At 41.5% G+C, this 72,089-nt stretch overlaps 1 protein-coding gene across 1 annotated transcript; it reads left to right on the top strand.

Moving 5' to 3' along the window:
* The first annotated feature begins 44,119 nt into the window (after positions 1 to 44,119).
* TNFSF8 (TNF superfamily member 8) lies at positions 44,120 to 70,225 on the top strand. The gene is made up of 4 exons (XM_081067342.1): positions 44,120 to 44,526; positions 54,850 to 54,892; positions 66,935 to 67,006; positions 68,480 to 70,225. Exons 1-4 carry the CDS (start codon positions 44,332 to 44,334, stop codon positions 68,872 to 68,874), a joined length of 705 nt encoding a protein of 234 aa, XP_080923468.1. The 5' UTR covers positions 44,120 to 44,331; the 3' UTR covers positions 68,875 to 70,225.
* Positions 70,226 to 72,089: the final 1,864 nt, after the last annotated feature.

The following is a 72,089-nucleotide window of genomic DNA, read 5'->3' as shown; positions in this document are numbered from 1 at the left end:
AGGTCTGGAAGGAACCCTTGGCAGAGACTTCTAATTGTTCTGCGATACCCGTTCTTCTCTTCTCTCAGAGAGAAGGAACCCCTGTTGTTTGCTGACATTGTAGCAACCAAGCGTAAAACCAATATTCCCCAGGCTGTTTTGTGAGGCCATGTGACGAAGTTCTAGCCAACAGGTTATGAGTTGAAATGCTATGCGCAGCTTCCAGCTTGTATATTTGAGCATTAGAGGTGGTATATTCTTGGCTCTTTACACTTTCCTGCTGTCTGGAAAAACAAAAGAATCCTGGGTCTTAGAAAAGTGATACCTACCTCTAGCCCATCTTGAGACCTCTACATGAGCAACAAAAACATTTCTATCCTATTTACGTCACTGTTTCATACAATTCATTTAATCTTAATTAATACAGATGCTGAAGACTACTGTTAACTCTCCTCCTATATCACAGGACAGCTGTATATCAGAGAGGGCTAGAGGGTACCCACAGTCACACAGCAGCTTAGCCTGAGAGCTGGTCTTGAACTCAGTCAGGGCTTCTGTTTACCCTTCCATTCCATGCATTGTACTCAGCTAGCTTATCCAATTACAGAGTCTATAAAAATACATTCCAAAGACATGGTGCGTAAATGAACTATTTTCCTTTGTATCCTAGAGATAAGAATCTCCATTTGCTCGTATAATTGGTATTTTAAACTGCCCTTTAAACCTCAGTGATTTGTGAAAACTACCTGTGATACAATAGCAGCTTCTTTGAGCAAGAGACAGCCACAAAATAAACTTATCAATGACATCTTGCTAGAGGCACCAAAACAATGAAATGTAAACCTGATGTCATTCAGGTTTACATTTCATTGTTTTTTAATATCCTGCCCTTTAATATCCAGATAAAGTTGGCTAAAATCATTAACTCCATGCTCTGGGGAAAACCAAAGCCTGTAAGATTTCTGCGGGTTCAGAAGAGGGAGGGTCCTTCTGACGTCTCCCAACCTAGGTACCCGATTCTTCAAATCCCGCGTTTATTCCACATGGCTACAAACCAGACAAGCAATCCAGCCCTTCCTCAATTTCTACACATACGCCCGCGCACACACACTCACGCAGGCACGCACACGCGCGGCATCTTGCACAAAGAGCTGATAAGTATAATATACTTACTTGAAGATTTACGTAGGAGATAGGAAAGAGATTGCCTACCAACCGATTCAAATTGAACATTAAGCGTCTCCCTTGTGAAACTTTCCTTTGCTCACCCTGCTGCAAGGGAATTCCCATGGGATGCTCTTCCCAGGGTCACCACCAGGCCAGAGAGGCACCCCCTCCATGCACTCGCAGACCAAGGGAGCAGGAGTTGGAGAGCAGACACTGGCTTCACTGCAGCCCCAACCTTCCCCCTCAACCTGCCAGCCTGAGCAATGGCAACCCCGAAACCTGCACCTGGTGGCTCTGGCTTTACCTCAAACAGTCCCCAGCCATAGACCATCTCTCGAGTCCCTCCTCCCCCCACTCCATTCTATGCCCCCATCTCTCCTCTTCCTCAGGGACATGGCCCATTCTTTGGGGTAGGAGGAATCACAGGTTCTATGAAATGCATCCAGTAGTTGTCTCTCTTTAAACTAGCTCCAACAAGACACTGACCAGCCTCTGCCTGATGGAGAGTCATTCTCTCCCAGGGCAGTTCTGACCCTCTGTACCTGCCATCAGTGGACCTAGTTCCATCACAACATGGGGAAAAAGGATATCTTCTATGGCTCCCATAGCACAGGTTCAAATGTACTAGCACAGAATTCAAGATTCTTTGCATTTTGGATGCTACCGAAACCTCCACCCTTCTCTCCCTCCTCTGTCCTCCACATAATCTACTTTTCATGCCTCTGACCTTCATATATGTTGTTTTTTTCTGCCTGGAATTCTCTATGTCACCTTTCTAAGCCTGGGAAAATTCTGTTAATCCTTAAATTCCACAGCAACTTCCCCAGACAGAGTAGGTCATTTTGCACCTTTGTTTTCCTGGAGCGCTCCTCCATATCTTTATTATGCAACACAGATCAGACTACACTGGAATCCTATGTCAAACCCTTTATCTTGCCCTGTTACATAGGAGAATCTGTTTCTCCAGCTCTTAGCACAAGACTTAGGGTATAGTGCATAATATACATTGGTTTGAATTATTATACAACTATGTCCCTTCTTCTCCATGACAGCCCTTCAAATCCATGTAGAGAATGATCTTGCCCATCCTTAGTTATCTCTTCTCCTGCTAGGGTCTTCCACTAATCCTTCCTTAGCATGGGTCCCAGCCCCCTCTCCATCCTTGTCCCTGACTTTGGATCTGCTCCCACTTCCCAAGGTCACTCTGGCCCCTGAGACTCAATGTCATTCTCTAGGGAGAGTTCTGCAGGTTTTCAACAACCTTGCACATAGAAGAGGTGAGTGTGTTCATGGAATTATTCGGGATTATACCCCCCTACCATGGCAGAGACAGGGTCCCTTGGATCAGGCAGGGCCCAGCCCTTAGACCTACCTCAACAGAAGATGGGGACCTTGGGTACTCTTGTCACAACCTGGCCTCCTCCAAAGTCCTTACAGTTCTGAGCTCTGTCCTGTGCACCCTACTTGCACAAGTTCCAACTTCCAGATTCTTTTCTACATAGGTAGAAAGATATGTACATTTTTCTTATAAAATTTTGTCATGTCATACATGCCATTTTGTAAACTGTTTTTTCACGCAAAAATTATGCTGTTCAAAAAACCTTTCCAGGTCATTAAAAATACATCTAACACAGGTATTCTTACCATAGTGCCCCATGGACTGATTGTAGGAAAATTGAGAAGCCTTCTGATATTGCAAGTTAAAATTTGTGTGTATGTGCATATATGGCTTTTTCTGGGGAGCTCTGTGGTTCTTGGTCTCAAAAGGGTCCATGAGCACAAAATTATTGAGAAAAACCCATCATCACTTTTTAGCCATGGGTTGCCTCCTTGAATGAATATGAGGCAAAGCATCGGACTTTGTCTCAAAAGACTTCAGTTCAAGCTACATCTCTGTCACATACTATCTGTGTAATCTTTGTCAATTCACTCAACTCCTCTACATGACTCGAGAAGACAATTCTTGCCCTGCCTAAGCATATGTAAGCATCCCATTTTACAAGTGAAAAATTTGACTCTGAGTTAACGTAACATAATCAAAAAACGAACTGCTCTTCACTCAGGGCCCCGTGGAGACAGGGGAGGACTTAGAAACAGAAGCATCTCCCGGAATTTCTTTGTGAATGATCTTGCCGTTTTCCTACTTCCCACCAGAAGCATGAGGGAAAGCTCCAAATTTCCAAAGAGGTATTTAATGATGCGAAATGGTTGGAGTGAGTCACACACCCACAGTGATATTCAATTCTGGATACAGTGGTTGAGAGATCATTGCAAACTTTCTCAAAGAAAGAAAAAAAAAAAAGAGCAATTGTTTTCAAACCAAAACCTTTAGGGAAAGATCTCTGTGTGCTCTTTTTCTTTTTCTTCTCCACCATGAATTATGTCGGCCGAAGCACTGGGCCAAAGCCATGGAGTGAGCCCTGAACCACAGGAATGCATCTACTGAGATATGTACCTGAGACAGAAGTTATGACTCTCTGGACAGAGCTTCACTCAATGGCAAAGCTCTAGCCTCACAGCCTGGTCTCCTGTAAGCAGTCCTAGTTGTCCCAATACGACAATGGTACTACCTGCTTTACGACTGCGGTAGGTGGACTACAGGTTTGACTGGTGTAACATGGACCCAGATTAGCAATAGCTCAAACAAAGTCACATGTTATTTCTCTTTCCAGGGCTATGATGGAAAGAGGGATCCGGATTGCACCTTGTTGCTCTTTCATCCGTAGCACATGGTTTCCATCTTGACACCAAGATGGCTGCTCCAGCTCTAGCCCTCACACCTGCATTCCAGTAAGCAGGGAGTGAAAATGGAGAGGGCATACCTTCTCCTATAAAGTGCTCGACTTGGAAGTACTGCACACCTCTAAGTCCTAGTTCAAAATGCCTTTTAGTTTCCTTTGTATTATCATCTTTTGGGACCCATGGGTTATTTACAAGTGTATTGCCTAATTTTCAAATATTCAGGAAGTATCATTTTGTTATTGATTTCTAATTTAGTCCTGCTGTTGTCAAAGAATATATACTGCATGATTTCAGTCCTTTTCAATTTATTGAGAACTGTTTTTTGGTTCAGCATACAGTCTATTTTGGTGAATGTTCCATGGGCTCCTAAAAAACGTGAATTCTGCTGTTTTGGGTAGTGTGCTATAATGTCAGTTAGGTCAATTTGATTGATGGTGTTCAATTCTTCTATACCTTTAGTGATTCTCTGTTTATTTTCCTGTCAGTTATAAGAAGAGGAATATTGAAGTCTCTAAATACAACTGTGGATTTATCTAATTCTTCTCTTTCAGTTCTGCCCATTTTTTAGGCATATATTGTTGTATAAGCTGGGATCATTGGGTACAGTTTAGGATTGTTATGTCTTCTTGATGAATTACCCTCATTTTCTTATAAAATGTCCCTCTTTAACCCTGGTGATAGTCTTTGTTTTGAAATCTACTTTTCCTGATATTAATATATCGAGTTTTTCTTTCTTATAATTAGTATGTGCACATTATTTTTTTTCAATAATTTTAACCCATTTTTATGTTTAAAGTTGTTTCCCTATAGGCAGCACATAGTTGGCCTTGCATTTTTATCCAGTCTGACAACTTCTGCTTTTTAATGGGAACATTTATCATTTGTAGTCAACATAATTAATAATACAATTGACTTTAGATTTACTTTCTTATTATTTGTTTTGAATTTATCCCAAATGTTCTTTGTTCCCCCTTTTCTCTTTCTCTGTGTTCTTCTAGACTGAGTTTTTTAATTATTTTAATTTTTTTACTAAATTTATTGGGGTGACATTGGTTAGTAAAATTATACAGGTTTCAGGTACACATTTCTATGATACATCATCTATATATTGCATTGTGTGTTCACCACCCAGAGTCAGCTCTCCTTCCATCAACATGTATTTGACCCCCTTTATCCTTTTCTACCACCCGCCCCCTTACCCTCTGGTACCACTAAACTCTTGTCTGCGTCTATGAGTTTTTGTTTGTTTGCTGCTTTTAGTTTTATATCCCACATATCAGTAAAGTTATATGGTTCTTAATTTTTTTGTCTGACTTATATTGCTCAGCATGATAATATCAAGATTCATCCATGTTTTCACAAATGGCAGTATTTCATCTTTTTTTATGGCCGAGTAATACTCTGCTGTGCATATGAACTACATCTTCTTTATCCAATTATCTATCGAAGGTCATTTTGGATGTTCCGTGTCTTTTGACCACCGTAAATAAAGCTGCAATGAACATCAGAGCACATATATCTTTACAAAAAAACGTTTTCAGATTTTTTGAGTAGATACACAGAAGAGGGATTGCTGAGTGGTATGGTAATTCTATTCTTAATTTTTTGAGGAAACTCCATACCGTTTTCCACAGTGGCTATACCAATTTACATTCCCACCAGTAGTGTATGAGGGTTCCTTTTTCTCACAGCCTCTCTAATTCTTGTTATTATTTGTCTTGTTGATGATCGCTTTTCTAACAGGTGTGAGGTAATATTTCATTGTGGTTTTGATTTGCATTCCCTAATAGGTAGTGAAGGTGAGCATTTTTTCATGCATCTGTTGCCTGTTTGTATGTCTTCTTGGGAGAAGAGTCTGTTCAGGTCCTCTGCCCATTTTTAATTGGATTTTTTCCCTGTGTTGAGTTGTACAAGTTCTTTATGTATTTTGGATATTAGTCCTTTATTGGCGGATTTGTATGGAATCACAAAATACCCTGAATAGCCAAATCAATCCTAAGAAAAAAAGAACAAGGCTGGAGATATCACACTCCCTGATTTTAATTTGTACTACAAAGTGACAATATTTAAAACTTCATGGTATTGGCAGAAAAACAGACACACAGACCAATGGAATAGAATTGAAAATCCAGAAATAAACCCACGTATATATGGGCAGATAATTTTCAGCAAAGGAGCCAAAAACATACAATGGAGAAGCAAGAGCCTCTTCAACAAATGATGCTGGGAAAATTGGAAAGTCACGTGTGAAATAATGAAACTAGACTGCTATCTGTCACCATGTACCAAAAGTAACTCAAAATGAATCAAAGACCTAAACATAAGACCTGACACAATAAATTGCATAGAAGAAAACATAGGTGCTAAACTAATGGACCTTCGCCTCAGAGATAACTTTATGAATTTGACTTCAAAGGCAAGGGAAGTATCAGCAAAATTAAATGAATGGAACTATATCAAACTGAAAAGTGTCTGCACAGCAAAAGAAACCATCAAAAAACAAAGAGGCAACCAACCAAGTGGGAGAAGATAATTGACTATTTTTTATCGCCCTATTTTAATTCCACTATTGGCTTATAAGCTATACTTCTTTGTTTGTTTTGTTCACTAGGGTTTATAGTACACATCTGTAATTTATCACAATCAACTTTCAACTAATATACCACTTCACATATAAATGAAAAACCTTGCAGTAGTATACTTCCATTTACTCCCTCATGTGCTTTGTACTATTTTATCATAAAATTTCTTACATAGGTTAAAATGCATAATACATGGGTAGAGTTTTTGCTTTCATTAATTACTTTTACAGAAATTTAATAAACTTACATATAAAAATTGTTTCTTATATTATTGATATTTACCATTACATTATTATTTATATTTACCATTTCTGGAGCTTTTTATTTCTTTCCAGAGGTATAAATTTTCATCTGTTATCATTTTTCTTCTATATGAAGAACTCATTTTTTTTTTAACATTTCTTGTAATACAGGTTTGCCAGGCAAAAATTCTTTCAATTTTTTTCTGCAAATGTCTCTATATTGCCTCAGTTGTGAAGGATATTTTTGTCAGGTATAGGAATCTAAGTTTAGAGTTTTTTATTTCTTTTTCTTTTAGCACTTTAAAGGTGCTTTTTCTTTCTTCTGGCATACATAATTTCTGAAGAGAAATTGGATTTATATATTTGTTCCTCTATACATAATTTTTCTGGCTATTTTTAAGATTTTTCTCTTCATCTGTTGTTTTTAGAAATTTAATTAATGTGTTCCTTTGTGTGGTTTTCTTTCTGTTTTTCCAGATTGAGAACTTTTGAGCCTCAAAGATCTGAGGATTTATATTTTTATCAAATTCATAAAAATCCTACCATTGTTACTAAAAGTTTATGTATGTAAATTTAATATATGACAAATGTGTTAATTAAGTTAGTGGCAAAAAATATATCCTATAAAATGAAAGATTTGGAATAACTGGCTATCCCTTTTTTTTCTCTACCTCACTCTATTCACAAAAATAAATTGCTCTTATATTAACAACTTTATGTAATGTAATGAATATAAATAAAAATATAAAAGTTTCAGTGGAAATGAAAGGATTAGTTTAAGAATTTAGTGTAAAATATTCAAGTTATTGCCCTAGTAAAACTTTACAAAATTACTTGCCCTAGTAAAATTTCCCTATTGGTCAACTGAGTAGGCATTTCTCAACCATCCCCAAATCAGAGCCACCATATATGATGCTGAGATTTATGACAACCATGCTCAAAATATGTTTCTTACCAGCAGTTCTAATTATGAAGGTCATGTGCTTTTTCTGAAAATGTTCCCTTGTATCCAGTTTAGCTAAAACAATCAGTAAACCAAAAACAATAATGTTTTAAACAAAATAGAAATCTATTTCTCTCATGTATATGTTAACATAGTCATCAAGGTTTATATAAAGGTTTGAATATCACCAGACACCCAGACACCATCCTTCATGCTATTCTCAACTTATAGGTTCCAACTTGTGATCCAAGCTGCAAACATCTTATCTATTTCTCTATTTTATCTTAGCCAGTCAGAAGGAGAGATAAAATGAAGAAAATCATGTCTTTTCCTTTAAGAATATCTACTGGAAAAAAAGGAAATTCTAATTTCATTTACATCCCATTGGTTAGAATTTAATGACATGGCCACATCTAACTACGAAGAAGTCTGAGACATGAGGTTTTGGGCGGGGTTCCTATTTCCAGGTAACTTTTAGATGCTACATTATTGGGGGAGAAGGGAAGACAGATATTAGGGGACAAGTAGCCTTTCTACATTGCTCACTCTTCCCTTCAACAAAATTGTCTGGCCGCCTATATATATAAGTCACTAGTGATAGACTCTAAGGTGTAGGATGAACAAACATACAGTCCCTCCTATGTGAATCCTACAGTATAGTGAATATATAAAAGTTGAGTAACTAAGAATATGTATCCTCCATAGCCTTTTTACAGCCTATTTTCAACCACATCTGTGTGCAATGGTATTCGATTAGTTCAGTTCCTACAAATCATCATACCATTAAGCCCTACCTAGAATTCAGCATCTCATTAGGCATCTTGAGTGTTAGAATGAAAGAAAACTTCAGTGGTCATTTCATCCTTTGTGGTTAAGAACACTGAGGTCCAGAGAGAAAGGGACTTACCGAAGGCCCCTCCTTCAATCTTTTTGTTGGCAAGGGTTGCAGGTCTCTATCTGCAATTACTGCAGAGTCTGTCAGGACTCTGAAATTCAAAAAATAAAAGCTAAGCTTTCCTCAGGATTCCCCTGCTGTGTATGAGTCATAGGGAAAAACCCCTGGGGACAATCAGCAACTAACAGCTGTGGCTGTAAGAAAGCCATTTGCTAGGCACTTGAACTTCTCACCATTAAATGGGAACTGACCCCACCTAGACTGCTAAAATGCCTTTCAAAGCAGCCTCTGTGCCTGGAAAGAAACCAGTCAGTTGAATGTGCTGGATGTAACTTCCTACTCCAACACTTATTAGCTGTGTTTCCTTGTTCACGTTGCTTAACCCAGCTGAGTTTTAAATTTCTTCTCTATAACTTGGGGGGGATCATCCATATACTATAGTAGTACTATTAGTAGCACTAGTATTCCACATAGTATAGTAGTATAGTAGATCTAGTGAAATACTGTAGATAGTAGCTTTACCACGATAAACGTTATTTTCATTCACTTACATTCATGTGTCATTACTTCCAGTGAGAACTTCCTCTACCAAAATTATTTTGGATAATCCAACCACTTCAGGTCCTTCCATGATTCCCAATTAATTTCAGAAGAAAGTCCCAATGCCTTGGCAAGATTTTCAAGGTCTCCTCTTTTTAAAACAAAAAAACTTTGGCAAATCAAAGGTGAAACTAAAACATAAATCAACTGACTCTTGTTCTAATAATCCCTACATAAATAACTATAATAAATAGTTATTTTTAAATACTTACTGAACAAGTAACTATAATAACATGTAGAAAGTTCTATAAGAGAGATTAATATAGAGCACTGGTGTAGAAGTGCTCTATATTAGTTGTCATAATGATCCTTACATCTTCTCAGCCATTCACTTTCAGGGATTGGAATACATCCAAAGAGATTAACTGCAGTCATCTCTAGGTGGCAGAGTGTGGGTGGTTTTTAATAATTTTGTCGGTTTGAATATTATCCAATTTTTCAACAGCAAAATAGTTTTCATTTATGTAATAAAAGTGAAACGATAATGATCGTAATATGTCATGCCTGGAATTGAAGATTTGGCAGGTGAGTGAAGGAATGAAGGGAGAAGTTTGTAAATGAAGTCAGATACAAGGTTAGTGAAAATATAATCTCAGGGGTCCTTGGGTCATAAGCATGTCACACCAGTTTATGCTGTCTCAAATCGCATGGTCATTTTTCTGTTTTTGAGACTTTATGACCACATCTTGAGGCAGGACTTGCAATTGAAGGACTTTCCTCAGGTCTAAGATGAGCAGCCAACAAGAGTTGAAGAGCTAAAATATATCATAAAATCATTCAAATTAACAAAAAAACAGAGGGCTTCCCCAATAGAAATATGGTAACAGGACATAAACAGTTAATTTACAGGAGAAGAAGACTCAGAAGCTAACAAGCTTCTGAAGAGATGTTCAAAATCATCAGCAATTAGAGAAATGCAAACGATGTTTTGGACTCAAGAAAAATTATAAACATTTCACACTAGCAAAAACTATAAAACTGTATCAAAAAACTTTGTTGGCAAGGATGTCAAGCAATCCTTGTACACTTTTGGGAGGGATGCAAAATGATGCCACTGCTATGGAAAACAGTATGGAAGTTCCTCAAAAACTTGAAAATGGAACTACCAAATGGGCCAGCAATCCCACTTCTGGGTATCCACCCAAAAGAATTGAAATCAGGATCTTGAAGAAGTATCTGCTGTGTGCAGTGCAGCATTATTCACAATAGCCAAGCTATGGAAATAACTTAAATGCCTATCCATGGATGAATGGTTAAAGAAAATGTGGTCTACAAATACAGTGAAATATTGTAAAAGCAGGAGGTCCTGCCACATAGGACAACATGGGTGAACCTGGAAGACATTATGGTAAGTGAAACAAGGCATCACAGAAGGACAAATACTGCATGATTCTCATTATATGAGGTATCTAAGTAGTCAACTCCTAGAAACAGAATAGCATGGTGGTTGCCAGGAGTTGCAGGGAGAGGAAAAGAGGGAGTTGTTGTTCAAAGGGATGAAGGGTCAGTTAAGTACGATGAATAAGTTCTAGAAATCTGCTGTAAAACACAGTGCCTATGCAGTCCATAGTACTGTATCGCGCACTTAAAAATTTGTTCAGAGGGTAGATCTCTTATCCAGTGTTCTTAAAAAGTAATAATAATAACCCAAAGAGGCACAAGGAAACTTTAGGAAGTGAAAAAAACACCCAAACTGGATTAGCAGCGGTGTGGAAATCCAGTGGTCCGCGTGTCTCAGTGGGGGGGCCACCCTAGAGGGCAGACTACCAATACTTAGTCCTATTACATATATGCACATGTTCAGCAATTTCTCTCCATGGTATAAAGCACACGATATTCTCACACAGGTTCATCAGAGGACGTTCACGGGGATGTTTATTGCTGTATTTCTTTATTGGAGTGAGTGAGAGGAGGGGATGGAAAATAACTTTGACGTCCATCCCTGGGAAAATGGGTAGGTAAAAATATGTGGGTACACTCTATAAAGTGCCATGAAATATCAGGCAGTTCAAAGGAATGGCTTAGATTATTGCCATAGCAATGTAGACGGATCTTAAAAACACTGCCTTTGATGGGAAAAGAAAAACCAGAATGGATACATTTATCTAGATTCAAAATACATGCACGTAAAATAACAAGGGTTTTGAGAGAACTCGTACAAATACACACGACAGCATCTCTTTGGCCTCCCCTCCTCCCACGCTCCCTGTGTATCTACACTTTCCATGCCCAAAACACTGAGGTGTTTGCAGTTCCACAAACTCAGCATGCTGTTTCACCACTGTCTGTCTGCCTTTGGACATGCTGTTTCTTCCCCTGCCCCTCTCGTGTAGTTAACTGAGGGATGAGCACACTTAATCTTTCTATGGACTCATCAGGGCCTATAGCTTGCTGTTGGGTGCCGAGTAGCTGCTCAGTAAATTTAAACTCAGTTTGGACATCATCAGCAGGCCTCCCGGGCTCTAGGGTGTAAATCTCTGGGCTCTCTTGCTGCTGCTAGCTTATGTATCAGACTTCTCAGGTCTGCTAAAACCAACTGGATCAGTTGTCCATCTGCTTCAGCTTTCGGTATTCTTATCATTCCCTTCTTCTCTTCTTTTTGTCCTTGAGAGTTTATGTCATACATTTGTGCTAAAAGTTCAGTCACTGTCATTTTATCAGTATTTTAGGAGAGAACAAGGATAAGATTGTGTTCAATCTGTCATCTTTAACCAAAGGCTGCCCATTTTCAAATAATTTAAATGGTTGAAAATGTCTTTCTTAGTTTGGGGCAACATGGGCAACTCGGTAAGATCCCCTTCCCATTCTTGCTTTGACACCACAGAGCTTCAGACACCAGAGCATATCTTGATTTCCCTCTTACACTTTGATTTCTCTCTTCTCTAAAATAAACACAAGCCCCACCCTTCCAGTATTCGTTACACCTAGAAAACACAAAAAAGGTTGAGGGGAGATGGGTGAATCGGAAGGCATAACACTGAGATGGCTCAGTTGCTTACTCCTAGATTGGTGGTTCTCCATCTGTGCTCCTGGACCTGCAGCCTCAGCAGCACCTGGCACCTTTCTGAAATGCAAATACTCAAGCCCCACCCTAGACGTGCTGAATCAGACACTCTGGGGTTGGCACCCAGCAATCTGTGTTTTCACAAGGAGAGTCTGATACACACTGAAGTTTGAGAACAATGGCCCTAGGAGCAACTATGGCCAAGGGCACCGGAAAATAAAGAACAAGTCTGGCCACTGTGTTACCTGTGAAGGAGCAATCATAAGCTAGAGACCCATTCAGCTGATATCAGTTACACTCTAACCTCCCAGTAATTAATAGTAGTTCTATGGGGGATAAAAGCTAACTTCAAGTCGGTCAGTGTTGAAAATGACTCCCTTTTATTCCTGCTTTGGTCTCGTGGTTTTACTTGCTCTCTCTACATCCTGTACACAAGTGTCTATTCAAAGAGAGCCGACCCAGATCCACTGCATCCTCTCCCTGGGGTATCCTTGGTGCTCCTCAAAATCACAGGCTTGAAACAGCTTTGTACCGAGGGTGTGCCTGACAGTCTTCTGAAGAGCTCTGCTCTCGGGACCTAATGCATTAAGGTTTTTTCGCCAAGAGGTAATCTACAACAAAGATGGTGAATCTCTCACTTCAGCCTTAGGAAATACAAAGGGAGATGCACCTCACAGGTGCAACGTTGACACCTGAGCTGCAGTGATGCAGAAAAGTTTCTGAGAAGTTTCAAGAAGGGAGTTGAAAAGTCATACAGAATCTATTTTTTCACAAGGGGGGGATCGCTTCTCATATCTGACCCAACTGGTTCAGAGTGCCACTAAGATTCTACTACACCAAAGATCCAGTATATTAATATGAAAATAATGGTTTCAATTGGAGGGTCTACTATGTGCCCAACAATGCACAAAGCTTTTACAGGTGTTAGGTCAGTTCAATTAAAGTTTAAAACATTCTTGAGTTTTATCCTCCTTGTTAAGGAAGATGTGAGGGCTCAGTTTGTCCAAAGCCACACAATTAGTCTTACAGATTAATTAAATCATAATTAATCCGTATCCATCTGCCTGCAACATCCATGACCTTGATCACCTGCCACACTGGTTCCCTGAGCACACAGAGCTTTGTTTCAAATAAATCAGTTCCCAGTTCAGACAGGACTGGGTCATTTCCAAGCTATTCAGAATTTTCTTCTGCCCAGAACACACTCCTAACCTCCCCCACACCTAACAATCTTTCCTGCCTAACAAGTTATTGCATTTCCTTTGAGACCTAGTATAGGATTGCCCCCTCTATGAAGTCTTTCCAGCTACCTCAAATCTGCAAACACCAGTGCTTAAATGATTGCCCTTGCTGTGTCTTTAATATCTCTGCCAATTTTGTGTTCCTTGACTCCCCTTTTCCCCCTTCCTTTCCTTCTCTCCCTCCCCCCTCCTTTAAAGGCCTATAATATAGAACTGAGACCATACCTGTAATATTTTCATTTGTTATATGATTCAGACATAAACAATGTTTCCCATTTTTAATTTCAAAATCCAGTGGATGGAACATTTTTGTAATGTCTAAAAATAAGATCCAAAACACAAACACCCACAACTCTCTCCCTTGAATTAACAGCATACAGTAAATTGATTTTTTTTTTTTTTGGTGAGTCAATGACTAGCAATAGGAAATAAATTATCCAGTCCTGTTCAAAGGGAGGACTTAAAATGATTTCAACACTTACTAAGTACCAGAAATGCATTAATCATATAAATACAATAATTAATCATATATAATATACATTAATAATTAATTATATATTAATTACTATATATATTCTCTGTGGTCTTATCTGTATTTATAGAAAGACAACTGAGTCTCAGAGAACTTAGGTGATATAAAGTACAGCATAGGGAATATAGTCAAAAATATTGTAATAACTGTGTATTGTGTCAGGTGGGTACTAGACTTATTGGGGAGGTCACTTCATAAGCTATATAAATCTCTAACCATTGTGCTGTACACAGGAAACTAATATCATATTGAATGTCAACTGTAATTGGAAAAAAATTAAAATTGCAACAACAAAAAAATAGTTAGGTGACTGTCCCACCATTACCCAGTAAGGAAGAAGAGGAGGTGGGATTCAATTTCAAGACCCATGTTTTTTAAACATGCTCTCACATGAAATCAAAAAGGCTGTATTGGCAGGGAAAAGGAAGAGGAAATGCCACTAGTGAAAAACACAAATCTAGGATTGAAGAGAATAGCAAGGTTACTGGGCCAGGGTTTTGTAATCACGGGCAGAGAGCTTGCATACTGACACTTCCTATGATTCAGCTCTGCCATCTTACTCTGCTCTTTACGAAATTAAACCACATTTTAGAAGAGGAAATAATATCACACCGATAATTTCTGTTTAAAATCTGATAATTTAAAACAAAGGTGAAAAACAGTGGAATGACATAGATTTTTATCTCACCTTCTAGTCACAGAAATGTTGAGTGTAAAAAATTTTGAATTCCAAATTCCAGAAACAAAACTTTTCTTTGCTGGCTCCGGAGGTTTCTCATATTGTTTCACAACCTACACACCCCATGCCCCTACTCTCACAGTGTCTGCTTCCTCTTCCTTCTTCATCCCATGCCATGAACCCTAAGGCATACACCAGGGGAGGGGCCCAGTGGGAAGAGAAGCCCAGGAATCCTTCCCTGCATGGGTCACTTCTAAAAACCTCTAAATACCCCCTCCCCAGGATTCTCTCAGACTGCTCTGGGCTGACCAAGAGAGAGGAAGAAACCACGCAGGATGTCAGCCTTGCTTGGGTTCTGAGAATTGCTACTTGCCCATAGTTTTCTCTGGCTTCAACCGATAGCAGTAAGCCGTGTGGAAAGTGTAAGTAAATAAAGTACAGCTGATGCTTTGGTGGAAGTCGTCAGAGTGAAAGCATGTGGGGTCTGCGGGAGACCTCAGCTCTGACCAAAGCTTCCAGATCCTTCCCTCCTGTCCAGACTCCAGGGAGTCTTGTGGTATCAGCATTCTTCTCTCATACCTCATCAGCTTTCTACTGCATTTTCACCTTCATTCTTAAGAAGTCACATGTCCCACTAAATGTGAGTTTTCCCAAGGCCAATCCTAAGCCTCTACTCTTCTGGGTTGTATCTGGACAGTCTAAGAGTTCGTACACTATTGTGGTTGAACATTAAAATGGATTTAGAGCAATCTGACTTCAAATTCTGGGTCTGTCTATTGTCATCAATGTGACTTGAGCAAGTAACAATCTTTCTTCATGTCATTCTCTCCTTTGACTTCTCTTTGAGAATAACTTCTTAATCTACATTTTCATTTCCTCCCTCTAAAATAGCCAACTGCCTGCTAAAGGTTTCTGCTTGGATGTTCCTTTATTGCCTCAAATGTAATAAACAAAAACTATTACTTATTCTTCCCCAACCCCCCTTCCCCAACATCTTTGTACTGATAAAAAAAAATTTTAAGAGAAAAAGCAAACAAACAAAAAGCCTAAAATCCTTTGTACTATTCTTTCTTTCTGCTATGGTAACAGCAGTCATTGAGATTCGTTTTTAACTCCCCATATTGAACCAGGACCTAAATGCTATTGATTCCTCCTCCACAGCTCTCTGCAAACCAGCTCTTCCTTTCTCACAGCTTCTTGTTAGTTCATGATATTTTATTCCTCTCCATGCGTACTCCTTTCAAGCCAGCCTTTATGCCATGGCCAGAAAAATATTTTTCAACCACCATCCTCCACCACATTTGAAAAGCCATCAACAACCCTTCATCTGGATAAGTATACACTCCTTGGCCTGGTGCTCCAGGCTCTTCATAATCTGGGCTCAGCTTCTTCCTGTGTTATCTCCCAGGGCTCCCCATCTAAGGCCTCTGCTCCCATCAAACAATTTCACTCAACATATATTCATCCCATTCCCTAAATATTTGCAGAAGGCCCACTGTGAACTAGTCATTCGGGGTACAATAGGTGAATAAACAGACACAGCTACTTTGTAGTGGGGCAGACAAGCTTCAGACAAGTAAACACACATATAATGACAAATTGTGAACTCTTGATGAAACATGGCAGGTTGACCACGCATTTATATCTTTTCCTTCCCCCAATGAAATGAACGACAACAACAAACATGTTTAAGGTATAAGTGGACAAGAAAATACATAACCAAATTTTGGAAGACATGCTGTAGAGAGATGAGCAATGATCAGCTTCGCAGAGTGGAGAAAACATAAACTTAAAGGGCCCATGGAGGCATGTACTGACCATAAACCCATACCCTGCAGGACACCGGCAAGGTGAGGGTTGCGGTGACCCGAAGTTCCGCCCAAGAAAGGCGCAAGACATGAATGAGGCTGCACATCTGGACATAGGAAGAGTTAAATGCTTAGAAGCCCCCCACCTTAGCCTCATAGAACCTGACGGGTACCCTACAAGCAAAAGACAGTAGAGTTAGTATCTGGAGACGTCGTTTGAAGAAGTTCCAGACTCACATGAGTCAGGCACAGAGAAGGACAGAGATGAGGCATGGGGCCGACAATGATGATGCCAAGACACATCCTCCTGGTATTTCAGAGCTCCACGGATACAGAGATGATCCTGAAAGTTCTTAGGTAGGGGGAGGGAAAAGAGGAGAGGATCATACACAAACAAATGGGAATCAGAATTGTAATCAGGCTTCTACCAGAAATGCTACAGCTTGGAAAATCATTGGTGAAAGCCCTCAGACTTCTGAGGACTTTTAAATCTAGAATCCATTACTTAGCTACACTATCAACAAACATGGGGAACATTTAGACATTTCCAGACATAGGAAGACTCAGAAAATTTACCTCCCATACACACCCTCTTTTTCAGGAAGTTACTTGAGAAGTTATTTTCCAGCTAAGAAAAGAAATAAAGCAAGAAAGAGGAAGATGCAGAGACTCAAGAAACAAGGGGTCCGAAATAGGAAAGCAGTGAAGGGAAATTCCAGGATGCCAGCAGGACAGGGTACACAGAGAACACGCACCAGGGTGGAGGGCTCCAGGACGAGGGATGCAGGAAAATAAAAAGTGACACAATATCTGATATATTTTATCATTTAGAACAAGGATTGGCAAACTCCAGCCTGTGTTCCAATCCTGCCTGCTACTTGGTCTTGTAAATAAAGTTTTATTGGAACACAGCCACGCCACTTCATTTACATATTGCCCGGAGCTCAGTTACGTATTGCCCATGACTGTTCCCTCTACAACCGCTGAGCTGAGTCGTTGCGACAGAGACTGTCTAGACTAAAAAGTGTAATTTTTTTTACTATGTGATCCTTTACAGAAGAGTGTGTCAACCCAGATTTTAAAAGGAAAAAGAGAAATGCTGATTTGATAGAATGGGTGAAAAAATATAATAAATATAGAGGAGAAAAGAATCCACACCAACTGGGGGTAGAGAGGCAATTGTTAACTCAGGAAATACTAAGTTGTATAAGAAAAAAAATGATCACAGAATATTACTTGGACTTTGTAGTGAACGATATTTGCATGATCATAAAAATATAAACACTGATTCTAATTTATCCAAGAATTGCAATGTACATATCACAATCAAAGAGAAGAGTGGAGAAACGAGATATATAAAAGCTCTAAATTTGCATGTTCTATATCAGGAAGTCAATGCAAGACTGACATTGATAAATCAATAGATCATGATATAAGCATATTTGCTAGAAATAGAGAGTCATGTGCCGTGAGAAATAATTAAAAGGGTTAAAAAGTGATTTGCCTGGTGAGCTGAACGATAGGAAGGGATTAGTAAGCAGGCACTGCTGCTTTCATTATAAACCTTTCAACACTTTTTTTGTTTAAAGTTGTTTATACATATTATTTGACAGCGTGGCAATTACTTTTCAAAAATACCCTATCTCAAATATTACAAAAGACAATAGGTGTTATGGAACCTCAAAACATGAAGCCATGAAAAAAAAATAATGAAGGTGGATAAACTCTAAGTTTACTTAATCATCAGAGAAGTGAGTTCTAAAATGGCATTTAAACTAAGAAACTGAAAGCTAGCAAACCAGCCCGATGAGCGCTCCTGGACAGGACTAGTATGTGAAAAAGCCTGAGGGCGAGATCAAGTATGATGATTGAAAGGACCTGAAGTAGATGGGATTGGTGGAAGAAGAAGGTGTGGACATAGAAGCTTTCCAGAACAAACTAGCAAAGGTAGGAAGAACGAGAGCATGATGCCACCTTGAAGTATCCCAAAGCCTTGGCTGAACACTGGCTGATGCCATCAATGGACTAACAAGGGTGTCTCGCCACATATGACCAACATTTGCAGCACATTTCTTCCCTTCATGATTTTGCATGAAAACAGGTTCAAATCCACAACCTAGCAGAAGAAGCTGCTGTACAGTCAGAAAGTTGAGCCAGACTGTAACCATGTCTTCCAGAGGACATGGCAAACTCTAAGCAGCGAGGGCAACTCCCAATGTCACTGCTGGCTTTGGAAGTGACCTGCCTTTCTCAAATAAACTCCTGCTTCAACACCTGCCTATTCTCTCTCCTTAACCTCCCGGGTCTCTTCTTGAGCTCCCACTTGCCCCTCCTTAACCAAATCTAACGTCTTGATCTTCACAATCACTCGATAAATTTCTTACGTGCCCTGTTTACCTTCTCATCATTCAGCTCCAGAGATCTCAAACCACACTCAGATCTTTCAAGGAAGGACCCAACAGGTACTCCCTCTCCACCTTCACGAGGAATGGACCCCAGGAAAAGAAGTGATTTGCCCAACATCAGGCAGCAAGCTGATAGCAGAATAGGGTTGCAATGCAGATTGCATCACTTTTGGTTTGTGAACCCCTCCTTTTAAAAGACTCTTCAGACCAAAAAAGCTACTACACACTTGTGGGAAGGAGCCTGAGATCACAAAATTCCAAGAGGACAATTTCCCTTTTCCCACCCTCTACTAATAGAGGAGTTTTCCTCTTTTAAAGAAATAGCAATATTTAGGAGAAGAGAATGTGTTCTAGTTACATTTTACAATTCATGCTCTTGGTTTAAAGTAATACCCAGATGTAATTATTTTTGTGAAATAGCACTTATGTCTCTGCATATTAACTCTTGCTTCTTTTAGAAGCAGCAAGAAGCCTCCACATTACTGCTGCTGGCATTTTCTTGTAGGAATTACTAAAGATCATTCACAAATTATTTTTATTATAATGGGATGAGGCAGCACTGAATTAATAATGTGGCGTAAAATTAATCAGTGGTTCTCAGTCATTTTGGTCTTACATATCCTTAGCCTTTAAAAAAATCAAAGACCCCTTAAAACTTTTGTGTGTACGGGTTTATCTATAAATATTATTAGAAATAAAAACTGGGCCAGCCCGTGGCTCAGGTGGTGGGAGCGCTGTGCTTCTAATGCTGCGGCCATCGGTTCAATGCCCACATGGGCCAATGAACTGCACCCTCTACAGCTAAGATTGTGAACAATGGCTCTCCCTGGAGCTGGGCTGTCACGAGGAGCCGGAGGTTGGTGTGAGCTGGCAGCCATATACTTGGATACATAATTCATTCAATAGCTTATCTCAATTCTAATCTGTCTAGAGCGTAGATTCCTTTTTCAGGAAGCAGTGTGTCTTATTTTGATGCTTCCTTTTTTCTTGTTTGTGCCAGTTTTGAGGAGAAGGCAGTACCCTAATCCTGGCATCTATTGAGCAAAATGATAATCAGTAATAATCAGCTGAGCAAATACCAACTTGCACATTGCTGAATGCTGGAGCTAAGGAGGAAGAAGACCACAGCCAGAAGCCATGTGCTTGGTAGAAGGACTGAGGCTGTGCTGTAAGACGGAACTGCTTTCCACTCCCTTCCTGCCACGTACTATCTGTATGACTTGGGCACGCAGAGGGCCTCTGTAAACCTCAGTATCTTCATTGGTAAAATGAGGATGACAATGCCAGTCTCCTAGGATTGTCTGGAAGTTCCTATAGGATAACGCCTGGAAAGTGCCGACCACTGTCCCTAATGCACGGTGAGAGCTCCATGAATAGCAGCTGAGATGATGTGGATCATAGTAATGACAATACAGCACTACCTCTGATCTTGGCACAGCCCATTCACTCAAGAACCCACAGAGCCTCTTCTATGCAAAAGCTACAGTCTCCCTGCCTCTCTCTGTATTCCAGCCACAAGAGCCATCTTTCAGATCCTGTATTATGCCAGGCTCCTCTCAGCCTCAGGGCTTTCCTAAATGCTATTTCCTCTGCCCGGAAGCACTCTGAATCCCTCCACACTCACAGTCACCCAGTCTGCCCTGTATATTCCACAGGTCTAAACTCTCTAGGTCTTCCAGAGAATCCATAAACAGCTGGAATGGTTTTCTTTGACACTCCTAGCCAGTCTCCTCAAGGATGCAGTCCACACAGAACTATTTGCTTGATGCCAGCTAATCAGATTATCCAAAAAATGTGTGCAAGATATATTCATTCTTCGTAGACTACCTGCAGTTGTTTTGTTTCCCTCCCCTTCTCCCGTTTCTCTTCTTTAACTCCTATCTGGGACCTTTGATAATTAAAATGACTGATCTCTTTTATCTGTAAATAAATGGTGTGCTATAATTTGCCAAGATTCTTTGCATAATTCTTTGACATTACTCTGAAAGTGATGGGCCCACCCTACGCATATTCTATAATTTACCCAAATTCACACAGATTAAGAATAGATATGTTTACCATCCTTCCCTCTCCCCTGAAAATTTTATAATTTGCCCAAGTTCACACAGGTTACAGAATAGATAGTTATACCTTCTCCCTTCCCTCCATCCCCAAATCAACAAGCTAAAAATTAGCAGATAGAAGTTCACTTTTCTTCTCAAGACTTCTGTTTGATTTCATTGAAGACCCCTGGCTTTGTTCCAGCTTATCAAAAATTATCACAGAAAGGGAGCAGGCAAATAAGACCACATTTTAGACCATAACCATCATTTCAAAGATAAAACAGCTCCTGTTAAATTAATGAAACCACAGGAGAGAGAACTGAGTCTCCACAAGGCTCCCACGGTGGTTTTCTGATCACTGTCTTACACTTTCCCACTTGGATCTATCCAGCCCTATCCTGCTAAATGATGTTTCTAAACACAGCTCTCAACTTTCCGTTTTTCTCAAAAAATTCCAAGGTCCCACCATGCCCACAGCCTAAAATCCCAACTTCTTACCGGGCTATTTGCATTCTTCTGTGATCTGGCTGCATCCCACTTTACCAAATTTCTCTTTCTCTCTCTACTCCACCTCCTATCTACAAACGTCAGGCGGCCCATTGCACGAGTCTCTTGAGGAGTCAGGCACAAGTTTCTTATGCCATTAACACCCAGACCAGCTACTTTGAATAGCACTGCCTAATCCAGTTCTTCCCTGGAATGCCTTTCCATCATCAATATCTAAGATTTATCTATCCTTTAAAGCCCCACTCAAATGCTACCACCTCCAGGAAGCTTTCCCTATTTGTCTCCACTGAAAGTGATCTGCTGTTGGCTCTCCCTCTCATATGACTCATATGTCTTATATTAGCATTCTATATACCCGTATCCCAACTCTTCCGGTAGGCTACCGGATGGAAGTGCATGTCTTAAATGCCTCTACATCTGCCTCCCTCTCCCTCATACTCAGTACACGTTCTGACATACGGGAAGTGTCGATTAATAACTATAAGCAAATTAATAAATAAATCGATCCAACTTGATCATGACACTCTCCTACCTAAACTCCTTTAATGGTTTCCATTGGATTCATATTAAATCCAATTTCCTAATAGCAACTACAAAGCCAGGTGTGATAGTCCCTTGTCACTTCTCCAGCATCAGTTGGTACCATCTCTCCTTTGTCCTACATATGTCTTTTCCTCGTATGACCCTTGAACACATAAAGTTCTTTCTGGCCTTGGGGTCTTCAATTGTGCTTTTTCCTTTCTAAAATGCACTTCATCCCATTAATTTCCTGGCCCACAATTTCTGACATTTTTAGGTTTCAACTTAAAAGCCACATCCTCAAAGAAATACACTCTGGGATATGTATCAGTAAGGGCCCTGGCAGAAAACAGGTGTCACACAGCAAGTGGAGTAAAATGCTAATAAAAGGGATACATACAAAGTATGGGTAGGGTTTAGAAATACCAACAAGCGATAATGCGGTCCCCCATGGCTAGCAACAGTAGGCAGACATTACTTCATCGAGGCCCAAAGCGGGACGCGAGGGAACATGTACAGGAACCTGGGAGAGTTGGTGGAAGAAGAAGGTTACTTTAAAGAATTGATGGCCTTCTGTAAAGGGTTACAACTAAGCAGGCAGATCGGGTATAGAAGGAATAAGGGAAATAAATACCCCAACCTCATTCTTCTCCCACTGTCCCAATGGCAGGTCCCCAAAAGGGAGCAGAGGAGCCTGGTACAGAAGGAGTAACGGGAGTAAATACCCCAGCCTCATTCTTTTCCCACTGTCCCTATGGCAAGTCCCCAACAGGGAACAGAGGAGCCCTTTAGGTCCATGCAGGCCAGCCTCCCAGGGAAGGTGGACAAGGGTGGGAAGAAGGATGACAGGGATGAACAGAAGCTACCCAGCACACCATCCATTCTCAGGTAGACCCTCTTACTATTTGGCCTCATAACAACCTATGTTTTTCATTTGAGTATTCAATACAATTTTCACTCCTGTATCTTTTTTGCTGAATGTCCATAAGTACCTTCAGATTGTAAATCACATGGCCATGAAGACATGATGTGCTCCTTGCTTGATGTGCTCACTGCAGCATTCCCAAAATCTAGTATCTAGTAGGTGCTGAATAAATATAGCTAGTAAATGTGTGAAGACAGGCATCAGTCAGAGGCACGGTACCATGTGTAATTATACATGTACGCATCTCAGTTTCAAAGAGAGAAACCTCCTCTACAGAATTAAGAAATGCCAGGAAATTTCACATCAAAGTCAATTCAATGAAAACAAAATGTTGCCTAACATAGAAAATCAAACTCTAACTTCAAAAAGAGCTGATCGTTTTCTAAGAAGAGAAGATAAAAAGTCTTTCCTATTACCTGCTATAAAAACACTCTGAGCCAGACTACATAAGCTATCGCTGTATTATACAAAATTGTTATCTATCATCCCCAATCCCCATCGCAGATTTAAATAAGGTCAAGTGCAAGTATATTCCTCCTTGAACTCTGTTCTCTATAAAATCTCGGTAGCTCCTATACCCCACTTCATAGTTTCAAAAGAAGGGAAGTGCTAGCAAACCCTAAATTCTCTCCTCCTGGTGTTGGGATTTTATGCATCTTGCAAAAGACTAGATTGCTCTGAGGTCTTTTGGTAACAGGAAAAATCCAGATACAAAACTTTTAAATCATATTCTCCAGAAGTTCATTGTATTTTATAGACAGCTGAATTTGTTGCCCAACCACAAACTTCAACATTTGCTTTTCCTCTCTGTCCCCCAACACATTCACACTTTGATGAGAAGGGGAAAGTCTTTTTCCTTAGCATTTTTTACAGAAAATAATTCCAAATACTTGATCTTTCAGTTCCTCAAATACATCACAGGCCATGTTGTTCTCTCTGTTTTACACAAAGGACTTGTGTATTTCCTGCTCCCGTTCACTAGATCAATCCTTCTTATTTTCCCCAACTAGTTCTGTAAAAATGGGCTAATACTAATACCTAAACCATTGAGTGGTTGCGAGGAATAACCAAGATACTAAGATAATTAAGGTAGTACGTGTATAAGGCATATAACACAGTACTGGGCACATAGGAAGCTCTCAATAAGTGTTGTCATCATATTCATCAAATTTTACTTCCCTACACAATGGAATACTATTCGGCGGTAAGAAAATATGATATAGGAACATTTGTGACAACATGGATGGATCTTGAGAGTATAATGCTAAGCGAAATAAGTCAGATAGAAAAAGCAGAGAAACCTATGATTTCTCTGATATGTGGTATATAAATCAAAAACAACAAAAAAACAAGACAAACAAATGAGAAACAAAAACTCATAGACACAGACAATAGTTTAGTGGTTACCAGAGGGTAAGGGGAGTGGGGGGAAGGAGCTGAGGGTAAGGGGGATTAAATATATGATGATGGAAGGAGAACTGACTCTGGGTGGTGAACACACAATGGGATTTATAGATGATGTAATACAGAATTGTACACCTGAAATCTATGTAACTTTACTAACAATTGTCACCCCAATAAATTAAAAAAAAATTTATTTCCAAATTATCCTTCAGATCTCTCACAAGTATTACCTGCTCCAGGAAGATTCCATGTCCCCCATATTAGAGAGGGTACCCTAATCTTGCCTATTTATGTGACTGAGTACATTTTCTTCACAGCACCAATTACAAACCATAATTATGTATGATTCAAATAATCATGAAAGTAACCTATATGTCCCTGACTAGGTAAAAATATATATCTGAGAAGATTTGCACAGCTAGCAAGTGTGTTATCGGTCACCATTGTATCTCTAGTTTCTAGCAAAATGTTTCACACTTAGTGATCAATATTTATGTTAAATAAAAAGATGAACACACAACCCCGCCCCCTCTGACTGTGGCATAATAATCACCATCCCGTTTCATAACTTTCCTTCATGTTCATTATTTCAAGAGCTCTAAATGTAGATATTTGAGAAAACTGATGCATCAAGAAATCCCCTGACGAGACACTCCAGTTCCCAGAGTCAGAGGTCATCCAGAACCCAAGTATCTAGATTTCTAATCATATAGTGCCCTGGGTGTAGGCAGAAAATGGCAGGGGGTCTCTGTTATGGACTGAATGTTTGTATCCTTCTGAAATTCATATGTTGTAGCCCTAACACCCAATGTGATGATATTTGGAGACCGGACCTTTGGAGATTATTAGGTTTAGATGAGGTCGTGAGACTGCAATTCTCATGATGGGAGGAGAGCTCTTATAAGAAGAGACCGGAGAGCTTAGCTCTTTCTCTTCACCATGTGAGGCATAGTAAGAAGTAAGAAGGCAGCCAGCTGCAACCCAGAAAGAGAGCTGTCACCAGACCTAACCACCGTTGCACCAGACCTTCAAAGCTGGAAGAAATAAATGTCTGTCACTCATGCCACCTACTCTGGCATTTTGTTATAGCAGTCTGAGCAGACTAATACAGTCTCCTACGAAGGAGAGAGATGGGGGTGGGGATATTCTGCTGCACTCATGAGGCCTTCAGTGTTATTTATGTAGTTTCCTATACAATTGTTAAAGTATTGCTCTGACAGAGTATGTGGAGAAAATGCTTTATGTTCACCACACTATTTCTTCTTCCTGGACATACAAAATGATTGCATTTTCCAGCCTCCCCTACACTTAGATTGAGGTCATATGACTGAGTTCTGGCCAACAGAATACAAGTAGCAGCGATAAAAAGCCACTTCTAGGCCTGACCCAAAGACTGACCCAAAGGCCTGACTCATAGTCTTCCTTCAACCTTCCACACTGTCTTCCCACAGCCACCTTGGAGACCACAAGGGCTACCTGTCACCCACTAGACTTCACAGAGGTGAAAAAATAAATTCTTGTTGTATTAAGACCCTGATATTGCAAGGCTAACTTGATACTACTGCATATCCTGGTATTATCCTGACCAAGATAAAGAGACAGAGTGGAACACTGGGGAAAAAAATGAAGAGACCTTGTGGTATATATACACAATGGAATACTACTCTGCCATACGAAAAGATGAAATAGTGCCATTTGCAACAAAATGGATGGATCTTGAGATTATTATGTTAAGCGAAGTAAGTCACACAGAGAAAGTAGAGAACCATATGATTTCACTGATACGTGGTATATAAACCAAAAACAACAAAAGAACAAGACAAACAAATGAGAAACAAAAAACTCATAGACACAGACAATAGTTTAGTGGTTACCAAAGGGTAAAGGGAGAAGGGGGTGGTAAAAAAAATGTATACACATTTTAAGAAAGGAAAAAGCTGTATTAAAATTTTAATACTCAATACTATATATCAGTAACAAAAGATGAATACAACTCATGTATATATATATTTTTTGACACCTCCAGTGTATGACCTTTTGTGTGTGGCTTCTTTCACTTAGCACACACCCTAAGTGTACATCCATATTGCAGCATGTATAAGTATTTCATTCCTTTTTATGGCCGAATAATATTTCATTGTATGGACATACCACAGTTTGTCCACTGGTAGACATTTGGGCAACTTAAATTATTATTGTGAATAGTGCTCCTACGAACATGCATGTGCATGTGCTTAACGACCTGTTTTCGATTCTTTGGGGTACATACCTGGGAATACAATTGCTGGGTCATTAGTAATCCGATGTGTAACTTTTTGAGGAACTGGCAATCTACAGCAGGTCCTCCATTAACTTTGTTTCAGTAAATGTCATTTCCTTATAATCTTGATGATGTGCCGCAGAAACTTAACTCTTGTTTATATCTATTAGCCTATGGAAAAATTGTTACAGGAAGACATTACGCAAGGACTTTCCAGTGACTGAACCATTTTACATTCCCACCAGCAATATATGAGAGTTTTGATTTTTCCTATTGTATTGTTTTTATTACACCCGCCCTAGTAGATGTGAAGTGGTGCCTCATTGTGATTCTGATTTGCACGTCCCTAAAAACTAATATCTTTTCATGTGCTTGTTGGCCATTTGTACATCTTTATATAAATGTCTATTCATTTGTCCATTTTTAAAATTGGGTTGTCTCTTTGTTGTTGAGTTGTAAAAGTTCTTTATATATTCTGCATACTAGACCTTTTTTAGCTATACAAGTAGGAAATATCTTCTCCAATTCTGTAGGTTGTCTTTTCAGTTTCTTCATAATGTCCTTAATGCACAAAAGCTTTTCATTTTGATTAAGTGCAGTTTATCTATTTTCCTTCTGTTGCTCATGCTTTTGGTATATCTAAGACCTATTGCCAAACCCAAGGTCATTAAGATTTACCCCTGTCTTTTTCTAATACTTTTACGATTTTAGCTCTCATATTTAGGTTGTCGATCCACTTTGAGCTAATTTTTGTATGTGGTATGAGAGAGGAGTCCAATTTCATCCTTTGCATGTGGATATCCAGTTGTCTTAACACCATTTGTTAAGAGACTATTTTTCCCCAGTGTTCAAAATCAATTCATCACAGATATATGGGCATATTTCTGGACTTTCAGTTCCAGTGCAGTGGTCTATATGTCTATTGTTATCCAGCACCACACTGTTTTGATGACTTTTGTTGTAGCTTTGTAGTAAGTTTGTTATTATTATTATTATGATTATTAAATTTATTGGGGTGACATTGGTTAGTAAAATTATATAGGTTTCAAGTGTACATTTCTATTATATATCATCTATATATCATTGTGTGCTCACCACCCATAGTCAGTTCTCCTTCCATCACCATATATTTGACCCCCTTCACCCTCTTTTACCACGCCCCTCCCATCTTACCTTCTGGTAACCACTAAACTGTTCTGTGTCTATGAGCTTTGGTTTCTTTGTTTGTCTTGTTCGTTTGTTCCTTTCAGTTTTATATCCCACATATGAGTGAAGTCATATGGTTCTCAACATTTTCTGACTTATTTCACTTAGTATGATGAAAAAAAAATCTCAAGATCCATCTACGTTGTCACAAATGACAGTATTTCATCTTTTCTCATTGCTGAGTAATATTCCATTGTGTATATGTATCAATCATTTATCAAAGGACATTTTGGTTGTTTCCATGCCTTGGTCACCATGAATAATGCTGTAATGAACATAGGGGTACATATGTCTTTACGGATAAATGTTTTCAATTTTTGGGGTAGACACCCAGAAGATTGCTTGGTCATATTGTAATTCTGGTCTTAATTTTTTGAGAAAACTCCATACTGTTTTTCACAGTGGCTGTACCAATTTACATTCCCACCAGAAGTATATGAGAGTTCCCCTTTCTCCACAATCTCTCCAACACCTGTTATTAATTGTCTTGTTGATGATAGCCATTCTAATAGGTGTGAGGTGGTATCTCATTATAGTTTTGACTTGCATTTCCCTCATAGCTATTAAAGTCGAGCATTTCTTCATATATCTGTTGGCTGTTTGTCTTCTTGGGAGATGTGTCTGTTCAGGTCTTCTGCCCACTTTTTAATTGGATTGTTTGTTATTTTGTTGTTGAGGTGTACGAGCTTTTTATATATTTTGGATATAGACCCTTATCAGAGGGGTTGTTTGCAAATACATTCTCCCATTTGGCCAATTGCCTCTGTTTTGTTGATGGTTTATTTTGCTGTGCAGAAGCTTTTTAGTTTGATATGGTCCCATTTATTTATTTCTACTTTTACTTCCCTTGTCTTTGAGGTCAAATTCATAAAATCCTCTCTGAACCCAAGGTCCATAAGTTTAGTACCTATGCTTTCTTCTATACAATTTATTATTTTAGGTCTTTTGTTTACATCTTTGATCCATTTTGAGTTACTTTTGGTGTACGGTGACAGATAGCAGTCTAGTTTCATTCTTTCACACATGGCTTTCCAATTTTCCCAGCACCATTTACTGAAGAGGCTTTCTTTTCTCCATTGTATGTTTTTGGCTCCTTTGTCGAAAATTATCTGCCCATTTTTATGTGGGTTTATTTCTGGGTTCTCAATCCTACTCCATTGATTTGTGTGTCTGTTTTTCCGCCAATACTATGCAGTTTTTATTATTGTCACTTTGTGGTATACACTGGAGTCAGGGAGTGTGATACCTCCAGCCTTGCTCTTTTTCCTCAGGATTGCTTTGGCTATTTGGGGTCTTTTGTCATTCTATACAAATCTGAGGATTTTTTTGTTCTATTTCTTGAAAAAATGTCATTGGGGTTTTGATGGGGATTGCATTAAATCTGTATATTGGGGTTTTGATGGGGATTGCATTAAATCTGTATATTGAGTAATATGGCTATTTTAACTATGTTGGTTCTTCCAGTCTATGAACACAGAATGTCTTTCCATTTCTTTGTGTCTTCTTCACTTGTTTTTAAGTATGTCTTATAGTTTTCAGTGTATAGGTCCTTCACATCCTTTGTTAAGTTTATTCCTAGGTACTTTATTCTTTTTGTTGCAATTGCAAAAGGAATTGTTTTTTTCATTTCTTTTTCTGCAATCTCATTGTTAGTATATAGGAATGCAATGGATTTTTATACATTGATTTTGTATCCTGCAACTTTACTGCATTTGTTTATTATTTCTAATAGTTTTTTGGTTGAGTCTTTAGGGTGTTTCTGTCATGTCATCTGCAGAAAGTGACAATTTAATTTCTTCATTTAATTTCTTCATTCCCAGTTTGGACGCCCTTTATTTCTTTTTTTTGCCTGACTGCTCTGAAGAGGACTTCCAACACTATATTGAACAACAGTGATGAGAGGAGGCATCCCTGTCTTGTTGCTGATCGAGATGAAAAGCTTTCACTTTCTCACCCATAAATAGGACATTAGCTGAGAGCTTGTCAGACATGGCCTTTATTATGTCGAGGTAACTTCCTTCTATACCCATTTTATTATTTTAATAATAAATCGATGTTGTATCTTGTCAAATGCTTTTTCTGCATCTATTGATATAATCATGATTTTTATCCTTTATTTTGTTTATGTGGTGTGTGACATTACCTGATTTGCTTATGTTGAACCATTCTTGCACCCCTGGAATGAATCCCATTTGATCATGATGTATCTTTTTAATGTATTGTTGTGTTCTATTTGCTATTATTTTGCTTAGGGTTTTTGTGTCTGTATTCATCAGAGACATTGGTCTGTAGTTGTCTTTTTTTGTGTTGTCCTTACTAGGTTTTGGTATCAGGATAATGTTGGCCTCATAAAATGAGTTAGGGAATATTGCTTCGTCTTTAATTTTTTTGAAAGAGTCTGAGGAAAACAGGCATTAAATTATCTTTGGATGCTTGGTAGAATTCACTAGTGAAGCCATCTGGTCCTGGACCTTTGTTTGGGGAAGGCTTTGGATGATTGTTTCAATTTCCTTACTGTTTATCCATCTATTTATATTTTCCAGTTCTTCATAGTTCAGTCTAGGAGGGTTATATATTTCTAAGAATTTGTCCATTTCTTCTAGGTTATTGAATTTGGTGGCATACAGTCCTTTACAGTATTCTTGTATGATTCCTTGTATTTCTGTAGTATTTGTCATAATTTCTCTTTCATTTCTGATTTTGTTTATTTGTGTCTTTTCTCTTTTTTCCTTAGTGAGTCTAGTGAGGGGGTTGTCTATTTCATTAATCTTTTCAAAGACCAGCTCTTTGTTGCATTAATTTTTTCTATTGTATTTTTGTTCTTTATTTCATTTTATTCTGCTCTAATTTTTATTATTTTCTTCCTTCTACTGACTTTGGGTTTCATTTGTTCTTCTTTGTCTAGTTCTTTAAGATGTAATGTTAGGTTGTTTATGTGGGATTTTTCTTGTTTCTTGAGATAGACCCGTAATGATATAAATTTCCTTCTTAATACTGCTTTTGCCACATCCCAATAATTTTGATATGATGTATTTTCATTCTCGTTTGTTTTTACGTATCTTTTGATCTCTCCTTTTATTTCTTCTTTGACCCAGTTGTTCTTTAGTAGCATATTGTTAAACTCCATGGATTTGTGGGTTTTCCCACTTTCTTTTTGCAGTTGATTTCCAATTTCAAAGCACTGTGGACAGAGAATATGCTTGGTATGATTTCAATCTTCTTAAATTTACTGAGGCTAGTTATGTATCCCAACATATCGTCTATCCTTGAGAATAGGTACACTAGAAAAGAATGTATAGCCTGGTGTTCTGGGATAAAAGCCTCTGTAAATGTCAGTTATGTCCATTTGGTCTAATGTGTCATTTAAAACTGATATTTCCTTATTGATTTTCTGTTTAGATGATCTATCCATAGCTGTCAATGGCATAATTAGGTCCCTTACTATAATTGAGTTTCTGTCAGTTTCTCCTTCAATGCTATTAGTAGTTGCTTTATATATTTAGATGCTCTTTCATTGGGAGTATATATATATTGATAAGTGCTATGTCTTCTAGTTCTATTGTCCACTTTATCATTATGAAATGTCCATCCTTGTCTCTTGTTACCTTTTTATCCTGAAGTCTGTTTTGTCAGATATAAGTAGGATTACACCTGATTTTCTCTGGATGCCATTTGCTTGGAGTATCATTTTTCCACCCTTTCACTTTGAGTCTACAATTGTCCTTGTGACTGAGATGTATCTCTTAAAAGCAACATATGGTTGGGTTTTGTTTTTTATCCAATCTGTTACTCTGTGCCTTTTTATTGGTGACTTCAGTCCATTGATGATTGATATATGAGGATTTCCTATAGCCATTTTATCTTTTGCATACTGGTAGCACAGTATCTCCACTGTTTCTTTGCCTTTGTGTTTCTGCCTGTTATTTCAGTTTGGTGGTATTCTATGATTTTTATTCTTCTATTTCCTCTTTTTTTATGCTATATGTCTCAGTTCTGGATTCTTTTAAAGTGGTTACCATTAAGTTTATGTAAAAGAAAGTTTCACATGTCCAGTAGTCCTTTTTCTTCAGCACGCATCTTATCTTCATTGTCCTTCACAAATTCAGAACTTTTCTCCCCTTTCAGGTTTTTGTTGTCACAAATTATCCCTATTTATGCTGTGAGTTTATTTCTGAGTTGCAGTAGCAAACTGTCTCTTCTCTTTTTTTTTATGTTTTTATCTTCTTTACCCTTTATGCTATGTTTAAGTGGATAGTGCCTATATCCTGCTTCTGTCTCTCTGTTAGTAATCTTACTCATAGTTTGTAACCTTTTTAGTTTATTTTATTTTTTGTTTTTGGTTTCAGGTAGAATAACCTCCTTTGTATTTCCTGTAATGCAGGCCTTGTGGTGGAAAATTCCTTCAGCTTCTGTGTATCTGGAAAGGTCTTTATTCTTCCTTCATATCTAAAAGATAACTTTGCTGGATATATTATCCGTGGCTGGTAATTTCTCTCTTTCAATAGTTTGAATATTTGATTCCACTCCCTCCTGGTTTGTAGAATTTCTGCCAAAATATCTGATGCTAATCCAATGGGCTTTCTTTTGTAGATTATCATTTTCTTTTCCCTGACTACCTTGAGAATTCATTCTTTCTCATTAACTTTTGACAGTTTCCATATAACACGCCTTGGAAAAAACCTTTCAGGATAGAGGTAATTAGGTGTTCTGTTTGCTTCTTCGATTTGAGGATTCAGTTCTTTCCACAGGTTTGGGAAGTTCTCGTCAACTATTTGTTTGAATAGTCTCTCTGTGCCCTTCCCTGCTCTGCTTTTTCTGGTATACCCATTATTCTTATATTGCTCTTTCTGATGGAGTCATATAGTTCTTATAGAGTTCTTTCATTTCGTATGACTCTCAAGTCATTCTTTTCTTCCATCTGCATCATTTTCCTGTCTTTGATATCACTAATTCTTTCCTTTATCTGGTCAGCTCTATTTTCTAAGCTCACTATTTCATTCTTCATCTCTTTTATTGAAATTCTGGAAATTCACCTCCAGAATTTCTATTTGGTTCTTTTTTAAATTTTCAATCTCTTTGGTAAAATATTCATTTTGTTCATTGTTTTATTTCTGAGTTCATTAAATTGCTTATCTGAATTTTCTTGCATCTCACTGAGTTTTTTTTAGAACTGCAATCTTGAATTCTCTGTCACTTAAGTCACATATTTGCATGTCCTTAAATCTATTTTCTGGAGATTTTTCATCTTCTTTCTGAGCCACCATGTTACCTTGGTCATTCATGGTTAATTAATGGATTATTTCTCTTCTTGGGCATCTACGGGAGTGAATTCTGCAGGAGGTTGATTTGATATGAAGAGGTCTTTCGTTTGTTTTCCAGTAGGTAGCACTGGTGTGTTTTATTTTCTCTTGCCCTGTTCTGGCTTCTCAGGGTGGAAGATTTCCTGGGAATGTGGACATCTCCTCTGTGACAAGATTGCCTTGGTCCCAGGGCACGACCCATGGGAGAATGTGGTGGGTGATGGGATTCTGAGCCCCTGAAATCCCAGGGCTGCTCCTGTAGCCAGATGCAGAGCTGTATGCCTCAGCAGCCCTGGATGTTCCCCTGGGATCAGCCATGAAAGGTGGAGTGGTATGGGCTGGGAGATTGCTGGTGTGTTTCTGTCTTTGTTCTCCTCTGAGTAATGGTGGCTACCAGACCACAGCTGCCTCACCCCTATAGCTCCTCCATTGTCACTTGTAATTAGCTGCAGTGTGTGTCTGCTACTCAGGAACTATTTCTCCAGTCTTCAGGTCTGTACATATTCTTCTCTTTAATCTGACACTGCTATCATTTTTTTTTTCTGGGGACTGCTACTAACACTGGGAAGGTGTGGGGGAGGTGAGCTTGGGGGGGAGGGGTGGGAGGGAGGTGTGGAGAGTCAGCGAGGCGCCATGGCTTTGTTTTCTGCCTGGCACTGAAGGCTGTTAGACCACAGTTGTCACACTTCTGTATTCAGTCTTTGCCCCAAGGTCTCTGCCCCAATCACTGGGTTCAGCTGTGTTATATTTGGATCCATCAGGCAGGACTGCTGGGGCCACAGAGAGTGTACCTGCCATCTCAATCCTCCCCTCTCCTAGGACTGCAGCGAGCTCTGGGCTTCATCCCATGGCCCCTGTTTCTGCACTTCTCCCTTCCCTCCTCTCCTGTTTGTCCTGATTCCCCACCTTCAGATGTTTTGATGTGTAGATCTCTCAGATGGGTTTGTGCGTTGTGTAGAGAATCCTCTGCTGAATTACAACTGTTCAACTTGTAACTTCAAGTTGAGAAATCAGTGGGGACCCCTCATGCCACCGCCATGTTTCTGACATCACTGTAAGTTTTGAAATTGGGAAGTGTGAGTCCTCCAACTTTGTTCTTTTTCTTCAAGGTCATTTTGATTATTTGAGGGCCCTTCCCATTCCAGAAGCATTTGAGGATTAGCGCTTCCATTTGGGTGGAAGGGGCTTCAATTCTCACCAGCTGAATAGTGGTCTCAGGAGACCAATATCCACCAGGTCCTGGAACACAAGGTAGTCTCGTGGCTAGTGTCGCACGCTTCACAGGGCCCCCACTACAGTGTGGGCAAGTGCTTCTGGTGTGGCAACAGTTCTGATCATGAGTCCCCCAGCCGCCGTCTCCCTTCTCCATAATGCCCCCCACCCTGCAGACCACAGCAGAGGCCTCCAGACCCAGCAGAGGTCTCCAGACCCAGCATTGGGACCTGGGCAGCCACCGACAATATTTTCAATGTATTAACTTTTAGGCTTTATTTTCTCTCCCCTAAAATGCTTATAAAGATCCATCACATCAAAGAAAGAGAAAAGAAAGGCAAAACCATAGAGGTAAGAGGGCCTCAGAGGTAGGGTTGTCCTGGTCCCATGAAGTCCAGGAGAGCTGGGTCAGTTTTGTTCAGCCTGGATCCTCCAAGGGGCAGGCACAGGAAAACCAAAGGCAGGACTTCACAGGAGAAGCTCCCTTCTAAGAGAACCTTGCCAAGCTGTGCCTGGGTTCCAGTCCTCTAAAAAGAGGGGAAATCATCTTGTAAGGTTTTGCCAGACTGACAGATGAGTCCCCTGGTGTGACACCTTATTCTCTCTCAGTTCCCATAAATGGTTTTCAGCCTGTTCAGCTATTTGTCAGCTATGTGAACATTTTCTGACGTGAAGGATAAAAGGGACTACCCCAGAGTGCAATGTTACAGAGCAAGAAGAAGAGGACACACAGGGCTGTGTCAACCACACAGTGGGCTGGTTTCAGAGGGAGAAATTTCGTTTTATTTCTTACACATTCCACATTCCCTGAAAAGAAGTAGTGAAAGGTACACTGGTTTCAGACAAAGAAATAATAGATTTTCCTATGGTTTGCAAGAAACTACAGATATTAAAAAAAAAAAACAAGAGTATAACATATATTCAATATGACCCCAAGATATTATTTGTGATCTCCCCAGTGGGTAGGAATTATGGGTTGTTTCTCATATCTTCTTTACAAAAAGTAATACATATTCATTATTTAAAAAAATGGGACAAAGAAAAAATATAGAACAAAAATACATACTTGGTAAAATTGCAGCTTGGTGAGCAGAAAGGAATAGAATCAAGAAGGGAACAAGGAGGAATGAGAAAAGGAAGAAGTAAAGAAGTTAAGAGTGGAGAAAGGGAGAAAGAAAAGGAGGAATGAACATCTCTGGTGATTTGACCAGCAATGATGGAGGAATTTCAATGCCTAGATACATACCCAGTGGTTTAAGCTAGATTAGTGTCTAACACTTCAAGTCTACAAGACTCAGATACTTTCAACAAATGTAAACCAAGTGCCCACTATGTACCAGGAGCTGCTCTAAGGTGTTTTAAACAATATCAATCTTTTAACCACCCAAAAAGTGAAAGTGATTGTTGTCAATTTACCATTGAAAACAACTGAGACATAGGGTGACTAAACTGCCCCCTTCCAAACACCTATCTTACTTTGAGTCCTCAACAAATGTTAGTTCTGAGTAGAAGGAAGGGGGAGAAGATTTGAACTCAAGTCTGTATTTCCAACTCAGTTCTCTGAACCCTTCTTCAAGCATCCACACTCTTCTATACACTAGCTCCTCCCTTACCCCATGGTTTTGCTTTCCACATTTCCAGCTATCCATGCTCAGCCATGGTTCAAAAACCCAATTAAATTTCTTCAACCATCTACATCATCTGTTCCTGATAGCCAGCCATCAACTGCTCATGTCTCAATAATCCTTCTGATCTGACATATGGCCAGAAGGTCAATAGTCACCTCATGCTATGTCACAATACCTATGTCATTCACCTCCCTTCATCTCATCACTTAGACATTGCATCAACTCACGTCATCACAAGAAGGGTGAGTACATGACAATAGATATTTTCAGAGAGAGAGAGACCACATTCACATAACTTTCATTATAGCATATTGTTCTATCTTATTATTACTTACTGTTAGTTTCTTACTGTGCCTAATTTATAAATTAAACTTTATCATAGGTATAAATATGTAGAAAAAAAAGAATATACAGAGTTCGGTACTACCCACAGATTCAGGCATCCACTGGGGGTCTTGGAACGCGTCCCTGTGGATAAGGGGGGACTAGGGTCACTTCACTGAGGACAAATTTCTCCGGAAGATGCTCCACTACATATTTTTCCATTTTTTAACACCTTTTGTGTTCCCCCTCCTTGATTATTCCCTCTGCAGGTGCTCACATTTCAGCACTACCAGTTTGCTAATCTCTCTTTGCACAGCTAAAACTTGGATGCTAAAAAAGCAAAGTTAGGTTGGGATATTTTTATTCTTCCCAGTAAAAAAATAACTACGTAAAATGATTTAGTGCATACTTGTGGTTCACATGTTTCCTCCTTTTCTTGTCCCTTCACTACTGAAAATATGTGGCATTGCATAGCTAAAGCACTGTTCAATTTGAAATAGTATATTCCAGGGATAAATCAAGTTCTACTTCAAAACCAAGCTTCAAATTTCATAGAAATTGGGGGAAAAAAGTTAGCCCATTTTAAACAGAAAAGAAAAGGTCACTTCCTGATTTTGCTAAAATAAGGAAACAGCATTTTAGGACATCTTTTAGTGTCAACCTCCACCCTCAGTACGGCCCATACATCTAGCACAACCAGAAAAATGAGCCATGTAAATTTCTCTCTTTTCCTCTCCCCTCCCCTCCCCTCCCCTCCCCTCCCTTCCCTTCTCTTCCCCTCCTCTCTCTATCTCTATCTCTATCTCTATCTCTATCTCTATCTCTATCTCTATCTCTACCTCTCTATCTCTTTCTCTCCTTTTCTGCAGATGACATTTGTTCATCTAATTTTTGGCCCATCAGTTATGTTTCAAGCACCATTATAAGAAGACACCAAATTCCTTAGACACCTATGTGTCACAGTTTCTGTCTGCTTCTATTTCAGGACTTGTGTGCCTATATACTTTGAGGCAAGGGCTAGAGTAGGGAGAGAAACAGAAATCTGGAGGTTGGAAGGCAGCAAGACGGGAGGGATGAGGAGGGAATCAGGCCTGGGATCTCTTCTCTGGGACAGGCTCATGTTTAAACTTCATTTATGACAATTGGGGGAAAAAAGTATCTTAAAACAAATGGTGTTTTCCCCAATATATGTATTTAGATAGATTTATTAGGGAAATGTATAATTTAAACATTTATTGGGAACGTGCTAGGCATGGATACATGCAAGTCATTTGTTCCAGGAACATGCTGTGTTCTCAAGGTGCTTACAGTATAGTTGGGGAGACAGAGCCCTAGGTAGCCACCTAGAACACAGGTAATATAATTGCAAAATGGTTACAGCAACTTGCTCTGCAGTTAGACCTGTGTCAGAACGCCAGCAAATAACACCAAGACCTTAGAAAAGTCATTTGGCAGCTAGCAAGCCTCAGTTTCCTTATCTGTTAAATGGGAATAATAGCACTCATGGGATAATTATAAAAAGCAAGTGAAATTATGAATATAATGTGCTTGGCACACAATATGTAGGTGATGGTTGTAATCATAAAATAATTACTACTCTCATCGTTGTTGAAAAATGCTGCAAAACACTGCGGAGATAAAAGGGCTGTATTTCTTACTGGAAGTTGGGAGCGGAAGCTCAGAGAAGAGACAGTATTTGAACAGCAAGTGAAAACAAAATGTTAAATTAGGGTATTTCACATTGTTGTGAGGGTACTGCTTGACCCCCAAATGGAGAGGATTAGCAGGGACCAGGATCTGAGTAAACAGTACACCTGGAGTGGAGGTGGGGTTTTAGTGACATAAAAGGCTGAAAAAGAAGCTTTTTAGGGGAAGACCGGGGAGGACATGCAAGGAAATAATGACCAGATTCCACAGGCAAGAGGAGATGCTGAAACATTATAAAAGGGAAGAGGAAGGGAGTGAAACAACCTACTAGAGGCCGTGTGGATTTTTACCCATTCACCTGGTGTAGAGGTTAAAAAGTTTGCCTGAAGGAAGCCCCCTAGAAAATAATAGATGGGCTTGAGTTTTCCCACTGAATACATATAATGCCCTGAATGTCTATTATTAATATGAATCATATTGTGTTATAATTACGATTTGAATTGCTCATCTCACCCAATTATAAGCTTCAGGAAGGTAGAAATGATGTCTGTTATATTAACAGTGTACAACACATAGTAAGCTCTCAAATGCCCAATGAAAATAGTATCCTGTCTCTTCCCATATGTATTTTTATTAATACATAGGACCTAGCCTCAGCTTTACAAAAAGTGCGGACTCATCTCTCTTCTATGAACGACAATGGAGTTCTTAAGGAACTCCATCTAACTTAAGAGTTTTCCAGTCCTTCATTTCTACTGGAAGCCCATGGAGGCCAGGAAAGGGATGCTCTATTTTTTTTCTTGAATCTCCCACTTCCCTAGTATTTGTTTATTATGCATTCCGGATCATTGAAAACCATGAAACTACATTTCCTTTCAAATATTTCAGTATTTTCACTTCTTAAAATTAGCTCTTATCCTAATTCATTGCAATGGCATGATTTAAATTCATAGATTACAACCATCTACTATTTCAGAACATGTTATATATTTCAAAGCACCTATACTACCAGCAAAGGGTCCATTTCTCCTTTCGAACTCCTCTGCTTCTCACGATCAAAGAGGGTTATGCAACCCAATGTGTTTTCTTGTTTGCCTTGGTTACCAGGAAGCTCAGAGGTATACATGTTGTGCTCAGCTGCTGAAACTGTCATCAACCAGGGTTTCTTAATCGACTCACTTTCTCTCTACCTTTATGTCTTGGCTCCTACCTTTTGTTTTGTTTTAGTGGCTTCAGATCTTATATATCTGTGCGTTTATTTAAGTTGCCTCAAAACATTTTTAAAGTGGGCCGAAATAACATGTATATGTAAGTATGTATGTAAATATGTATGTGTATATATGTGGGCCGAAATAACATGTATATGTAAGTATGTATGTAAATATGTATGTGTATATATGTATATGTGTATATTCATGTATATGTATATCTATTCATATATGTTGCATATATTCATAGATGTATATGTGTATTACTTATTATTTATAAAGACAAACACATATATCCAATATGGAAAGTAAACCTTTCTATATACTATTTCCCAGATGTCTTCTGCCATACCTGTCTCCACTCTCACGTCCTCTCCAGTAGTCTACTTTTGTCATGCACCTATTGGGACATCTAGCTCCTCTACAATTAGCTCCAAAAAAGAATCTCCTCATAGGAAAGCATGAGTTATCAATATAAACACAAATGAAGATTTTATAGAGGACTCTTAGGAAATACATTTCTGTTCCAGTTTCCAAATCCCTTCTTTGGTTATCCTGCCTTGAGTTCCTTTTAATACTATAAATCAGGGGGCAGCAAACTTTTTCTGTAAAGGGCTAAACAGTAATATTTTAGACTCGGTGGGCCATAAGGCCTCTGTCACAACTACTCAATTCTGTGGTCATAGTGCAAACTCAGCCATAGATTATGCGTAAATAAAGGGACATTACTGTTTCAATAAAGCTTTATGTATAAAGTAGGTGACAGGCCAGATTTGGCCCATAACCATAGTTTGCTGACCCGGCTGTAAACCTTCCCCTATGTTTCGTCCTCACAGCATCCTCTCAGCGAAGTGTCATTCTGGCCAACTTCAATACCCAATCATTTCAAGTTAGCCCTAGCCAAACAGAACGTTCTCCAGTTAATGGGACGCGATGCTCCCTCCTCAGTCAGGCAGTTTCATTGCATGTTGCGTTGCTTGAAAACACCCTGGGGGGAGTTTGTCCTTCTCCCGAATATATCAATAGCTTTAAAAAATATTTCTTTTTACCACATACAATGATCATCACAAGAAAACTTTAAATAAATATTACAGAAAATTTCCATCTGCATAAACAATAGTATTTTTATAGCCTACAGTCATATTTGAGATTAGAAAGAGGGTTCAATCAAGGGACAGAAAAACGAGTCTTCATGCCAACATTCCCCACTACCTTAACTTCTCTAGGCCTCAGTTTTCTCACCTACACAATAGGGTTAGGAGTTCACCTGCCAAAGGCCACAGTCTGGATTAGATAATCCCTTGGAAATTTGTTCTGGAACTTCGGTTATTTCCTTAAACTCATGATTTCCAAATGGTTTCAGGAATCAGAACTCTCTGGGGTGCTTGTTAAAACACAGATTGCTGGCCCCCAGCCTGAGTTTTATAAACTCAGGCTGGGGGCCAGCAATCTGTGTTTTAATTCAGTAGGTCTAGAGTGGAGCCCAAGAATTTGCTGTGCCACAAAGTTATGCTGCTATTGGTCCAGGAACCACATTATGGGAACCACTAGAATATATGATTAGAGCTCTCACAGTCCCTTCTATGGGGAAGCACTGGTGGGGTAGGTGGGGGTGGGGGTCCAGAGCTGGTGCCTCTTTTTAAAAATGGGGCTCCTTCTTGAAGGGATAAGAAATTAGTTCTTTGCCCATTGAGTCTCAGATGCTGCAGCCACACCTCACTACTAATTGTAGCCTGAAAGGAGGCTGGTGTGCACTCTCCATGATGGGGCCATCCTGGAACATAAAAGCCGATGGGCAACCAGGTGAGCCATCTATAGAAGGACAGGGAGGTGGAGGGACAGTTGAGAACTAAGAGGTAAATATGCCACCACACAATTTCTTTGTATAAGCCACACTTCCAGAACTTTCCTTTTTCCACAAACATGAAGTCAACACAAGCATTGACGAGGGGTTAATCATACCTAGTGCCAGTAATACCATAGTGTCCAGTGCCAAGTAATGCAGAGTGGAAGGCAAGGAATCAAAAGAAGACCAGGAAAGTATAGACTGCTCTCCGGGACTCTCTGACTTTGGGGATGGCAAAATTCACACACTTGACAGTCATTCGTCAAGCCAATGAGTAGATAATCACATGCAAGGTTAGGTGGCACGCAGATAGAGGATTCTGGAGAGAAGATATTGGTGAGCTTGAGCAGTCTGGACAGACTTTCCTGGAGGAGCTCAGGCAGGCTGGCAGGGGCCTGCAGAGCAAGAAGGACCCAAGCAGGGGAACGGTGAGAAGAACACACAGAGAAGCCTGGGTGTGACTGGAATCTTAGCAGAGGGGATGAAGATGAGCACCAGGCATTTGTAAGCTTGTCTCTACCCTCCCCATGTGAACTCCCACAAGTCATTTCCATTTTGGGGGGTTCTAGTTTCCTGATGTGAGCAAGGAAGGTTTTGAGCTAAATCACAAGTTTCCAAATTTTGTTCCATCTTGGAGAGATCCCAGGCCATTGAAAGGTACAGTGAACAGCCCGGCCTCACCTCTTTTCTGTCGCATCTTCTTTTGCCAGAGAAGCTCTGCTTTTTAAATTTGTCACTTACAGAAAGCATTTGACAATCACTCCACAAGAAATTTTGTAAAGGCTTCTTCCATTTGTACGTTGGGTGGCTGAACAGAAAGGAGAAAAAAAGCCAGCTAGCACAATGGATGGGGCAGCTAGGTTGACCAGACTCGCTTCTAGAACAGCTTGGCAACAGGGAGAAGTTTAGACCAATGTGAGTGGATGAGTGCCACCGGGAGAGAACTGAAATCAGGCCCACAGGCTGCTAGAAAAGCAAACTGATATGAAAATCTCAACTGCTCAGAAGGTTCTGAGTAAACACAAAGGTTGATTTTTCCCCCATGTCAGCCTTCCCTCCCAGGACATTGTACTGTATGCAAAACGGGTAACTGTAAGACAAACCTTTTTTTCCACTGCCCTTCTCAGCCCCGCGGGGCTTCAGGAAGACCTGCACTTCAAGCAAAGCCTTTTTATTTTTCAACACCCACAGCTTCCATTCAACAATCAGAAGTTTTCCACTTTCATCAAAGAGACTGAAGAGAGAAGCCGAGGGGGCAGCCTATTCTCAGCAGCTCTGGGCCGATTACAGAGCCCCTGCTACCCACTCACTGCCCATGCGCACCACAGGACACAGCTGCCTCCCCAAATCAGCCAGGTACACATGCCAAAAATATAATGGCTTGCTTCATTCCCCCCAATTACCAGACCCAATGAGTATGTGTGCCCACTTCTTCCAAAACCAAGCCCAGATGTTAGCTGAACCTATTGCGGTAATCGTTCCACCATACTGAAAAACAACAACAACGCCGCCATCACGCTATACACCTGAAACTTATACAGTGGTGTATAAAGGGGGGAGGTCCCAACTTGGGATCAAGGGGGCCTCAGCTTCCTCAACTGTAAAACAGGCACACAGCCTACCCCTCTATTTAGCCTAAGAAAACAATTTACTTCTTGATGTCTCTTCCATATCTGCAATCTATGATTTTATGGATTCACTGGGAAGGAATATCCAGACCAATTCTTAGAGTCTGACCTAACTCGGGTGATACTCAGCAGTATGGGATCTAGGCATCATCCTAGTTTGACTTTGGACACAGGACATTTCCTTAGGAGGATCCCCAGTTCCTGTTGGTTCTCAAGGATTTACTGAAGCCAAAACGTGAGTAAAAAGGGCAGGGGTGCTGCAAAGAATCGGGTACTTCCAAATGAAATCTTTAAGGAGCTACATCCGAAGGCACCAGCTCTGCAATAATTCACAATTTAAATGGAGTCCATTCATTAGCACAGATGTGACCAGCTCCGCCCCGCCCCCACGACCCCCAGAGAATCGATTTCTTGAATCTATCTAAATTCCGGACTGAACCATGGGGACCACTTCGGACATTTAACCGGAATGGCCCGACACCACTGCGAAGTTTACTCCCATTCACAAAGTACTCGCACATCACTATCCCATTTTATCTTCACGGTGGCTGGGAACGCACGTGAGGAAAAGGGAGAGCCATGCGGATTTGTGCAGGGAGCCAAGGCCAGCAATAGGCAGGGCTGAGGCTGGACCTCAGGTTTCCAGCTTTTAAATGCAGGGACGGGTGAATGATTTAGCATTCTTGGGGGCCAATCAGGTATGGCTATGCACCCAAGGTATCTCACTGATCAACATTTGTGACTTTGCTTGAGACAGTTTTCATGCTCTGGGATCCTCCAATTTCCTATCTGGGAAAAAAAGAAATATTATCTGCCTCAGAGGTGGGAGGTGAGGGAGGAGTGAGGCAACGTGTAAACCTCCTAGCACTGTGCCTTAGTTAGCAGAGGTCCCACTGTCATAGTTACACACACACACACACACACACACACACAATACACAATACATACGTATACACACAACACGCACCACACATCACAAATGCGTCCTGCACATTCTACACAGCAACCACCCACAGGCAGCACGTGCACACACCACACAGAGCACACACACCCCCCACATTCTACACCAGACCACTTCCCCACCCCCACCCTCACTGCCAATTCCTTCCCCTTTTTGTGAGTTTTATGGCAGGCCTGGGTTTATCTGAAAGTGTAACAGATTCCCATACACTCTGCAGAGAATTTTGTTCAAAGGATCAGTGTTTCCAGCCTCTTTTCGCCTATTCCCAGCTCTTATCCAGTGATGAGCTCATCCCCGTTTGGATACATCGCCATATTCGTGGGCTCTTCCTTCCCAGATATCTGGTAGCATTTCCAGTTTTCTGCAGGAGCTGACATTGTCAAACTGAATGACTTTGAGTCATTCTACTGCAATCCAAGGAATCCAGCCTCCCCGAGGTCCAGCAAAGAGACATTTTCTGATAAGGTCTTCTGAGCCGCAGGCCTCCCTAAAGAGAATGAGCAACTTCTGAAGCAGGAAGGCGTTTTGTGGCTAAGTCTAAACGAAACAGAAGTCACTCTGTGCACACACACACACACACTCACACACACACCAGATTAGGGAAACCGTCATTTTCCTACTCGCCCTCTGACATCAGCCACCTTCTCTGTAGCTACAGTTTCTCTGCACTCAAATTAATCCCTGGCAACGAAAAATGAGCCTCTCCCCCACCCCTGCGGCCGCCTTTCTCCTCACGCCCCCAGAGAAGAGTTTCTTCGCGAGGCAGCCGGTGAAGGTTTTTTTCCAAGTCACATGATCCAGGATGCAGGGGAGAATCCTTCTTGGAACCGAGATGGGCCCAGAACCGAATTAGATGAGGAGAGATAAGGTGTGATGTGGGGAAGACTATATAAGAATGGACCCAGGGCTTCAGCAAGCATTCAACCGAGTGGCCCCTGCTCAAGACACAGCCATGCATGTGCCAGCGGGCTCTGTCACCAACCACCTGGGAACCACTAGCCGCAGTTACTTCTATTTCACCATGGCCACGCTGGCTCTGTGTCTCGTCTTTGCCGTGGCAACCATTATGGTGTTGGTAGTTCAGAAGACGGTAAGTCAACTTCTCTTCGCCGCCTTTCCTTTCTGATTTATTATGTTCAGTTTTCCCCAGAGAGACAGCCTTGGGGATAAATTAATAAATTAGTTGGTTGACGGGGGGGAAAGTACATATATCATGTAGAGAAAGGGAGAAAAGAAACGGGAACTCAACTCTCTGAAATATTTTGGAGTTTTGAGAGGCAAATTTGTTGAGCTATCCATCATCTCAAAACTTTCCAGACCCGCATGAGCCAAAAGAGGGCAGAAGAGCTATTAGCTTTGAGAAATTAAGGTTTAAATCTTGCTGAGCCAGAGACTTGTAGCAAAGAAGGAAGCAGTAGGGAAACTCTGTAACATATTTGCACAACTTGTTATCATATCTTCAACCTTCAGATTTCAAGGTCCTATATTCTCAGTGGGAATGTTCCTGAGATTTATTAGGCCTCATCCATTACCAAGAGCTTTTTTAACAAGGAGCTGAGTTTCAGAGGCCAAGGGTCTGTAAGGGAAGGAGGCAAGAGAGAAGACCAGGGCTGCTCAGAGCTTTGGACATTTTGGTGTTAAAGCCCACGAGACAAATTGAAAGCTTCCTCCTGAGTCACTGCTTTGAAGTGTATAGGGTGTCACAAGAAACAGAGCCTAGAGGCAGAAGAACACAGAAATGTTTTTAACACCTGTTCCCTCTGAGGCTGCTCGCAATACAAAAACTGCAAGCAATTATGGGCACACGCTGTAGCATCAAACTGTCTCAGGAGATGTACTTTGTTTGAAGCAAATGGTAAGATTAGTTGGTACAAACAGAAGAGATGAAGGAAGACGCTCGCTGCTTCTGATTTTAGGAAATTGGTGTTTACAGAGAATCTACCAGTATTATTACAGAAAATACTGCACTGAGAGTATATATTGCTCACGGATGATTTTTTTAATGAAGTAAAGCTTTTGTTAATTTTGATAATTTAAGAACTGTACCCTCTCTCCACTCTACCAACGTGAGAACGGTTGTTTATGCCTTCGTAGCTTCAGTTTTTCATGGTATTACAATCCTACAGAATCTGTCCTTCAGTTGTTTTAGGCCAGGGGTGTCCAAACTTTTTTCAACGTATTTCACCAAGGGCCATATGCGGTAAAATGCACAAACAGCTGGGTCTCTCACTCGAGGTGAAGTACGTATTGCCTCACCTGGTTTATTTAAGTAAACTAAATATATATTTTGGAATTTGCTGCGGGCTAATTAAAAATGGATTGCAGACCGCAGTTGGCCCGCGGGCCACAGTTTGGACACCCCTGTTTTAGGCTGAATGCTCTATAACTTAGGGATGACTGAAAAAAGCAAAAGCGAAAAAGAAAACGGGCTTTAAAAGCCTTTGGTATCTTTTCTCAGTGTCTGCAAGCTTTGAAATTTAAATGAAGCTTTGGGGCTCAAATCTCCATAGAAGTGAAAGAAAACAGAACTGCGAACATTTGATTTAGGCAGTAGAATTTATGAAACTTATCACTTAATGTCCTTATCTACATCTACTAAGAATAATACTCTTGAAAACATTTTATGGCCTTTTTCTTTAGAGGCCCTATAATTTCAGTAATTCTAATTTGATATAAACCAGAGGTATATCATTTTATATCAAAGGTCAAAGAAAAGAAATTGAAGTTGCATTAAGAAGGTTTTTAGTTAAAGATTGCATCTAGCACTGGAGAGAGAGAGAGAGAGAGAGAGAGAGAGAGAGAGAGAGAGAGAGAGAGAGAGAGAAAGGAAGAAAAATAAAGAAAGGAGGAAAGGGAAATAAGATGATGGGGGGGGCAACGGGGTGACGGTGACATGAAGCTAGAGAGAGCTCCAGGATGGCTCTTATCCAAATGGCAGTTTTAGTTGAATTGATTCTTTTCATGAGGGAAATGGGGTAGATCTTTCTGCCTCATTTTCATAGATGTGGAAAATGAGGATCAGAAAGGAGACAGGGCTTGAATGAAGTCATCCTGTAAAAGGGGTCGAGTCAAGACTGCACGATTGTTTAATGAGAAGAGCATTCCCCAAGACAGACAGGTACAGAAGCACTAAGACACTTCGTTCCCAGCCTTCTCTCAGGACCTCTATCTTCTTGTACATCTGTTTCCTTGACTTGGCCCTCAGGTTTGGATATGAAAAGTTTCACTTCACAGTCTGATTGTATAGTTTGGTGTGCTGTGATCGCTTAGCCTGAGAATTATCAGTTACTTAAGCATTGTGATATTAAGTATTAAATGTTTTACACATATCATTTCTAATACATTGTTCAGATATCAACTGTCGTAAGAGATAAGAGAGTTATCCCCTTGAGCTCAAGCCATCAGGGAAGACTTCCTGAAGGAAGAGGGAATGCAAGCTGACTTTAAGATAGGTAGAACTTAGACAAATGAACAGATACTAACAGGACCTCTGGTAAAAAAATCAAAGGGAGATACCCAAGGAATTTAAACCCACATCCCAATTATTAAAAATGGAGTGGGTTGATGGCCACATAGCACTCTATGTGTGACATTGGACAGGGGCAGAGTGGAGAACCATGAGAATGGTTTTATTGGCCTAAGAAGTCACAGTTGTAGGTAGGAAGACACATGTACAGGCATAACTAAAACAAAGTAAGTCACAATATATAAGAAGTGATGGAAGGTGGGCACCCAGTGCTACCATGAGACCCTGAGTTACGCAGACAGAACAGTTTTCCAGGCAGGCTTGAGGAAAACTTCACAGGAGATTGGGGAGGTTCATGTTGACTTGAGAAATACAGAGGGTGCCAAAAAAATGTATATACATTTTAAGAAAGGAAAAAAAAACTGTATTAAAATTGTGATACTCAGAATATACCAATAACAAAAGATGAATACAAGTCATGTGTATACTTTTTTTTGGCACCCCCGATATGTATGATTTTAAACCGGTGGAAAAGGAGATCAGAGGAGAGAATACGCCTGGCCAACAGAGCAGCATGAGCAAAGGGATGGAGAAGAGTAGATGTAAGGCATGTAGGAACATCAACAAAGATTGCTTAGAGACTTGGCCTGAAGACCAAATAATTCCAATGTCACTCCTTGGGTGAGAGACAAAGAAGGAGCTTCGATCTCAGTCTCAGATGTTTATTGAGCATCTACTCTGAGCAGCATGTTGTTCTAAGCAATGGGCATATAGCCTAGAACAAAGCCCACAAAAGTCCTGCTTTCATGTTGCTTGTGGAATAGTAGTCTGGTAATGTTTCTCAGCCACTGTGATGGTTGTATTTCACTTTGTTTACATTTAAACCAGTATATTTCTTATGAAACATGATGTTGACATGGTTTAAGAAAAGTAAACAGGAAACAAGGGAAAAGAAAGAAAAGTAAAAATCTCTTCCATGTTCCCTCCCTAACCACCAATCTCTCTTTTCTGTGATAACCACCAGGAACAAATTCTTCCTTGCCCTTCCAAAATATCTGTGTATCTACAAATATATAATACACACATGTCTTTATAGTAAACTTATAATTTTGCGCCTTACTTTACTGACTTGACATTATATGTTGGAACTCTTTCCATGTCAACACAGGGAAATCCACCTCATTCTTACGAGGAGTTGCGTAGTATTCTATTGTATGACTGTTTCATAATTTATTTCATCTGTGACTAGTGAAGGACACTTGGGTTTTTGTCGAGAATTTTGCTTGCTGTGCACATCTGCGGGATAAATTCCTAGTGGTGGGAATAGAATATATATTTTTCTATTTTTTACTTCAATAAATGTCACTCAGCTTCCAAAGAGATTGCCCTCTTGAGAAAGGAAAAGTACTACCAAGAAAGAGACACTTCTTCACCTCAATATGGAAAGAAAGAAAATTGATTTATTGAGAGTAGACACACATATGTCAGAATGAAATTTCACACAATTTATACAGCAAAACAAAAGGAAAAATGATTAAGGTTTTCATCTCCTCCAGAGACAAAGGGTTAGATAAGGAGGTAGGCTGTGAGGTTGACCCCAGAAGTGTTTACATTTTAAGGGGCTCTGAGGTCTTCAGTCTTAGGGACATCTCTGTTATAAACCTGGAGACTGGGCTAATCCAGCCCCTGGACAGATCTATTCAAAAAGGTTAGAACAAAGCAATAAGGCTCAGGATCATTAGGTTTTCAAGGAGACTCTTTCTAGAAAAAAGAGAAAGCAACTGTCTCCTTTCTCTTTATAAGCAAAGAAACTTTCTTCTTCAAAACAATGTATCCTTACAGTACTACTCTACCTCTTCAGCAAGAATGGAGCTGAATACCTGCTTAAGGGTCATGATTGGTGGTGGTGGTGGTGGTGGTATGGTTTTTTGGTTTGGTTTGAAGTTCAGATAATACATAGGGGTAAGATGTGATGCCCCGTAATGCTTCCCTCTATCCAAGTTATGCTCTTCAATGCATTTGATTTATGAATCAAAAAATCCTCTGAATATCTCAGGGTTAGGATTTGTTCTGGGCTGTAATGGGAGGGCCAAGTGACCAGGGCAGGACTGCTGTTTTCTGGGAATTCTCTAGGTTGTGGAGATGAGGAACTGATACCCAAGAGTCTGAGTTCAGAGCAGAATGACCCAGAATGTCACAGACAAGAAGAAAGGAAGACAGTTTCTGCTTGGAGTAAGAAGAGCTAGGATAGAAGCTGAGCCTCTTTCTAGAATTAGAAGGATCATGTCTTATGCCCAAAGTTTTATTTTGAAACGTTTTCAAGCCTATAGTAAAGTAGAATGGTGAATACTCATAAAACCTTTCTCCTAAATTTGCAGTGTTAATATTTTGCTGTATTTGTGCTCTCTCTCTACATATGAAAGTAAGTTGTATACATTGTGACTTTCATTTACATGTATTTCAGCCCCCATCTCCTACTTACTGAAATGACATTCTCATAGCCAAGAGAGTTAATGTTAATTTAGTAATATCATCTCATAATGATATGCAGTCCATATTTCAACTTCCCCACTTGTCCAAAAATATCTTCTACATCTATTGTGCCTTGTTTTGTTTGGGAATTCAGAATTCCCTCTCAGGTCACACACCACACTTGGTTATGTCTGTTTTCATCTAGAACATTGCTATTTAAGGGTGGTTCTGGGAGCTCGTTAAAAATGCAGAATCTCAAGCCCCACTCTAAACCCACGGAATCAAAATCTGCATTTTAACAAGGTCTCTGGGTGATCTATATGCTCATAAAAGTTTGAGAAGCAATGATCTAACAATTTGCTCCGCCCTTTGGTGTCTGTTTTTCATGACATTGATTTCTTGAAGGGTCCAGGCTAGTTATGTTGTTGACTAGTTCATACTTTGGATTTGTCTTAAGATTCAGTCATGATTATATGCAGACAAAATATTTTTGACAAGAATAGTACTTAGATAATGTTATATATTTCTTATTGTAGCACAGCTACAGCCACATGCCAGGTTGTCCCATTATGATGATAATGTTTAATCACTTGATTAAAAGTGGGGACCACTGGCTATCTCTTTTCTAAAACACTTTTTTTCCGTATTCTTATGAAATGGGGTCATACGCTGAAGACAGAAATATCCTTCCTTCAGCGGGTTTGCCTCTCCTTGATGACCCTCGTCTGAATCAGCTAATAGAGAGGGTAGAAAAATGATGGTTGCCTAATTCTGCCATTCTTTCCACACTTGTCTCCATTGGGTGTATGGTAGCAGGTAGAGCTGGGGCAGGACATTCCAGGAGAGGCAAGCCCAGGTGTGAGGAGAGGAATGGCAGAATCAGAACAGTGGTCACTCCCGACGGCACAGGGGAACAGCAGGAAATAGAGCTAGGTGGCAAAAAGCATTGGCAGAGGAAGGTGAAAGGATAGGATGCCACTTCCATCAGCAGACTAGGACGATTTCCAAACCCATGTATGAGCCCAGTTCCACACTCGTCTTCCAATTGCCATTCCCTGTTCCTTGGTAAAGAAAGGCCTGAGTGATGTCTTGCTATTCAAAGTGTGGCAGCCCTGGCACCGTCTCATTAGAAATGCAAAACCTAAAGGCCCATCCTAGACCCACTGATCCAGACTCAGCATTTTAAGACCCCCCAGTGGGAGAAGCACGGCTTTAAGCCACTTTATTCCAATTCCCACTTTCACTAGCCATACCAAGACAAAGGCTGCCAACAAAAACCATCTTCCTTCTAGGAATTTTCTATGACTTCCTTCCACTTTGCTCAGAGTCTCAGGAAAGTTTTCTGCCCCAGCTTCATCCTGACCCACCCTAGAGAGGCAACGTGGCATGCCTTCCATCCAAGTCAACACACCTGAGTTTGAGTCCTTTCCCTGCTGTTTGCCATCTGTGAGACCTTCCAAATCATTAAGTCACTTCCCTAAGTCTTAGTCAATCACTAACTCTCGCGGAAATGTATTTAGCCCGAGAGGATGGAGCACACTCATTAAGTGCTTCATCATGTTAACTAGAAAATAAGAGACACATTCCGAGCAACAATCTCTGTGGCCCACTGTATAAGACAATATGAGGCCAGCAAGGAAGGGGGTATGAAATCCCCCTGGCATAGCCCAAACATCAGTTGCTTTTGGCCACTTTTAATGAGAGAGGGCATCTTCCGTCCAAAGCAAATTTGGGAGCTGATTCTCCCTGCATAGCATTGCTCTGTGAAAGGAAATAGCCTTTTAGGGTATTGAGGCAAACTAAACATGTTATAAGGATCAAGGGAGTAGCCAAAATGTGGTATCATTTTCAAGGACTCGCTAACGTTCTATATATAATATCTTATGTCCACAATGGAGGGAAGAATTGCTAGCTCTGCAATAACAATGATTAAAGGAAATGAAAAAACAGAGTCCTAGACAGGGAAGATGGTTGTGAACAGGTCATTTCACTTGGGGGCAAGCAGATTAAATGCAACAGTTCCTTCCTCCACACACAGAAACCCAGAGTCTGAACAAAAAGAACAAATACATGAAGGAAGTGTAGCTAGTCGGTAACCATGGTGATGAAGTTTCCTGAGCTACCCAATGGAGCTGAGAAAGACAACCTGGGAGGGTCCATTTGCTTGTGTCTGTGTCCAGCCAATGTACTTCTCACTTCAAAGCCAAGTCACTGAGCAAGTTGGCTCACATTTCCCCAGCCAGGACCCAAATCCCCAGGCAAGGTTTGGGAGAGAATTCTAGGATTAAGAGGTACCTGCCAAAGAGAAGTTGTTGGACAGCACTTAGCATAGTTCCTAGAATATAAACAGTCCTCAGCAACCCTTAAAAGTCATTATCTCTCTGTACCCCGGTTTTCCATTTCCAAATGTAAGGTCTGCTCATGGGAGGGGAGAGAAGAATGAGCTTTCCTATCCTTGGCTTCTGAATGAAGATAGCCACTTCTGGGGACGTAGAAAGAGCACCAGAGAACTTCACCCAGCATCTGCCACTGAGTCATGAGTGTTTTGGTTTCCTCTCCTGTAAAATTAGCCTGAAGGACTGAAAGGTGTCTAGGTTCCTCTCTGGCTCTAATTTTCCGATCTTGTCTACGATGGGCAGCCAGGGGAGCTGGGAGACCTTGTCCCAGCAGCTCTTCAGGACAGGAATAGTCACACTTCTGTCCTGGATGCCCTGGGCCCTGGGTGACGGATTAAACACCAGGACTCTTTCCTATACTAAGATGCTTTGGTTTTGAAGTTAGGAAACCAGAAAGCTGTCAAATCACAGACAGGCTTCTTTTGACTCGCGAATAAATTAGTTCTTCCTCGAAGATGTTCTCTCTTACACCCTTGCTACTGAAGGTGTGTTCTGTGGGCCAGGGCCATCAGCATTACCTGGGAACTTGTTAGAAATGCAGACTCCTGGGCTCCACCCAAACTTGCCCAGTCAGAATTTGAATTTTAACCAGTGCAGGGGGAGTACAGCAGTCCATCCTGCCCCGGCCTTATCTGCAGTATTGCTTTCCTTGGTTTCAGTGGCCCGTAGTCAACCATGGTCCAAAAATGTGTAATGGATAATTCCAGAAATAAACAATTAATAAATTTTAAATTGCATACCACTCCGGGCTGTGCAATGAAATCTCGCACCAACCTGCTCCATCCTGCCGTGTCCTGCCCAGGGTGTGACTCATCCCTCTGTCCAGCATCTCCATGCTGCATACGCTCCTGGCCATCAGTCATGCAGTAGCCACTGTCACAATAACATAGCACAGTGCTTGTGTCCAAGTATCCCTTATTTTACTTAGGAATGGCCCCAAAGCTAGCAGTAGTGATGCTGACAATTCGCACGTATATAGGAAAAACCACAGTATACATAGGGTTCAGTATTATCCATGGTTTCGGGCATTCACTGGGGATCTTGGAATGTATTCCCCTCAGATAAGAGGGGACTAACTGTATGATCTCGAAACATTCTCTTTTCCTTCACAGCTCTTGCCACAACATGCAATTCTACTTGTATATTTATCAGTATGTTTTAAATAACTCCTTCAATGACTTAGCCATAAAATCCAGAGGATGTCTTCCAATAACCAGCAAGGCCTGGCACACACCAGGTGCTTACGCAATATACAGCGAATACATGATTCTCTGGTATTTCCCCAACTGCTGGTGACCCCGGGATGGATGGCTCCAGTGGTTTTGCTGTTTTAGCATTCTCTCACTCTACCTGGATACTTTCCTGGGCAGCTGACGAAGTCAATGATCTTAGCACCACATTTAAACATAGATGTTTTCCTTTGTGCATTGAACAACACGCAAATCGATGGTCATGCTTGGCAGTAAATGAGCTATCTATTAAATTTTGAAGTGTTGTTTGCTGTCTCACAGAGGCAACGCAGAGGGGAATATTGTGATGTCAGGTTTCCTATGAATTGCATGCGTAATTGAGAGACCGTAAATGTGCAGCATTTTAGTTAGGTAAAGAACTTTTGACTAAAGCAATAATGTCATGGAATATTAGAGCAAAGAGGGCAGGACCTACCAAGACAAGTTCACTATCTTTCCCCTGAAAAGCGGAAGCCAGTCAGTATAAAAGTTTATACTGACTTCTGTCATTTCCAGATCAGTATGATGCCAGGGCCTTACCTTCAGGAGACTTCCCGGACTCATTACCACCCACTTGGGCTGGAGAAGAGATCCATTTACCAGAAAAAAAAAGCCATTAGTGGAAGGCAAAGGACAGACCCCCTTGGGAAATGGCAGAATAAAGGGGGAACTCCAGAAGGTCCTCAGGGTTTGTACCAAACACTACGAAACTAAGATATGGGCAGAGGTTGACAAGGTGCTGTCAGACATATAAATGCTCACAGCTTTCTAGGTTTTTATTAATATCCCAATCCAATGCACTGCAGGAGATTCCCAACCTGGACAGATCACAAGATGAATAAGACACTTTATTCCTTCTTGGTAGGATACCCGAGGGGTGTCTCCATGACTGAGGTGTGGAGAAGAGGGAGGGAGACTGGGTGTGAGGAAGTTAGTCTCTGAAAAATTTATTAGTGTGAGGAAATGTGCCCATCTGCTTCTGCTGCCCACTAGCTCTGTGTACCCCAACAAGACCTCCCTTTATTCCCTTCCAGTTCCCCAACCCATGAGGCCCCTCCTTCAGAAGACAATCTGTTACTATGAACCTCTTACTTGTGTAAATAGTTCTGTATATATTTATGCTTATTATAGAATAAATAACAAAAAATACAAAGTGAATATATAATGGACATTTGTGTTTACTTATGGTATACGTTTCTAAATATTTGGATATTATATTCTAATTTAAACTTGTAACAAATCCAGAGGGCAGGGACTCAGTTTAATTATTTATGGTCTCCTCACAATGCTTGACACATAAACATTCAATTAATTCAGAATTTCCAACCACAGGAGAGATAGAGATGTACCTTCCCAGGTATGTTTACAACCTACTTTTACTGTATGATGAATCAAAGATGGAAAAAACCCACATATATTTGTATACCACATTTGATTGTTCTTATGTTGACCAAAGGGGGTAAAAATGACACATGTGGAGGTGAGGGAGAAAAAAAAAAAGCACTGGACTGGGAGTTGAGTTGCTGGTTCTGGCCCCTGAGCTGCCATAAACTTTTCATTTTACCTCTCTCAGCCCCTGGTTCTTCACCTGTGAAATGTAGACAGTAATCTTTAAAGTCATTTCTGACGGGCAGGTTGTCAAGCAAATGGACGGGCAAGCTCCTTATACCTAAGTCAGTGAATTCATTTTTTAAAAATTTAACAGTCAGATGGAATGTAAATTCTAAATTGCACAGTACTCGGAGGAAAACCAAAATGAAAACGGAAAAGTGAGTTGTTTCAAATGAATGTCATCCTCACACTGGTTTTTTTTTTTTTTTCTCTTTCTTTCTTTCTTTCTTCTCTTCTAGGACTCCATTTCCACCTCAACGGGCCAATACTCCCTTAAAGGAGGTAAGACCTTGGAATTAGGAGTAAATGTGTAGTGAATCGTACATGTCACATCACAGGGGATTGGTAACCAGAAACAGCATGACAGTGCTCAACAGAGAAGTGGGGGAAGGTGGAGGCGAGGGCTGCTCAGGGCAGAGCTGATGCATCTCAATTCATATGAGCTTCTTTGATCTGTACTTTTCTCCCCCCCCCAGTCTCCCACCAGCCCTTGACTCTCCCACTGATGAAAATTCTACCTCTGGCATAGGCTGTCACATGTATAGGGACATTAAGCAGCATTAAGAGCTTGAAGTCTGGAGTCAGGGAAACGTGGGTATGAATCTTGGCTCTACGAATCATCTGGGAGCCTCAGTTCCTTGCCTACGAAATGGGAATAATAATACCTACCTCAGGCCTTCTTCTCACCCCCCATATTTCCTATCATTGAAGTCACTAATGCATACGTTGCCACTACTAGCTCCAGAAGGCTGATACACAGAGTTAGGTTAACTTTGAAGATGAAAAACGTGGAGATTATCTGATTAACGTTTTCACTGCACAGAGGAGTAAAACCCAGTAAAGTGCTGTGTCCAAGGTCATATGGAGCCCAACCTAGAACCCTGATGTCCTCATCTCTAATCCAATGTTCTTTCTACCCAAGAACATTAACCCATCTCACTCCTATGAACTTCAGAACCTACAGAGCAAGCACAGCTAGATAACCAGACAACTTAGAGGGGAAAAGAGTCAAAGAGAAAGGGAGGGTCATCACAGGCATCCAGCTAGAGACACCAGGGCACGTCTGGACTCAGTCCCTCACGCCAACAGCATCACACTTGGAGTTTCCTCAGGGATACCCTGCTATCTGTCACCCAGAAACTTAGAAAGTAGAGGCCAAAGGCCTCAAACAGACAAGCATTCTGGATCTTTCAGGGCAGACTAATCATTACAGCTTTGTCAACCATATCTTAAAATTTGGCTGGAATTGCTTAGCTTGCGACCTCAATTCCCAGAATACCTCTGTAGACTATCACATTAATGTAAAACGGAGCATGCTATAATGCAGAGGCAAGCCAACATTTTCTGTGAAGGACCAGATAGTAAATATGACGGGCTTTGCAGGCCACAAGGTCTCTGTAGCAACTCGTTAGCTCTATCATTGTAGTGCAAAAGCAGCCACGGACTCTGTGTGCTTGAGCAGGGATGGCTAAGGGTCCATAAACTTTATTTACAGAGGTGGTGGGCTGGCTTTGACCCACAGACAAGAGTTTGCCAACCTCTATCATGGGAACAACACAGACTTTGGCAGCAGAACATGGAGCCTTGCAAAAAGCCAAGGGCACTGAGCAAATACCATATTCCCCTTTCCCCATTCCCACCACTCCACAACCACATCCACCCGGAGTTTCCAAGGAAGACCACAGCTTTTCATTTGTTGAGAAGGGGAGGTGATCTTGACCAGGAATGTGATCTCAGTGACAAGGACTGTTTTGATTGGGCAATGAGACCTCAGCCCCTCTGGATCTCAGCTCTGCACCTGGAGAGCATTCCCTCGCAGGTTGCCAAGCACAGGGGCACTAACTAGTGGTTCTGTCCCTACAATAGTTTTCACCAGTCGAGAGTGGAATCAGAAAAAGGACAAGGTAGCCCCTTTTTCCCATAGCCAAGCATTTTTAATGTAGGGGGATGCCTTTCCTCTGAGAGTATATCCTTTTCCAAAATGTTAAAATGTCCACTCTGTAACAGTCACTGAATTTTCATTTTGGGGTAAATTTCTTCGGTCCGTGAAACCCAAAACTGTGGGTGCCATGGACTAGATCACTTGTCAGATTTCATCTTATCTTAGCCATCACTGGCAAGCACAGACTAACAGCACAGAAACTACTCCAAAACCAACCTCAGTTTACAATTCAATGTTTCAGCAACCAGATTAAAAATTGCTAATAATAATCCCCACTAGGGCTAGGAAACTTTTGTGAAAGACCTTTCTGTACCTCCCTTGGGTTGCGCTTAGCCTCAATTTGGGGAGCAATGAGCATTAGTGCGCCCATTTTGCAGAGGAGGAGCTGAGGCCCGTGCAATCAAGGAGACCTACTTGCCTGAGGTCCTCCAAGGAGGTGAAGGCAGAGCAGGGACCAGAATCCAGAGCGCCTCTCTATCCGTCTGCATGATGTGCTTTGGCCATAAATGTCAGTGACCTGTTGTGTGGGGTCTGGGCTTTTGCCTGCTTTTAATGCAAGTCGACACTACTTCTCTTAAAGTGGCAAACTGCCAACATAGTAGGAGAGTGAGATGGAAAGAATATTACGGTGGCGGTGGCATAAGAACCGAGCTGCAGACCTGACTTTCACTCCTGCAGGCTGTTTCTCTAGGCAATCTTTCCTCCTCTTTGGGTCTCATCTGTAACATAATGGTAATATACTAAATGAACTGGAAAGTTCTTCGAGCTTCGACGCTTTATGATACTCTGATTCTCTTGTTTAATATGGAAATATAGAAAAAACAAAAAGTCTAACAATAACCTTGAGGAAATCTGCAGCTGTAGCTTCCTCTCCCAACAAGCCCCTCTTAAATAGGGACACACAGCAAATTTTCCCTTTGAAAAGCCATTGTAAAATATTCTGGACAGGGGGGAACCATCTCCCAGAAACTCCTAGGAGGAAGCTCCTGAGGCGGCCTGTGGTTTGTCACTGGAGCGAACAAGGGCAGACGCCAGACACTTTCAGGGAGCCCTCTGCCTCCGGCTGATAGACACGCCCACCATCAGCCGGAGGCCTGGAAAGCAGGGCCAGGTGGGAACACTAAAGTAACTTAGCCCAGGTTGACAATTAGCTGCAGAGAAACCAAAGGAATCCAAGCCCTTTGGGGAGTGAATGGATTTCTGAGTCCCAACACAAGCTTCCTGTGGCTGGCCGGGAGAATGGTCTCCAGCACTCTGCCACCCCCCTCCCACTCCATTGTGCTTGGGACTCAGTGGACCATTCTGGAGGTTCGGCAGAAACTGGGGGCCAGGAAGAGCGCTGGGAGAAGAACTTTTCAGCACACCCTTCTTCTCTCAGCTAGAAAATGGAGTTAAAAAGGCCTCCTGCCTAGAGCGTTTTGAGTCTAGAAGGAGACAGCAAGCACGACCCTTGCCTGCATCCTGGCTGAGCCTATGTCCTTTGGACAGAGGGTCCACTCCACTCTTTCATCTCCAAGTGAAATGGCCCCCTCTCATCTCACATATGGTGAGGAGCTCAGGAGGGCTGCAGAGAGAGCAAGGCTCGTGCTGCTTCTCATTTCTTGTTCCAATTTTCTGTTTGCCCCACATTTTGAATCTCACATGTGCTGATGTTACGTGGCTTATCTGTCCAAACCACAGAATACAGACATTTTGGCCTTGATTTCCCCTGAGTTCCCCCAGCACCCCACCTTTGTGTATAACGAAGTTTACAGCAGGAGTTAGGGTGTGGAGAGAAGCTGATGGGTCAGTGCACTCCATCACAGAGAACAATGCCCACTGAGTACTACACCCCTCCGTTTTTATCAGGCCGTGGCCACTCCAGCCACAGAATTCCTTGGGGTTCAGCCTACCACCATGCGTACTGACCTACTGTCCTTCCTACCAATTTTTATGTCCTTTTCCTCCACACACAGCCCTTCCCCTCACAAACTCTGCAGAAATTCAAATTCTACAGACTTTATTTTGCAGAAAGAATGTGGTCACCTTGGTCTTCTCCCAGGCCTTCCCAACATCCCAACAACCAAATGACAGTTCCTCCCTGTGCTAGAGGAATTCTGTAGACAACTTTTAAATCAGTTTTTCTTTTATTTCCTCACTACATATGAATGAGGGTCTGGCAGAGTGAAAATAATGAACCCGGGTGGGGCGTGCTGTGTGTGCCAAGCACTGGGCTGAGTGCTTTGTGATTCACTAATGGAGTCCTCACAAGCCCTAAGGATGATTAGTATCTCTATCTTATGGGTATGGAAACGGCAGCACAGAGAGGTTTACTGACTTGCCTAAGATTGCACAGCTAACAAGGAGTGAGGCAAGACCTCAAAATTCAGGCTGGCTCGCCTGGGAGCCTCTCTGTTTAACCAGGACTGCACGATCAGATGCTTAGTAAAACACAACTGTGCTTCCTTTCACTGCCCTCACCAGTTCTCCAAGGCTAGAAATCCTTCCAACAATCTTTGTGGCTTCCTCAACACCTGCTCACTGTGCCGTTTTCTTGTCACTGAAGCGTGCTCTCTGTGACTGAGCTCTGGGGCAGAGAGGGCCATTAGAGTGACCACACATGTGGGTTTGCATGAGAGGTGGGTGATGGGGAGCTTTAATGCCCATGACAGGGGGTCTAGAGGCTGAACTTAAGCCCTAGTGTTGCAGCTAAGTAGTCATGAAACCTGAGATGATTCCTTCACTCCACACCTTGCCAGTTAAAAGAGGGTTGTCTTTCCTGGGAATGCCATGTGGGCCCTAACATCCAAGGGACTTGGAGGACCCAAGAAAAGTGCCCAACCATATGTGGGTCCCAACAACCCCTTCCATGTGTTCTCCACTCTTGCCTGCATTCAATCTCCCACTGAGGGGGAGACAACAGGCAGAGAACTGGGTTGAACTCTGGAATATCCACAGTCCAGTCCTGGGACTTGAAACCACTCACTTTCCCTCGCAGGGACTGGGATTTCCTGTTTTCTAAAATAGCAGGTGTGATGGGGGCAAGTCTGATGACCCATCCCTGGCACGGACTTTGCTCCAAGTAGAACATTCCAGAAATCAAGCAAATATCTTAAGCGTCTATGACCATTTTACGGCTCTAACAACTTCCAGTTTTTGCACGGCTTGGCACGCTACCCTCCTCCCCACTTCCCCTGCTAAAAAGAAAATGTGGGCGTTAAAAGAGATCTAACTGTACCCAGTGAACCCACCCACAAAGAAACTATAACAGCTGCCCATTGAAGGCAATAAAACTAAACCACTGAGACTGGCTACTCCTCAATCCCCAGCTACCCCTGAGGTCACAATCCAGCCAGGACTCCACACTGGCAGTAGAAGAGGCAGGTAGAGGGGCCGCAGCCCCCTTCCCTAGAAGGAAAATAGCAGAGACCTCACCACTGTCAGATAGATTGACCTGTCTCTAGATGCCTACCCTGCCAGTTGGTGTTGCCTTTGTTTCTTTTTTTTTTTTTTTTTACAGCCAGAGGGGGCACTTCTCCTCAATGCGCTATCTTTTTCTTAAGGCGGAGCTAGAGGAATTAGGAATCTCTGCATGCAAAATAATTAAATAAGTAGATAGATAAACTAGAAAATGGGCCATTCAGAATAAAATAGAATAGCGTCCTGGGGAGGTCAGCCCCAGTGCTACAACTAAACCCCACTGCCAAGAGGAGAGAAGAGGGAGGATGAGCTGGGTGGGGAGGGGAGACAAGAGAAGAAGAGAGGAAAAGGAAAAACCATGCAGACGGCTGAGAAACACTAAAAAGTATGCTTCAGTTTAGCTCATACAAATCACAAGTCTCTAAATCCAGGGAAAATCCTCATCTTTCAAATACTTTGGGGAAAGAAAAGGGAAAGAAAGAAATAGAGGTGGAAGGAGGGAGGGAGGAGGGAAAGAAGGAAAGCAGGCCTATTTCTCACACTGGCTCCATTATTTATTTCATCCATGCCTTGGACACCATATGTGTTGACTTAAATTTCTACAAACCTAGCAGTGCAAGCTCTGGACCAGGGAATGGGAACCAACCATTATTTATTAGACGTTGGGTGGTGGACACACAACTCATTTTTATGCATTATCTCATTTAATCCTCCCAGCACCTCTTTGAGGGAGGTGATTATTACCCTTATTTTGGGGAGAATTCAAAGAGACTGAGTCACTTGTGCAAAGCCACACAACTTAGTGGCAGAGATAGAATTTGAACCCAAGCCAGTTTGATCCCAACCCTAACATTCTAAGTGTGCGGTTATACTTCTGCATCTAGAATATCTAGGAAGTGTTTTCAAAAAGTTACTTAAAATGTCAGCAGATTTCACCACAGTACTCCAGATTCACCTTGCCTTTCAAATTATAGACTGTGAAGGTGCTTCTGAAATGTTCCCAATACTATCAATTCAACCTGCCTTTACTATAAGTGAATTCCAAGGAAATACCCATTTAGGGTCAGATAGGTTTATCTTACACATTTCAGCAGGTCAGGATTGAAAAGACCCCCAAACCCTAAGGAACCTTCAAGGGGTTCAAGTGAATTTCAACATAATCTTAATTTGTATTTACTGATCACTATCTATGTGCTTAACACTGAGCTGAGCGAGCCGGTTGGGTATTCCCCCGCTGTTTGTAAACCCAGAGTCACCTAGTTGTCCTTTGTTTAACAAATAGTCCCTACTGGCATTTCTCCAACAGTAATTGGCCTGGTGTCATCAAGAAAATAGTTAAATTAAAGCCAGCTGAAATGACGCTAGAATTAAGGATTCACTTTGGTTCCAAATTCTACTGATAATGGAGAGAGTTTCCCCCAGATGTCACTGTTGGGATTCTCCTGGATATTCTGCCAGACAGATGGAACTAAGAAGACAGGACATGGTAGATGTAGTGTTAGTAGAATAATTCCTCTCCTTCCTGGAAGGATTAAAATATTTTCAACGGATGGAAGGATTCTGCATACTTTTCCGGAAGCGTCAGATGGCCTCAAACACTTAATGTGCATAATTGAGAATCTCTAGTCCAGCAGAAAATGCCACAAGCTTTGCTTCAATGGCATTTCATCAACCAGATCGCTCTGTTAAGTGGCATCGCTAAGCTGCAAGAGACTAGCAAAAGAGGAGTAGGCGACATGCTGCCCTGGTCACGTGACATCCATAATCTTATCGCAGCTTCTCAACATCCATACATTTGGGTTGATTGTTATCCCCACTTTACAGATGCAGTAACGGAGGGTCTATCAGGGGAAGTGACAGGTTTGAAGCTAAAAGGCTTGTGCAGAACCCGGTGCTTGTTCTGAGAAGCACTGTGTCTGTCTTGTCCTGGCATTGACTTGGAAGATGCCTGGCACTCAGACCACATGCCACCATCTGGCTTCCGTGTTTAGCGGGTTTTGTTTTGCCACCTTGGGCACTGTTGCATCTTAGTGAAAGTCTGATTTCCCCTGACTTATGACTTGGCAGTGTTCAGCACATGGGCCTGAAGTCACCTGCTGGCACTGTCCCATAAGAGGGAGCCCAGAAGGCCCATTAGTGCTTGTTTTCCTAGCACCTCCAGCTGTATTGTCAGTTTTCAGTCCCGTGTGTATGGTAGCTGCAAACCCATTTCTTCCTACACTTAACCCTCTCTGCTCTGTGGGAAAACCAAACAATCAGGGGACAGAGCTCTGGACTAGGAGCCAGAAGCTCTGTGCTCTGAACTCAGTTCTGCCACTAACCTACTATGGGGTCTTGGGCCAAACCTTCAGGTCCTCTGGGTTCAATCTCCCCACTCAGAAAATGAGGGCCTGGGTTAACTCGTCATCTAATGGCCCTTTCATGTCTAACAGTTTGAGATCTCAAGGTGGGGTCCAGTCTTTAGGTGGACATTGTTCTAGATCATGATCCTTTCAAACACCTTAGGCAACATCTCTCTTCTGTGCCACTGGCAAGGGAAGGTTTCATTGGCACATATTTCTCTCAAGCCTTCCAAAAAAAAAAATGCCCCCAAAAGTTTCACGATCCCTCTAGAGGAGTCCCAAGCTTGGGCAACCAGCTTATAAATCTTTCCCATCTGAAGGCCTACGTCCTCAGAAGAATTCACAGTGTATTTGAGTAGTCCAAAAGGTGGAACGCCCCACAGAAGGAGTAAGGAGTCCTGGGCTTTGGTCTTGCCTCTTTCACTAAAGTCCTGGGATAGCCTAGGACAAGTCTACTATGGGGGTCCCTTTGGGGAGCACATGTGCTATGTGGTTCCCAAGCCTATACCAGGGAACTTCTCAGGGAACTTCCATTTCTATGAACCATAAAAATCCTATGGAACCAGGCTCTTCATAACTTTGATTGTCCCCAGAGTAAAAATGTTCTGTTCTACCATGGCAGGTGTCGGGAAATCTGAACACGTGAAGATAATTTCCTAGCTGGCGTATAGGAACATGCCTGCAAAGACAGACAGTTGGAGCTGGGACTGACTTTACCCCACTCCGTCTAGTACAGCTGAGTCTACACAGCGTGCTGGAATAAGCTAAAAGGGTCCTTCTAGGTCATCCAATCCACACCGCTCTTCACCTAGCTAGGGACACAGAGCCCAGAGAGGGGAAATTCCTAGATTCTAACCCCCAGGCCATCAACTTAGCCATGACTTGCAGACAGTTCTCACTTCCCTCACCCAACAGTTCAGTTCTTCAAACGAAACCCCTCCAGACTTCACATTCCGATAGGAAGTGAATGAAACAGGGTGTGTTTTCCTCCCTAGGCTCCCAGCATTCAAAATTCCAGAGACATTACCAGATTCCAGCTGCACGTAGCACCACCTACCGTGTTTCCCATAAAATAAGACCTAGCTGAGCAATCAGCGCTATGCGTCTTTTGGAGCAAAAATTAATATAAGACCCGGTCTTATTTTACTATAAATATTTTACTTGTAGTAAAATAAGACCGGGTCTTATAATATAATATAATATAATATAATGTAATGTAATGTAATATAATATAATATAATACCAGGTCTTATATTAAGTTTTGCTCCAAAAGATGCGTTAGAGCTGATTGTCCAGCTAGGTCTTATTTTAGGGGAAACACGGTATTTGTAAGTCGCTCCCTTCCTGTTCTCATAACTGAAAAAGAGAGTCATACCGTGGAGTCACAGGGTGACAGGAGATTCAAGCCACATGAAATGCTTATCTAGCTCTGGACAAGAGCCTCATGACCCTCAAAGCCGTCCAAGGCATCTGTGAACAGCACTACCTGGTCAAATATTTGACCTGCCAGCACCGTGACTTGCAGTGTGATTCCTGCACATCTTCCCGTTGTGTCAGCTGAGAAATGGGGATGGCAGCAGCCTTAGCCATTAGCTGAGTGTGTCATCTCTTTAAACGTGTACTGGAAGCCTTAGCATTTGGACCCTGCAGAACAGGCTCCATTATCTTCCTGCTGACAGCCTGGTCAGATAGATGGTAAAGGCTTCCTCTGGGCTCCTCTCTAGGTTCACCCAATTTATCTACAGGTTCTCTGGTGTCCTGAGTCCCAGGCCCCTTCCCTTAGCCAGCTCTAGCAATGACATTCTTAAAGGGGGGTGCCCGTGTTTTTCCTTCCACTTGAAACCATGTCAAAGTTTCTTGAAGAAAAATTAAAGCACACCACGCCACTTGACTTCAGGAAATGCAAAAGCTTCAAAATAAGTTTTGTTTTTTCCATCTTTGGGTTTCTCAGAATTACAACTGAGGTCAACCCACCAAACATGCAAAGACCAAAGGGGAAAGAAACAAAAAAAAAAAAAAAACAAAAAGAAAGAAATTAAAAAAGAACCTGCATGTGTGAAAGGCAAGCCCAGGCTTGTACTTTTACAGTCATCTGTTTACAGCTCAGCTGACAGATGCCGCCTCAAGTGGCGTGGTGTGCGGGAGCCCTCTGGCCAATGAGTAGGGCCTGTCCTTCGTGTGATTGCTGGCCTCAGTCTAGGGCACGCGTCTTACGTTCCCTTAACATAACCTAACCTGCAGAACCAATGGGAGAATTAGGCCAGGTGTTATCCCAACCCGGAGGGGAAAGACAAGCCAAGCGTCCCCATTTACCTCATTCACGTCATGAGAACTTACCCGACATCCACAGAGGGAAGGAAGAGAGATGGATTAGATGATGCAATCCCACAAACATTTGCAGAGTAGCTTCTGGGCTGGGCAGTAGGAATATACTACAGTAGTCTCTTTCCTGCGGTTTCACGGTGTAATGGACATAAAAAGGCAAACAGAGGGAAGGGTTAGAGCCGGTTTCCGGAAGGAGATGGCTGCCAGGAAAGGGGGTGCTTTAAACAAGGCATTATTTGCTCAGTGAAGGGGGAATTCCCAGTGGAATGGCAAATCAACATCCTGTGTTTGGGGACGGTAGGAGCCCCCAAACTCCAACAGGGTGGTGAGCAATCCACTCAGACATTAGAGTCAGACAGCCTGGGTTTGAATCTCCACTCCACCATTGGATTAGCTGCGTGAATGTGAACAAGTCATTTAACCCTTCAAGGCCTCAGTGTCCTCATGTACAAGATAGTAGCATTAGAGGTACCTTTCTCGTGGGGTGGTTGTGAGAATTAAGTGAAATAATGTGTTTAACATGCTTAGCAGAGTACCTAGGAAATAGCCATCACTCAATACATATTAGCTATTATTATTACTAACACTCCTATTACTACTTTGTTAGTTTTGGGACAGAGTGCAAGGCAAAGAGAAGATGAGGGACGGGAACACAAAGGAACACGAATGCCACGTGAAGGGGCTTGGCCCTCACCCTGCAGGCACAGTAGAGTCAGGACGGGGTTTTGAGCAGAGTAGAGATGCAGACACATGTGCCTCTCTGTGATTCCTTCTGACCTGATGTTCCACACCCAACAAAGAGGAGGCTGGGCCAGGGGGACCCTCAACAGTAGTCGCAGTGCACGGGGGAGTAAGCAGCCCTCTGTGCTGTGTTCTACACGCCCCAAGAATGTGGGCTGTGGGCTGAAACAGGCAGGGCAACAATGCCCGTAGGATGATGAGTGCGAGACAGGATCAGAAGAGTGGCAGCTGGCCTACCAGCCTGCATCAGCCGGGACCTTTGGCCCGGAACCTCTTTAAGGGATAAGGACAGGTAAAGATGAAAACTGCCCCCTTGCTTCTGCGTCTAGCAATGACCTTGTTCAGACAGCAGAGGGAACTCTTCCCCTAACTTTCAACCATGCCAAGTCCCCTTGGTGCTGTGATGAAGGCCGGAGGGATCTTCTCAGTCCTGAGCAGAGAGCTGTGAAAAGACTGAGAGCCCAACAGGTACGGCTCAGGGAGATACAGTGAGCAAACACTCCAGGGCGTGGTCGCCTCAACTGAATCAGCCCACGCTGCCTAGCTTTTGATGGGTGGAATGAATGGTCATTTGTGATGACATTCGAAACATCATAGATCTTTTGTTCGATGATCAGGTCATAGATCTTCCAGTTTTACAGCTAGGGAAACCCAGTCCCAACAACAAGGAATTTGCCCAGAATAAGTTGAATTCATGAGGCACTGCAAGAAATGTGTAACTTGGTTCTTTGCATTCAAAATAGTTACTATAAGAAGAAGAAGCTTAAGTCACCATGACCAGTGAATATATTGAAAACATTTTTATTTCTTACGTGCCACAATGACATAAACAGTGTCTTTTCCCCCTGCCAAGGAAGCACCAGATAGCACGCTCCCTGCTTAGACCTCTTTCCTCCTATATCTTCTTAAAATTGAGCACAATATCTCCACTGTCTAGCAAAATGGTCTCAAGGAGGAAACCTGGAATCAGACAGACTCAGGGGTGAATCTCAGCATTTCCACCACCTTACTTGACCCTGTGTCATTGCCTTGTCTAGGCATCAAGATTAACCTTGCAGAGTTATTCTGAGAATGAGATTAGCTGAAGTATGTAAAAGTACGCAGACCAGTATCTGGTGCACTCTCAAAGGAAGGAGAGCAATAATTACTATCAATAATCTCACTCTGGCTACCACCACCTGGCTGAGTGACGTGGGACAATGTACTGTCTGGTCCACAGGCTTTTTTCTGTCTGTCAAAGGGGCTTAATAACGCCTCGCTCATAGAGTTGCTTCAAAGATGAAGTGAGATGAAATACGTAAAGTGGCGAGAATGGCACTTGGTAAATATAGGAACCCAGTTCATATTTGTTTCCTTTCCCCAACTTCCGTAGTTTTTTTGTAAAAGCCCAAAGGAAAGGAATTATTTTTTTAAATCCCAAGGTACTTGATGGCAAAATGAAAAACAAACAGGTTTTTCTTTTGTGCCCAAATGAAAACAGAACGGCAATTGTCTCCTTCAAAGGGTCATGGAAAAAGATCGTGTGTCTCCAGTTCCCAGAGAAAGCTAGTTACTATGTGATCTCCTTATTTTTAGGAAATTGCTCAGAAGACATCTCATGTATCCTGAAAAGGGCTCCATTCAAGAAGTCATGGGCCTACCTCCAAGGTCGGTAACCAAATCCAGGAACGTCAACCGTCAACCATAGGAGGGCCACTTCCTATGGCCTTTCTGAAACTGCTAAGCCAGAGGTCACAAGTAGAGGCTCACACCAAATGTGATCTGCAGATGTGTTCTATTTAGCCTGCATGATATTTTTTATAATTCGAATTGAAATGCCTTCGCGGGGCGGGGATGGGGGAGAATGTTACTGTAAGAGCTAATGCTCCTCTCGTCTCAGCCCCATTCACTCCTTTATGTTACCTGCTTGGCCTCTGAAGGCATCTGGTTCCCACCTCCACTACCCCATCTATTTGGCTACCTATAAGTTGCAGGCCAAGTGCATAGTACTTTCTTCATGCAAGGGAAGCAGGCTCTTAATCTCAGCCTCTATCTAGTTATTCACAAGAGAACCACAAAATTGCCTTGTCCCCAGATTGACATCAGGGTTGATTTGCATATTGCAGCTTGCTTCAGGTAAGAGGCCCCTTATAAATGAAATGATGAGAGCCACTTACACTAGGAAAGATGCGATATGGAGGAGACGGCCAAGATTCTCTGAATGGCCATTCTGCTCAATTTAGAAATTCAGTTTTGCAGTTAGATTAGTGCTCACTCTTCAACTGAATTGCAACGAGGTTTAAAGGGAAGGCATAGAGGCAATTAAAACTAACACCCCAGCTTCCCAGTTCTGACAGGCACCCCGACCAATCAATCAGTGCTGATTTTCACTCGTTAGGACTCAGAGAGACTTGGCTTCCAACTTGAACATGTTGGCTTAGAAGATCTGCTAATTCTCTGCTTTCCTATAAATCCCAGAGGGGACGAGCCCCTTAAGGTGCATGTGAGGGATCCACACAGTTATGCTTGCCTGCACTGTCACAGAGAGGAAGACATTCAAAAATTCAGACAACGAAGGGTTAAGGCTGCATCTTGATGTGAAAGGGAACAGACTGAGATTCTCCTGGACATCTTGATGCCTAAATTAGTTATCAATTGGACAAAAATGCATGTCTTCTTTCTGCTATTTTGTGCGACGCCTACCAAATAGTAGTCCCCTAATGATTAAACGTTCATTGATTGGTTGAATAAATAAACCTGATAGTCCAGAATTTATGGGGAATACAGTCCAGGAACTTGTAGTCTAAAAAGGCAAAGATAATAATTATAACAATCACAGAAGAATATACTAATTAAGTGGGAAACAATTCTATAGGAAGTAGAGTCCCACACCAGGTGTGTTCTGACCCTCCAGCTTTGAGCATTAGCGAAAAGGAAGAGGGGCGGTTTGGTACCTGTGCCTTGACTATGAAGCAGATCTAGAAGGAGTAACACAGAAGCTATTCTGGATAGTTAGAACAGCAGACAATATTATAGGAGTCCTGGGCCTTGGATGGGGAACCTTGAATGATGACTTCAAACTCTCCAGGAGGCACCTGCAATCTGACCAATAATTCCATTTTTGTGTCTTTCTTTTTCCAGCATCAAAGCATATAAACAAACCCGAGTTGACTTGGAACAAAGATGGCATTGTCCATGGAGTCACGCATCAGGATGGGAATGTGGTGATCCAGTTCCCAGGTTGGTACTTCATTGTTTGCCAACTACAGTTTGTCGTGAAATGCACAAAAGGCTCTGTCGACCTAAAGTTGGAGCTTCTCATCAACACAGATGTGAAGAAGCAGACACTGGTGACAGTGTGTGAGTCTGGAGTGCAAACCGAAAGCATATACCAGAATCTCTCTCAATTTCTGCTGGAGCACCTACAGGTCAACACCACCATATCAGTCAGGGTGGACAAATTCCAGTATGTGGATACAAACACCTTTCCTCTTGAGAATGTGTTGTCCGTCTTCTTATACAGTAGTTCAGACTGAACTATTTCTCCTGGCCTTCAGGAAGAAAGTTACTCTCCACCATACAGTACTTCACCCATCCAACAGTTGGACAGAATGAAAACTTTACACCAAGACTGAAACCACAGAGCATATTAAATAGCATGCTTCTCCTCTGTCACTTGGGAAGATACAGCTCCAGGGTTAAAAAGAGAGTTCTGAGTGAAGCATCTTCCAGATAGAAGGCAGGGAAACAATGTATTGTGGTGGACAGAGCCCCACATGGGGATCAGAAGGCATGGATTTACGCCCCAGCCCAACCACTAACTCACTGTATGACCTGGAGCTATTCCTTTTCCCTCCCTGGAACTCAGGAGCCATATCTGAAACCTGAAGGGGCTGGATTTGAATTCTCTCCGAAGTCTCTTTCATCTCAGAAAACCAGGCTCTTTCATCACAGACCTGGCAGTGTTCTGGAAACCCCCAACCCAAGGAAAGGCCCCCCACACCAGTATAAAACCAATGGCACTAGTAGCATTTGTCTGCGTGTCACCTCAGCAGAGTCAGAATTTGAGGACAAGGTTCAGGGCACCTTGCCAAATGGTGTGAGCTGTAGGACCTAAAACGTGTAGAAGTAAGGACCACCAAACTGACCATCCCAAATTTAAGAGGTCTTCTAGGTATTTGGAAAAGCATCTGACCAGGCTTGACTCCACTCCAGTTAAGGTTGACAATAAATCAACAACAGACAGTTTCATTCAGCAAACACTCCAATCAAAGAGTGGTGACTGAGTGACGCGGTCATTTGGTCAGGGCATAGCTGCTACCCTCTCCCGCGTGATCTCTTTCTGTTCCCTGATTCAAACACCTCTCGGGAAACCATTTCTATAGAGGGTTTTTAAGGACCCACACAGTTGTTGATAGACAATGGTGACTCTGAAAATGGTGAAAAAAAAACTTCTGAACAATAGGACCCTCCTCTCTTGATATGGGTAGCCAGGAGAATCCCCTGGCTGCATCAACCTTTACGTCTGTCCAGCATCTTGGAAGGAGCATCTCATCTGTTTGAAAGGACCACTGGACTTGAAGTGTAAGCCCCTGAGGTTGTGCCTCAGAAAGAAAAGGGACCCACACCTGCTATGCAAAAGAATGAAGCAAAATCTGAATTTTTCTCAAGAAGGAGGAGAAAAAAGAAAGGAGGAAGAATTCAGGAAAGATTGTCAGAGAAAGACCAGAGAAGATTTAGAAGAGAAAACAGCAGCGGTGGAATGGATGAGAGACTTGTGAGAACAAAAATGACTGAGGGAAAATGTTTTTATCATTTGCTGAGCAGTGTCCTATGTCGACTTCTCCTCAGTCAATGAAATGTTCAGTAAAGTCTACATTTCTCTTTAACTCTTTCTGTGAGTAGATTCTTTGGGAGCAGGGGGCACTGAAAGAGGTGTTGAACTCAGCAAGCCAAGCGGTACACGGTAAACACATAGACAGGTTTTGAGGACCCAAAGCTAAATAACAAGGGGACATCTGGCATTTGAGTTATACCCTAACTCTACAGAATAAATGAATTTTGCCTGAAACCAACTCATGCATTCTTGAAAAGGTATCTGCAACCTACACATGCATAAACTAAGCAAATTTTCTACCGTCTCATATTCTAACACGGGAAATATTCCATTTTCACTTTTCAGCAACCATCCCCTGAGCAGAGGTGCCCAACATTTACCCTGAGGGTGGTTCAAATCTCTGCCTCTGTCAAGCAATACTCTGAAAGCCAAGAGCTGAAGATACAGGGTGCACAGCATTAAAAGACTCTTGGAGCAAGACAAAACAATAAGAGAATAATCATTAATAACTCACCTGATAGGTACATAGGGAGTAGACAACCTAGGACATTTAAAACTAAATTCTGTTACTCCCCGAGGGTTAACCAGCCCCTGGGAATGTTACGACAGAAGGATACTATCTATACAAGTAAAATAAATGATTTTTGTATGGCTGGGAACTCAGGCTATGTGAAACATATGACTCTTTGGTAAAAATTCAACTGGAGCTCACAGACCCTACCATTCTTCCCACCCCTCAGCACGCGCGCACACACACACACTATACTTGTAGAATTTGCAGAAGAGGGTAATGGATGAGTCGATGAAAAAATAACAAGTCAACGTAAATAACGAGACTAAATATATTTCTGCTCTTGGAAAATTTTGTAGGATTTTCCTTCTCTAGATTTGGTAAGTGTTTCTTCAGCTCATCTCTCCATTGTCCACTATGCGTCCTGGAACTCGCTTATCCAGTTCTTTCTTAGAATCCCCCAGTCACACAATGGATGGTTCCGAAAAGGAAGGGGTCAGCAACCCAGGAGAGTTGATATGAATAGGTCCTAAATGGAAGAAGTACTGAGGGAAACTGGACAGAATTTATCAAACAAGGGAGCCTTCCAGAATCCCTGGAATACCACTGATTATTCTGGCAAAAAACAAAGCCTTTGAGTTAAGAGGATAGAGTTGTCAATCAGTGTCGTCTCTGGAAAGATCCTGAGAGATCGGCTAAGCCAAGTCCTCACACGATGAGTAGCAGAGCTAGGATTTGAGCCCAGCTTCCCCACAATTTCCTGCCAGGCTTTACTGGCCCCCTGCTGTAGCTCCTCTGTGCTGCCTCATGTCACATGTCTCAAGCCCTGCTTTGGAGCATTCTTCAGCATTGCAGCAGGGTTTTCCCTCTGTTCTGCCTTGCCCCCCACGCCAGTCACTCTACGAGCATCCTTCTAACATGAGACACAGATGGGCTAGAGAGTCAGTACGTGGTCACATACCAGAAAAATGTTAGTGTCCAACGATACAGAAGTTCTGAAACTGAAGACATATCCAAGGCCAGGATTTTTCCCAATAAAAAAATTAAAGGCTTGTTTTAATTTGAAGTTATGAAGTTTTATATATATATATATATATATATATATATATATATATATATATATATGTATATATATACATATGCATATGTATGTATGTGCATATGTATGTACATATGTGCACATGTATGTACATATGTGCACATGTGTGTGCATTATACACATATATGTGTGCTATATATACGTGTGTGTGTGTGTGTGTGTGTGTGTGTGTGTGTGTGTGTTTCCCTAGTAATAGTTTTAAAGGTCATCTGCTTAATCTGGTGTCAGGGGAGGAAACCTGATTCTCGCTCTGGGTTTTACAAAATTTATACACGGTTCTATTTATTTTTAATTATGAAAAAAA

The sequence above is a fragment of the Rhinolophus hipposideros genome, assembly GCF_964194185.1.
Source record: "Rhinolophus hipposideros genome assembly, chromosome: 11".
Taxonomy (NCBI): Eukaryota; Metazoa; Chordata; class Mammalia; order Chiroptera; family Rhinolophidae; genus Rhinolophus; species Rhinolophus hipposideros.
Note: the sequence above shows the minus strand (reverse complement) of the source record. Positions and strands in the feature narration are given on the sequence as shown.

Excerpts from the sequence above, each read along its gene's own strand:
- TNFSF8 (XM_081067342.1), top strand. The coding sequence starts at position 44,332 with ATGGACCCAGGGCTTCAGCAAGCATTCAACCGAGTGGCCCCTGCTCAA. Across the intron at positions 44,527-54,849 it reads TGTTGGTAGTTCAGAAGACG|GACTCCATTTCCACCTCAAC; the intron begins GTAAGTCAACTT and ends CTTCTCTTCTAG. Across the intron at positions 54,893-66,934 it reads CCAATACTCCCTTAAAGGAG|GAAATTGCTCAGAAGACATC; the intron begins GTAAGACCTTGG and ends CCTTATTTTTAG.